Source organism: Sceloporus occidentalis, unplaced genomic scaffold (assembly GCF_023333645.1).
Source record: "Sceloporus occidentalis isolate IW3139 unplaced genomic scaffold, rSceOcc1.0.p SCAF_55, whole genome shotgun sequence".
NCBI lineage: Eukaryota > Metazoa > Chordata > Lepidosauria > Squamata > Phrynosomatidae > Sceloporus > Sceloporus occidentalis.
Genome location: NW_028317035.1, coordinates 3,431,008 through 3,503,096, shown reverse-complemented (window position 1 = coordinate 3,503,096; position 72,089 = coordinate 3,431,008). Strand labels below are relative to the sequence as shown.

The 72,089-nt window shown below is 40.4% G+C and overlaps 1 protein-coding gene across 1 annotated transcript; it reads left to right on the top strand.

Annotated features, from left to right (window-relative positions):
• The first annotated feature begins 39,898 nt into the window (after window positions 1-39,898).
• On the top strand, window positions 39,899-40,810 carry LOC149287939 (olfactory receptor class A-like protein 1). Its single transcript, XM_089492288.1, has one exon. It carries the CDS (start codon window positions 39,899-39,901, stop codon window positions 40,808-40,810), a length of 912 nt encoding a protein of 303 aa, XP_089348414.1.
• The last annotated feature ends 31,279 nt before the right edge of the window (window positions 40,811-72,089 follow it).

The following is a 72,089-nucleotide window of genomic DNA, read 5'->3' as shown; positions in this document are numbered from 1 at the left end:
TCAATGGAGCACAGTACATAAACAGTACAGACCTCCATTAACCCCTTAAGGACCAGGCTCATTTTTCGTTTTGTACCCTGTGGGACCGAGGCTGTTTTGACACTTTTGTGGTGCTTGTGTTCAGCTGTAATTTTCTCCTCACCCATTTAGTGTACCCACATAAGTTATATATTGTTTTTTTTCAGGACAAGATGGGCTTTCTTCAGATACCATTATTTTGATCGTATCATCTTATTTACTATAAAAAAAATAAAAAAACATGGTAAAAAAAACACATTTTAAGACTTTTATTTGAAAAATCTTTTACTCACCTAAAAAAGCAAGTAAAAAACTAGCTAAATAGATTCTACTACTTGTCCTGAGTTTAGAAATACCCAATGTTTTTATGTTTTTTTGCTGTTTTTTGTAAGTTATAGGGCAATAAGTACAAGCAGCGTTTTATGATTTCCAAATCTTTTTTAACAAATCTGGTCAGTCTGCCTCCATCTCCTCTTTGGAACATCTTTGAAGCCGGTTAACTCAATTTAACCCATTCAAACCATATATTTTTGAAAAATAGACACCCCAGGGTATTCCAAATGCTGTTATTTTAACCCTTTCCATGCACCAATTATAGAACTACACTTTGTCAAACTTTGTAATAGTAATTTTTTTTTATTTTTTTTTTCACACAAATTGTACTTTAGTAATAGATATACAGGTCCTGGTATATTTCACTGTCAAACAACCCCCCAGTATGTGTTCAGGAACATCTCCTGAGTACAGCAATACCCCACATGCATGGGTTTGGCTGGTAAAAGGCTACTTTTGGGGCATGCGTAATCCAGGTGGTCATTTGGTCATTCTGCCTCCATCTCCTCTTTGGAATATCTTTGAAGTGGGTTAACTCAATTTAACCCATTCAAACCATATATTTTTGAAAACTAGACACCCCAGGGTATTCCAAATGCTGTTATTTTAACCCTTTCCATGCACCAATTATAGAACTACACTTTGTCAAACTTTGTAATAGTAATTTTTTTTATTTTTTTTTTCACACAAATTGTACTTTAGTTATAGATATACAGGTTCTGGTATATGTCACTGTCAAACAACACCCCAATGTGTGTTCAGGAACATCTCCTGAGTGCAGTGATACCCGACATGCATGGGTTTGTCGGGTTGTTTGAGATTTAAAATGCCACATTTGGGAAGTGCGCTTTTTTTCTCCATTTTGGTCAGTCTGTACCTATGCCCTATCTTTGAGCTCGGCCACTCCAATTTACCCCATCAGCCATTTTTTTTATATATATTAGACACCCCTTGGGTATTTGAAGTGCTTTTATTTTAACTCTTTGTTGAGATTTTTGAGAAATTTTAGCACTTGCTCAAAATAATAAACTTTATTTTATTTTATTTTTTTAATACTTTTTTTATATATTTTTTTTTACACATTTTGCTGGTACTGGATGGTTCATCAAGTGACATCACTGCAATATTATTATTAAATGTTAGCACATTTTTTTGTATTTTTTTTTTCCATTTTTTTCCTGATCGAGGCATTCCAGCGACACCATTTAAGTTTAGGAGGCGATCAAACGGTTTTAAAACGGGCGTCCGCCGCCATACAATGTATGGCGGCTGTTGACGCCCCGGGGAGGGGCCAGACATGGCCCCCGATGCCGATCTCGGCGTTACTGAATGCCTCGACATCGAGGCATTACAGTAACGCCGTTTAAGCGAAGAAAGTGATCGTTGATTACTTTCTAAGCTTATTTAATTTTTTGACGGTTCAGGACCGTCAAAGGTCATTTAGTGACCTTCTTGTCATGACGGTCCTGAACCGGCAAAGGTCGCGAAGGGGTTAAAGGTCCCACATGACCTCCTGTCACATGTCTGACCTCATCCATCTCTGTTCCTCCCTCCCTCACTACCTCTAGCCAAGCCCTCAACACAGGTTTCCTGATCTAGAAATGTTGGAGGATTTGTAACTCCAACAAACTGCACTATTATTTGGAAACATTACACAGGTAGACAATAAGACAATAAGTAATAAGTAAATATGGAAAAGGCCAGCAATGAGGGCCTGTACCACTGATAATGTCAACATAATATTAAAAAAGTAATAAATAAAGCTAGATATTTTAGCATGTGATTATGATGGGGACCACATAATATCAACATATTTAAGGATGAATAACAATTATTTTAATAATTATATTAAGTAGGTATAAGCATGCTTACATGGTTTGGACAGGTTATTAAATACAGGAAGGGCATGGAGGTATAAGTGGGCGTTAACCTTCAGGTTTATTTATTATCCACTACCCCACCGCACATGGATGGGGGAAGAAGAGGGAAATCTTCTCATGGTTAATAGTGAGTCCAGAAGACTCCTGTATCTTTTTATTTATTTACTTTAGTTATGTTTCAAGGAGGGGGGCATTCTCATTTCCCCAGCAAACTAGTAAGCAACTCAATACATTTTGATGATGCAGGGCATCACCCAGAGAGTTCCCAAGTATGCTAATGTACAAATATTTATACTGTATTTATAGGTTTGTCCTCAGGGTTTGTGGGTCTGAAGCAGCGAGGTGAGATATTATGATTATTAGACTTGTGCATTTGGATTTGGGTAGTGCTCTTTATGATTATCTGCACACAGAATCCAGAGCTTGTTACTGTTTAGTAAGCACTCATCAAGAAAATGCATTTTAGTTGTCAACATCACCATACAAAACTGACTTATATTCACTGTTAAAATAAATATAATTAATATCACATCTGCTTTTAAGTGATCGGTTTTTCAGAACAAATGAGGCATATTATTAAATCTACAGCTAAAATGATTCCAGGATGATTCCAATGCTGTATGAATAGCAGACATCCAAGGTAAATACCCTTACAGTCTCGAGTATACATCTGTTTATATTATGTATCATCACTGGTGTTACAGCTGCCTAACTGGGCCACTTGGGAAGTAGGGATCATGGGCAGGTTCGGAAGATCCTTTGATCTTAATCAACTTGGCCCACTAAGCTATGAAATTAATTGAGGTCTTCTGCAGCATAGACCTCAGTCATAGCTCCCATGTGGTCTCCTCACAATGCTGTGAAGATGTGCAATCATACAAAATTCCAAGCCTCATACAGGAACTGATCACTAAAAACAAACTGGGTGGCTGACACTAAACTAAGCATCCCAACATCCAGCTAGATGGATTAATTTTAAAATGTTTGCAACAAAACTTGTGAAGACTGCAACATATAGGAAACGTTGCCCATTTTCAGCAAATTCACAATCGGGTACCCATGTGTACATATGAAACAAATGGAACAGCCTTCTAGCAGGAGTGGTAGACGCTAATACATTGAGTAAATTTACACATGGGATAGGTGTAAAGCTATATTAAATCTAACAGAAGATTGAACACTAATTAAGGTCCTTAAATCAGGTAAAATTAGCAGACTAGATGGGCTGAATATTTCTTATCTGCCATCAAATTCCGTTTCTAATTTTAAGGCAAGATAGGAGGCTTCCTATTTTGCATATCTTCCTTTACTCTCACCAACAGCAGCAAAGAGAGTTAATAACACAAGTGAAAACAACCAATAGAAACAGTACACAGGTGGTATATAAACCCCTTAACTATCTTCCTCTTTCTTTGCTGCTCACCAAAGCTGCAGGTCAGTCCTCTTCCTACCTACATTTATTGCGGATTTATTGAATATTATCCATTTATTATTCATTACATATTGCTTTTTTCACCTAATTCTAGATAATTAGGTGGGTATGCACATTTATATACAGTATAGATTTCTGGTATATATATGTATGTATGTATATTTTTTACTTGTCTTTCATTATTTATATACATTGTTTCTTTGCATCTGTGCATTTTGGGGGGGGGGTTTCCCCGTCTTTTTTCCCTATCCGGGACTCCTTTTTATGAGTTCCGGTCGCTATTTTCTTCAGTTATTTTCTAGATCATTACAGTAACGTTGTGTGTTCTGTGTGTGGAAGCGATTTTGAACCATACATCGCCGGCATTACTCTAAAGAGCTCCTTCTCATCTGTGCCTCACTGGAGTGGTTACAGGGTTAGCCCTGCATTATTTTCAATATTCGTTGGGGATTTTCTGGAATTGCATCTCCCAGGCTGAGTCCATGTGGTTTTGCACATTATATACGGGCTGAGTCCCTGTGGCCTTGCACATTATATACGGGCTGAGTCCCTGTGGCCTTGCAAATTATATACGGGCTGAGTCCCTGTGGCCTTGCACAATATATACGGGCTGAGTCCCTGTGGCCTTGCACAATATATACGGGCTGAGTCCCTGTGGCCTTGCACAATATATACGGGCTGAGCCCCTGTGGCCATCACCTACCTTATACAGACATAATGTCTCAGGATACTGTGCCATCCCAGGATGCCTTTATGGCCTGGTTAGGGGCAAAGTTTTCTAACTCAGTGGAATCCTTTTTCTCTAAAATGTCTGCCAATTTGCCCCAAGGGCAGCCTCTTGCTCCCTCCAGACCAGAGGCAATACCATCTGAGTCAGAATCCGAGAAAACTGAAGGAGAGGCGTCCGGCTCCAAACGGCCTTGGAAGGGCAGTAGTGTTTCAGTAGGCAAAGGTAAGGTACCCTTTGCATGACCCATTATCTATAGTGGACGTATGGCACGCAGATTCATCTAGTGAATCATAGGCTTCAGCAAATCTGGTATCGCCCAGAGATTTCGACTCATGCTTCGTCCGTGAGTATTTGGTGGATGAGCCCCACCTAGTTGATCCCCAGCAGAACTTGGGAGCAGTCACCCAAATCCTATCCCTGGCAGACAGAGCAGTTCTACAGGAGACACCCCTTGATCCCAAGACTATCCGAGATTGGGCACTTTGTGTGGTATGGCTGTTGGGAAATGCAACTGTTTCAATCGCTACTGAACGTCGCAAAGCGGCTTTACTCCGCATGGATCCCAGGTTGGCAGAATTGGGCCCTAAAGACCTAGGTGCGGCCGCTTACTGTTTGGAGACACATTCGTCAAGGAATTAAACCGCCATGTATCCTTGATGACATCATGGAATAAGGCCAAACTGTCAATGAGGAAGGTCTTTCAGACTCGCCCTCGTTTTTCTGGGAGGGCTGGTCGACCGCAGGGCCGGGCCGCCAGCCGTTCATCCCAAGGCTCCTGGTACTTCCCTCAGAACCAGATGTCCTACAGGACTCCGTTCCAACAGATGGCCTTCAACCCACACGGAGACAGTAGAGGCGCTTCCGGATTTCCCAGGGGACGCTCCGTTTTCGGTAAGTCCAAATGCTTCTTTTCCTTCTTTCCCTTCCTCGGGTTGCGGGCCATATATCTCATCTTTTTCCACAACTGGGTGTGGATTTCGTCGGACCCTTGGATCCTCCAAACGGTACAGGTTTTCCAGATAGTTTTTCATCTCTTCCCCCTTTCAAGTACGCTGACCGCCCACATCTCAGGGGCATTACCGATCAGGCCTTAATAGAAGCAGAACTCTGCGACAAGGGGGCTATCCAGCGGGCAAGGATCCATCGGTTTCCTCAGCTCCATTTTCCTAGTACGCTTATGCACCGGATTTCCGCCCGGTGCTCAATCTACGGGCTCTCAATGCTTTCGTTGTTTATCGCCACTTCAAAATGGAAGGGATCCGTCTCTTCTGAGACCTTATGTCGGAAGGCGATTGGTTTACACGGTTAGACCTCTCGGATGCTTTCTCTCCGTCCCGACTCAGATTCCGGGCGATTTCTTCAATTTCGCTGGGGCAGGCAGGTATGGCAGTTCAAGGCCTAAGTTCAGCCCCTTGGTGCTTTACAAAGCTCCTGAAGCCAGTCATGGCTCTCTTCAGGTCCAGGGGTATCAGGTGTATAGTCTATCTAGATGACATTCTGCTCTTCTCTAGCTGCCGGGGAACCCTGCTCGCCCAGACCGATTTCGTGGTGCAGACCCTTAACCAACTCGGGTTTCTAGTCAATTCTCTCAAATCCGAACTAGTCCCAAGCCGCTTTCTCTTCTTAGGCTTCTTAGACAACATGACAGCGGTTCGGTATATCAACCGCTTAGGGGGTTCTCGGTCCAAATACCTCACAAAGGTAACAAAGGACATTTTCGAGTTTTGCCTTGCACGCAACATACTCTGCAGGCAGAATACCTCCCGGGCGCCGAGAATCTCTTGGCGGACGGGTTCTCCAGACACTGGCGGGATGCGAGCGACTGGAGACTTCTCAGTCGGGTCGTGCACCTGGACCTATTTGCATCCAGGACGAATCGCCAGGCGGTCATTTCGAGGGTCATCCATTACCTGTGTTGAGACGGGGGGGTCTTTGGTTCTGGTGACCCCCCCCCCGTGGCATGCTCAGCCGTGGTTTCCAGCCCTGCTGCAGTTATCTGTCCAGGATCCTCTGGAGATCCCATCTCTGTACTATCTCCTGACAGGCCCGGAGGTCCAGGTTCATCCGCTCATCCTGGAAAGACATCTCCCCCTGGTGGAATGGACAATTTCAGGGGACCCCAAACGGTCTCGGGCCTATTGGAGGCGGCTCAGTCCTTGCTCCGCAAATTTTGGGCTCCAGGTACCAGTATGTCATACCGGACAGCTTGGCGAGGCTGGGCTAATTGGAGTTTGGGACGGCACATGGATCCCCGTTCGGCTACTCTAGACTATGTTCTTAATTTCTTGGCGGATTTATTTTCCTCGGGCAAGTCCTACCGGACGGTTACTGCTTTCCGGTCAGACATTTCGTGTTGTCACGCCGGTTTCTTGGGCGAGCCTGTGGGTAGGGCTCCCTTACTCTGCCACCTTTTGCGCGGTATTCGTTTATCCCGTCCTCCGGCGCCACGTTACGGTTCTCTGTGGGAAGTAGCTGTCGTGTTAGATTTCCTTCAGGATGGCCAGACAACGATTCGCTCTCCCTCAGACGGTGTCGCCGGGTGTGTCAGGACTTATCTGTCACGCACGACGTTGATACGTCCGGTCTTGACATCTCAACTACTCATCTCCTATGTGAAACTTTCAAGGCTGTTTCTTCTCCTACAAGAGCATCTGTGCTCTTTCCGTCGGGGGGTGCTGCGGCCTCCTGTGCCCTTCGGGCTGATGGAGCTTTAGTGGATATTCTGCAAGCGGCGGATTGGTCTCGTGCCTCTACCTTTCGGGCATTTTATTTCTGCCCGGTTTCAATGGCGTTGGTTTCAGGCGTTAAAAAATGCAAAATAGGAAGCCTCCTGTCTTGCCTTAAAATTTGAAATTATTCTAGCCTTGGTGCCCGAATAATTATAATTTTAATAAAGACAGAAGGCAAGTATTTTCCCTCCCTGCCCTCCCGATGGTTAGGTGTACACTCTGGGTAAGTAGGCCGGGTTTGAATTCGTTTTTTTGGGTTTTGTCTGCTCCGTTGCGTTTGATAATTTGTGATGACTGTGTCAGTGATGCTCTCTCTACTGTGATTTACCATGTTTGTGAAGAATTTGGTTCTGTTATGTCTCTTTGTTTCAGCTTGATACCATCTCCGTGTCATAGCGGTTCTGTTTCCCAGTTGGAGTGCATTGTTGCCTTGCTCTTGACTCTGGTTCCAGTTCGAGCCCCTGTTCTGAGTGTTGGGTTCGGTTTTACGTTGCTAGACGGTTTGCTGCGTTCTTCAGTTCCGGTTCACAGCGGACGAAAGAGGAAGATAGTTAAGGGGTTTATATACCACCTGTGTACTGTTTCTATTGGTTGTTTTCACTTGTGTTATTAACTCTTTCTTTGCTGCTGTTGGTGAGAGTAAAGGAAGATATGCAAAATACTCGCCTCCTGTCTTTATTAAAATTATAATTATTCGGGCACCAAGGCTAGAATAATTTCAAATTATGTATTATGTCTTTACTGCATATGAATATGCAACACATTTAATTATTGTACTAAGTGACCTAATTTACTATGTAGATTTATACTTGGTAGGCTCACACTAACCTTGTACATTGTCTGTACTTCGTAGAAATGGAGTGGTATATACGGCTCTGGATATTTTAGTATATTCCCCTCTATAGTTACTCTGTGATGTATTGTCTGCACAGAAAGGAATATGAAGACATTTAATTGACACATACCCACAAGCTTCTCTGCATTCAACAAGTTACTAAAAATCTATTTTTCTTAGGTAATGATAATCTGATTTGCCAACAATTTATTTCTGAAACTTTTTCTGCCCAGACTGCTTCCTTTTTTAAGTTGTTCTGCATGCCTTTTTCCTGTTTTTTCTTGTTCTCTTAGCCCTGTCCCTTGTTTGATTTACTTGCATTAATGTGGAAGGAACTGCAGTTTAAAAAATTGCTTCGGAACACCAGTTTGCTCCCTATCATTCTCTGCTTGCTCCAGTCCTGACTTGTGTCTGTTTTTGCACCTCTCTTCTATCCAAGCTATTTCACAATCCTTGAAGTCCAAAATGGTAGGTGAGTGTCTGCAGTTGGCAGGAAACACTAACACAGATACTAAACCTATTCCTGACTCCACTGATCTTTATGTTCTGACAGATCTGAGTGTTCTGGCCCTGTCATAATATACAGTATTAACTAATTACGGAATTAGGGTTAAAATGCTTACCTCGAACACATAGCTCCACTGGCACAGTATGTTCTTTGTGTCCATCGGTAATAACACACCAGTACCATCCACTATCCCCCAGTTTCAAATTAGTTATAATGATGTGGTGGAATCCTTTGGATTGATTGTAAGCATCCAAGATAATTTTACCTTTAAACCCATTTTGGATAAATCCATTAGAATCTACTAGGCGCAGGCAGCCAGTCTCTCTCCACTTACACCAATACACCAGAGCATCAGTGCTAAATTCTTTTGGAATGTTGCACGCAGCTGAAATGGACCCACCAATCAAGCCATATAGTGCTTTAGAAGTTGTAGATCTCATGCCACCTGAAAACAAAAAATCTGTCACACTGCTTAATATGAACTAAAAAAAATTTAAACATAAAACTATTATTATTGTACCGTTTCTACAAACTGTAGCATCTAAAAGTAACCTCTTAAGGGTCAGGATTATTTTATACTACAGAACCTGCACAATTGTGGTGTTATTGCTATGTCTTTCTTCAACTGTAGTTTCCCTCTCAATTAGTGTAGCATATTTATATATGTAAAACATTTATGTATAAAATGTATGAATAGAATTATTTTTTTAAACAAAACACAGATTTATTCAAAGTTTTACAGGTATATAAATTGATTCACTGAAAAAGCAATTGCTAATGCGGAAATGCCGGATCACCTGTAGACCATCTGTTTATGTCATGGATCGGTCAGCAACAGTGGCGCCCGCATTATCACTGTAGTGACTTGGGGGTGATATTAACTGACTAGGCACATCACAGGTCCTCTAGGGCCATTTTATGTAACGTCTATAACTGTTCTTTTGTGTGTAGGCATTCCTTTTATTTTTTTATGCACTAAATTATGTCACTGCATGTGAAAAACTGTTACTTTTCTGTAAATTTGTTTAGGTTTTTTTAACAAATGTCTTTCATGTAAGGGTAAGTTTACAAATAAAAGGTGCCATATTAATATACTTACAGTATATTTTTTCTACTTACCACTGTTAACATAAATATGAACATCCTTCCAGTCTAATCCCTCTTCAAATGACCCAGTGCCACAACGATAGAAACCAGAGTCTGTGTTCTTAAGATTTTTGAGCATGACACTAAATCCAATTTTGTTTTCATGCTCTTCAATCAAGACTCGCCCCCAGAGAGCTGGGTATACAAGTCCATCGTTATTCACGATGGTGAAACAGCCAGTTCTTCCCATTTTACAAAAGTACTTGATACGTGAAGTAGCCTCCAGAATTGTAGGGCAATAAATATTGAGAGACCCTCTTGGTGATCCGAAGTAAAACTCTGAAGAAAGAATTCTTCCTGTGGGTATAAAAGTTTATTTGTTAACAAAGGTGGTACCACCATGTAAATTAACTAAGCAGCTGGTTATGATGAAAATAGGTGGTACCATAAATCCCCTTCCATTTAGTCTACTTCTACCCTAAAACGTTTAATTCTAGTCACTGTAGTAACTGAACTTTTTTAAAATGATATAACATATAATGCATTACATATAGCTTGTCAAATAGATATCTAATCATATTGTATGGTTTGTTTTTTTAAATTCCCTCGCAGAGCCACTTTACCCATCATTTGGACAGGGATAATGTTTTGCCATAATGAGATATGGCATGTTGAGTAACAAAATGTGTACCTTCTAAAACATTCAGGGTTACTTTGTAATAATACGCATTGTTGTTGGAACCAATACCGCATCGGTAGTGTCCAGCATCCTCATGCTGTAATTTTGTCATCTGCACCTGGAAGCTTCCTCTAGTAACCTCAAGATAAGTTCTGTTTACATGGCCCTCAGCTGTATAACCACTGGTGGATATGATGGTGTAACATGCATTCCTGTACATCTTGCACCAATACTTTCTTCCATGGATGTTGGCAGAAATATTGCTGTAGTAACACGATACTGTCACAGAATTTCCAAAGCCTCCTGTTATTTCTCGGGGTCCCACAAGAAATCCAGAAACCACTGTATGATAACAATGAGTTAGACCTTTCAATTCTAATATCTTGTTTACAATAAACAGATGTTTATCAACAGACATCCTTCCCAATATAAAATTTGATCTTCTTATTCCTCATGCCAAAGAAAATATGGATTGATTGAAGTAGAGCTCTCCATTGTATTAAGGCACATGCCAAACCCACCAGAAAGAGGATTCCTAATTTTACCATGTTGATACAATACATTTCAAGCAAAACACACGTGTTGTTTTATCATACATGTGGTAAACAAAGATCTAAATCCAAAATCACCAAGAACTGCTTGCCTTAAGACATATACACTGGAAATTTTCTAATTTATACGGTTATAGTTTTCTAAATAATGTAGTTTTGAGGAGAAAAAAGACAACTTACCATGTAGAAGCAACGGTAATAAAGCAAAGGTTACCATTTTTTCCAAGAAATAACTTTAGGAGACAGAAACGCCCTGATGTATGGAAGTTCAGTCTGGCCTCTGGCAACTATGATATACCTAGCATGTAATGGAGATTTAATTGAAGTAAGCAGTCATGCAATGCCAGTATATAAAAGTTCATCTTTCTGGAAAAATGTGTATATAAGATAAGGATACATACAGCATCAGAAGACCACACCGGGTGCCATTCCTGTCCGCTAAGAACAGGAACCTGAGGCTACAATTTGCAGAGGCGTACCAAAATTGGACAATGGAGGCCTGGTCTGATGAGTCTCAGTTCCAGCTCTAACATCTCTAACAGATGGCGGGTTGAGACTTTGGCGTAAACAACATTAAAGTATGGATCCATCCTGCCTTGTATCAACGGTTCAGGCTGGTGGTGGTGTAATATTGTGGGGACACACTTTGGTCCCCTTAGTACCAATTGAGCATCATTTAAACATGATAGCCTACCTGAGTATTGTTGCTGACCATGTCCATCCCTTTTTGACCACAGTGTATCCATCTTCTGATGGCTACCTCCAGCAGGATAATGAACCATGTCACAAAGATCACATCATCTCATACTGGTTTCTTGAACATGACAATGAGTTCACTGTACTCTAATCATCTCCACAGTCACCATTTGGATATGGTGGAACGGGAGATTCACATTATGGATGTTCAGGTGACAAATATGCAGCAACTGTGTGATGCCATCATGTCCATATGGACCAAAATCTCTAAGGAATGTTTCCAGCACCTTTTAGAAAGTATGCCATGAAGAAAGAAGACAAAACCGGGGGTCCAACCCGGTACTAGCAAGGTGTACCTAATAAAGTGGCCAGTCAGTGAATTTCTCACATACACATTGATTCACATATACTATTATATACCGTATTTGCTCGATTATAAGACGAGGTTTTTTTCAGAGCAAATGCTCTGAAAAATACCCCTCGTCTTCTAATCGGGGTCGTCTTCTAATCAGACCTCAAATAGAGGTCTGATTAGGAGACTAAGATCCAGATCCCCCGCACCGCTGCAGGGGACCTGGATCCTCCTGTCTCACCCGACTCCCCCCCCCCCATCATACACACACTTACCGGTGCTTCCTGCTGTGTTGCCGGGGCAGCGGGTTGACGTCTACGCGATCCGCGTAGACAACGTCCGCTGCAGCCGGAAGGAGGTGTGGCTAGCAGCGGGGGTTGTCTGCGTCCGTCGCATAGACCTTCCCCGACTGTCAGAGATCAGAGTTCCCCGCACCGGTGCGGGGAACTCTGATCTCTGACAGCCGGGGAAAGTATACGCGACGGACGCATACAAACCCCCGCTGCTAGCCACACCTCCTTCTGGCTGCAGCAGAAGGCGACGTCAACCCGCTGCCCCGGCTGGAAGCACCGGTAAGAGAGGGGGGAGAGCGGGGGAAGGGGGGGGGAGAGCGGGGGAAGGGGGGGGAGAGTGTGTGTGTGTGTGTGTGTGTTAGTTAGTTAGTTAAATGGGGGTATAGGGTGTGTGTGTTAAATGGGGGCATAGGGCATTTCTGGAGTGGCGTTAAGGGGGCATTTAATAGAGCACTCTGCCTCCTGAAATGCCTTATACCTCCCTATATGCCACTCTGCCCCATAATATGCCTTTTAACCCCCTAAATGGCAGAGTGGCATATAGTGGTATAAGGCATTTCTGGAGGCAGAGTGCTCTATACAATGCCTTTTAACTCCCTTAATGCCACTCTGCCTCCTGAAATGCCTTATACCTCCCTATATGCCACTCTGCCCCATAATATGCATTTTAACCCCCTAAATGCCAGAATGGGATATAGGGGTATAAGGCATTTCTGGAGGCAGAGTGGCACATAGGGGGTCAAAAGGCATACCATGGGGCACAGTGGCATATAGAGGGTTAAAAGGCATATCATGGGCCACAGTGCCATATTGGAGTGGCAAGCCTGGGGGCAGATGTGCGTAACTGGGGGACAGGTTGGAAAATACAAGAAATAAAAACAAAAAAAATCTTTTTCTCAATCATAGCTTTTATTAAAAAAAATAGTTTACATGAATTAACATTTACTGGTAAAACTTTTTTCCTTTGGGGTCGTCTTATATTCAGGCTTTTTCTTTTTTTCCTAAGTTAATATTCAGATTTTGGGGGGTCGTCTTATAATCAGGGTCGTCTTATAATCGAGCAAATACGGTATTAATTAGTATTGGAAACCATGTTGATTTCAGTTTTAGTAATATACATACAATCATTATAGACATGAGTATTTCAGAGTGTTAACCCCTCTATTACCAGGCATGAGCAGATTCAGAGAATTAATTCCTCTATTACCAGACATTACACACACAGTCACACAAACAGACAAACACAGTGAAAAACAGACAAATGCAGTGAAAAACAGACACACAGTCACATAAACACAGTCAAACACACATACCTGGTGCTGGCTGCAGCTGACACTGAGCTTGGTGTGAAGGAGGGACTCAGGCTATCAAAGGAGGCTTCTAAACTCTCAGGCAATCAGGAGAGTTGAGAAGTCTCTCCTGATTGGCTGAGACCTCCTTCACTCAGACTTCTAATTCTGAGACAATGCATTGAGGCTGCCCGGGCCTTAAAATCCCATTGCAGGACTGTCCGGGACATGTGGTTACCCTAATGTCAATACCTGACCATCACAACTATATCATCTGCTGTTACTGCTAGACACTTCACTTCACAATATAAGCAATTTCTAGCAGGACAGACATTTCATGAACTGACTTGTGACAAAGGTGGCGTCCCATGCCATGTTGAAAGTCTCTGAGCTCTTCAATACGACCCATTCTACTGCCAATATTTGTCCATGGAGATGGCTGCCTATGTGCTGCCTATGTGCTTAATTTTATACATCTGTTAGCAATGGGCGTGGCTGAAACACCTAAACTCTAATAATTAGGAGGGTTGTCTGCATACTTTTGGTCATTTTGTGTATGTGAATACTGGACGTCTATAACAGTATCCCCCATGTTTTGCCTTTTACACCCTATGCCCAGTGGAGGCTTAAAAGGTTTTAACAGAAGGAGCATTTGCATACCTAGGGTTTGACCCTGAGTTATATTCCTGCTTCAATACAGGTGACTCAATAAAGAGTATCTTTTTGGTATTACAAACTTTTGGTTAACATTAGATGACTCACTTAGTAGAACATTCATGATGGGCTACTAAAGGGTTAATATTTTAAGAGTCTCAGGGCCAGCTCATTTAAAAAGCTGCAATCTTACAGCCCCGATAATCACATAAGTCATCAACTAACAACCCCAAACCAAGCAACCAATATCGAGGTACCTACCTATTAATATTCCTCTTCTATATACTTATGAAATGGGTGCAGTTATTTAATCAAGACTACACTTTTGTATACAGTCTATGATATAAATCATTGGGAAAAAACTGGTAGTATTTTCAATTTGCACGTGCATAAATTGCCCTGACAACATTCAGATTGTGTCCTACACTTACAGTCTTTAGTATGCTAATCAAATAAACCTTAGCAGATCTGACATTTTATTGTTTCCCTTGAAAGCGTAATCATATAAAAACAACATAAAATGTTGAAAGAAGCTTTTTTATTTTCTGTGGCAATAAAGTTAGTTCCTGCTTTTGTGTCACGACAAGTCTTCCTGGCGCAAATAAGTAAAATGTTACATGATTATTGAATTATTTCTGGGTTTGGGCATTCCATAGAATAGGATTGGTGTTTATAATTCTGTGTTTAGTGTTAAATTTAGCAGAGTAGGTGGAAAAGCACCTTTAATCAGGTCTAAGTTGGAAATTAAAGAAGAGTTGCTTTGCTTAATTAGTTATTATTAGCCTTTATTATTAGTTTTTAATAGTCAACGTGAAGACAGATTACCTAATGAAATAGTTCAGCAACCTGCGGTGAATTACGTTATGCTCAACCCTACCATGGGAAGTTTGGATCCATAACATCAATCTGTGCTTCAGCTTGATAATATATGGCATGGTAAAGTAGGTCTTCTCTATAATAAATATGTTTTCCGGTTCAAATGATCTTAAACTCAACCAAGATTTATTTAATTAACAATTACATTTTGTTTGGCAATAAGAAATGTGCTTTGTCTTGTTCAAAAAACCTTGTTTAACTGTGCCCTTGAGAGTCTAATTTCTAAATTCTTGATCTTAACCCCTTAATGACAAAGCTCGAAATGCATTGTTTTCAATGGGTTTAGGTACTGCCCATTGTCCTTAAGGGGTTAATGTTGTCTACAAACATCTATTTATGTTCTAAAATCATGATCCTATTCTCATGCTTCTTTTCTGCATTTTCTATAAAGCCTCTAGAGTACAAAGTAATCAACCGATCATGGTGTTCAATATCCTTAAACCATTACCACTTACCTACCTTAGATCAAGTATAAACTCCTTACAAAGAGTATGACATATGTTTTCAAGCCTTTATATCTTCCCTGTATTCCACTTTCAGAACAGCAGGACAGGTGATATCATATTTTGGGACCCATAGATTACAGTAAATTATTCCATCTCAATCTTGGCTGTGTCCAATTCCCTTGTATGTCACACGTCTGCCAGTTTATAATGGACAGGTTAAATCACTTCTCCTTATAACACGTCTCCTTATGACACGCCTCTATTGAAAGTTACATGTGGGGATTACCACATATAAAGCTTGTAGCTATGTCGAAAAGATACCCAGTAGAAGTGCTAGAGGTTAATACAGTAAATGAACATGCATGTAATAGACGTAAAGCCACTTTAAATTGGATAGACAAGCCAAAGAGTTCGTATCTGCTGTCAAATTGTTTGGTTCTATATGTTTTAATATCAACAAATATAATAATAAATCACGGCATAAAAAGCATAGACAAAGACAATTATATGTGAGGAAACACATTTGTGGATACAGGCATGTTAAATATTTAACATGATCCCTTTTCAAAGGTATATTTACCTTTGGCACTGCCCTAGGCTTGACCTAGGTGGTGCCCCCATCAGCCATCTTCACACATGATGTCATATCCCTTGCGGAACTCGGCCAGGACTGCCCACAGATGTCAGCAGGTGGTCCCGATGTCAAGAGTGTTCTCGATGACATAGAGTGAAACACCCCCATTTAAAGGAGTTGGGACCCGGAGAACCGGTGCTTCACCCGGAGTTCTCTAGGTCAAACTCCGAGACATCCCAGGTGTAGTCTTAAGGCAGTCTGTTGAAGCTGTGCTGGTTCGGTAAAGCTTCCATAGAGTAAATGAGATGGTTGGTAAGACCTCAGAGACCTCCTATGTAATCAGCCCATTGAGCAGCCTAAGAAATACAAAAAGTTGTCATTTATTTTATGAATTTTACAAACCAGCTGAGGTATCCTCCAATGCAAACGTCCGCTTACTGGTCATTCCAGTGCCAACAATAAAGACTGCATATTAAGGATTTAAAAAGTACTTACAAAGTTTTGCTGAAGTTGTAGGTGCTACAAATAGCCAATCACTGGCAGCAAATCCATGGGAGCACCTTCTGCAAATGGGTGGGGGTCAGTGGCATATCTATAGGGGACAACGAGCGGTGAGGCTGCCCCGGGCGTAGAAAGCAAGGGGGCACGGCCGTGCGGGTTCAATGAGGGTCAGCAAGACTGTACCGTTGCCAAGCTGATACTTCCGTTCTGCTGCTGCTGCTGTGTCTGCAATGTCAGTCCCTAACAGAACAAGGTGGTACTTCCGCTGTTTGCTGTCTGATGTTAATAGAGACACAACAATAGCGGAAGTATCAGCTCGTTCCGTTTCAGTCGCTAAGCTAAATAAATAGGTTTGTTGTCAGATACCTCACCAGCAAGTAAACTGAGGGACTGACATTGGAGACACGGCAGCAGCAGAGGAACAGAAGTATCAGCTCGTTCCGTTTCAGGCAGCATCCTCACGCTAGGCTCCCCCCATTCAAGTGATGACGCAATCGATGCTCGAATGGGCAGAGTTTAGCGTGATGACGAAGGAATGTAAAATCAATGACGTACGATTGCTGAGCCAGTATTGAATCTTTTGGTCGCAGTGCAGTTGCTCTGCTGTGTGTGTCCATGTTTGTTGTGCCTTACATTGCCTATTAGGCAAAAAATAATAGCCTAAATTGAGATCCAGAACAGTGACACCTATTGAGCCAAAATAGCCTAAAATGAGATCCAGACCAGTGACACCCATTGGGCCAAAATAGCCTAAATTGAGATCCAGACCAGTGACACCCATTGGGCCAAAATAGCCTAAATTGAGATCCAGACCAGTGACACCTATTTGGCAAAAAAGAATAGCCTAAATTGGGGTCCAGACCAGTGCCACCTATTGGGCCAAAATAGCCTAAATTGAGATCCAGACCAGTGATACCTTAGGAAATGTTTATTAATAATAAATTTAGTATATGTTACATATACTACCCTGCATATAGATACACACATATGGCAGACTCACAATGGGCTTAGGTCAGAAATTGGTAAGAGGCAGTAAGAAAGAAAGTAATAATCGTATTTTGCAACTGTCCTAGTGCTGTTTATGAAGGTCTATGCTGGTAGTGTGGTCTCTAGAGCTGTGTGCCACAAGGTGACAACTAAAATTGGTTGGGGCAACACCTCTGGCCCACTCACTTCTGGTGCAGACACCGCTGCCTTTTTGCCATATAGCTTGGCACCTCAAATGTTGGGGTTATGCAAGATTACATTGCGTTAATTACACCAGCAACCACTTAGCCAGCCATGAAGGTGGTCAAATATACTAAAGAATGTATACTAAAGAAGAAAAATTTGCTTTGGGCAGAAAAAAACAACGCCTGACAATCTTTGACTCACCCCTGCACTTCTTTGCTTTCATGCAAGAAATTTTACCCACAACTGTTATATCTGCCTGATATTTTTACCTCTACATTTCTATTGCTTTGAATGGTTACCCGTAGTTTTCATGCAGGAGATAAGGGGCTTTTGTTCAAAGAGACAAAGAAGCCTGTTCATAACAAAATGTTTGAAGGAAAATCCTGATTTCTAAAAGTCTCAGAAATGGAAACAAGTTAGTGTTGCTTCCTCTAAAGTGCCTCCTATAGTTTCTCAGCATTGGTCAGCTGATCTCCTCATGTCTATTTCTGGGAAACAGGAATTAGCGTATTTGCCAAATTATGGCCACAACAAACCAGAGAACCAGCCCAAACATGGTTGGGGTTAGAGATGTGGCTAGAGTAAGGCTTTCACAAGACCTAATGACAGCTGTTTATAAAGCATAAGAATAACGTATTTATGGTGGAAATTAGCATTTTCAATGCGTTTGCTATTTCCTTATAGCCACTATCAATGGGAGTATACTACAAATTTTTCTCATATGAATTCATAGGGCTACCAATAATTGTGCCACACACATATATTTAACATTGTTTTACTTGATAAACCTTTTGTTTGCAATTGTTTGATTTCCATGAGAGTGTGTATTTTTTTAAAAAAAAATCAATAAAAGGGTTAAACATTAAAGACAATTTTTTACAGCCTTCTTTGCTTATATTTACCAAGGGTGTCAATGTTATTGGAGGGGACTGTACACTAGAGCATTTGTTGATTATACTATTCTTGATTGTCATTATATATGTGTGTGTTTTTATTTTTTTGTCTTTTAAGTGCTTTATACCAAATTTTATACCAAATCAGCACTGTTCGAAAGATACACAGAGACTTTTGTTATCATTTCTATGAGCCCAGGGCCGGCCCAAGGCAAAATGCCGCCTGGGGCGAATTTTAAAATGCCCCCCCCCCCTTATCTACCCTTCCTCTCCCTCCGTCCCTGCCGCCCCCCCCCATTATCTACCCTTCCTCTCCCTCCGTCCCTGCCGCCCCCCCCCATTATCTACCCTTCCTCTCCCTCCGTTCCCCCCCCCCTCGTACTTACCTTTCAGCAGTCCTGCTGCGGAGGAGAGAGAGAGGGGCGCCGAGCGGGTACTGACAGCTTGGTAAGCGAAAACCACTCGGTGCCCCTTTCTCTCTTTCGCTTTTTTTAAAAAAAAAGGGCTTGGGGCGGCAAAGTGCCGCCCCACTTGGCTCCATTGTCGGGCCGGCCTTGTATGAGCCATAATCGGTCTAAAATTTCTATAATATTTGCTGTTTTGTCGTGTTCTGTCTCATAAAATTTTGTAATATAACGCCTGGTGTTAATTATTAAGGATGTCATCAAAAACTATAGTTCCTCTTTTCATGTCTGTCAGGGGTTTCCCATCATTGAATCTTGTAATTTACTTCAAATAAAAGCTTCATTCACAATTATTTCCCTAAACTGTAATTATTAGTGTTATTCATATGTTGTTCCTTAAAATGACATAAAGAAGTAACATATTAGATTCAGTTCTGATCTCATCTGGCCATTTCAAAGGAAATTGTACAAACAATGGTGGTTTGTGCTATTCAAGCACACAACCCAACACAGGTGTCTGCACAGATACCCTGGAGAATCTAAGCCAGTATTACTACATATCGCTGCCCCAAAGATTAGAAGAGCACACTGGGGCAAAATCTTAGTAAAGCAAGAATTAAAGAAGTTGTGGGAGCTGATTCCAGTATCAACACATGGCAAAGGTACAAGCACAAGCCGGCAGCCAAGAAACCTACTCTCTTCAAAGGACAGATCCTGAGACGTGAGGGTTGTTATCATTCTTTGCCATACGGTGTTTTGGTGTCATCCTAACCTGTTATACCAAGATAGTACTATCTACTACATTAAAGTGGGCCACCGTTTCCCTGGGGAATCTAGGGCTGGGTTACTGCAAATTAGACACAGGCTACACTTTTGGGAGGGGGTATTGTGAAAGTGGGCATTATTGTCTAAATTGTGCTATTGCACTTTGTATACAATCTTAGGTTATGATCTGTGTTCTTACATAGTTTATTGTTACTGATGTTATAACATCACATAAAATATACGCTGCTACAATATACCGGTATAATCAACAGCACCAGAATGAACAGTAAAGGGGAGGGGCTAGCTGAATACAACCTGACTATGGGAGCCCAGCAGGGACAAATAACATGATAAATCAAAACAAATGACAATCCTGTTCAAAGAAGCATACAATCTATTACCCTAATGATCTTAACCTGCATCCTGAAGAAACCATCGATCCTCCTAATTTTCAAATCTTTATGCCGCTGCAGCGCTGCTCATTTTATTCCCCCCTTCTGTTAGCTGACAATAAGCACATAAGAGCATGTGTCTTCTCCTTCGATCCCAGTATATTTTAAAATATGGTAATCTTATTGTTAAGTTAATTGGTTGGGAGTAGCAGGACTGGTGCTAGAAGTGGATGAGACTGGCTTCAGAAGTGGGAAAGATTGGTCATCTCCATCCATCTGTCTTACAGGAAAAGCCATCTCAGGGTTCTCAAAGCCTCAAAGCATGGCAAGGTTGCCACATGGCACCAGTAGCAACAGCACAGACCTGATTTTTTAGATCCCTGGGCCATGTGACAGACACCCATACTCTGTTGGAGTAGCTCCACCGTAGAAATCCTCCTTTCCTTTGAAAGCTCAATTGCTCAAGGGATTAACCCTTTGTGATCACCCAAGCACTAGTCTAGACTTAATGTAGGGTACAAAAAGAACTGGGTTTAAACAAGCATAATCAGATAAAGAGTATAATTCCATAAAGAGTCACTATTTTGTGGTGATCCTGAGGGAGTGGCATCAATCACGGGGTACCGATGGAGAGCTAATAGTGCAAAGATTTTATGTTCAAGTAAGCGACTTGATCCAATGTCAAGACCCTGAGCGACAGCGCTGGAAGCTTCCCCTGGAATAGTCCGCAAGATAGCCGGGCCAGAGTTCCAGAGCCGCGGCTGGGTAAACCCCGGTTCTAAAGATGGGTAATAAAACCAGGGTTTCCAAATGAGCTCCCTCTCCAATTGTGGCTCACCACGAGCACAATCTAACCCCAAAAGAGCAACGAGGTGGACAACGGATGTCCGTAGTGTGGCACATATACGCAGTGTATAAATGGGTTTTACGTTTGCCACCTTACAATCTACAGTTTAAAGAGTATGTTCTTCTATTAATTTATTAATACAATACTGAATGAAAGTATCAAAAAAATCAAACAAAACATTTGTTGAGACTTTAGTTTGAAACATATGTTTTTCTTCTTTTATTTTGTACAATTGGTTTGTTATAGCAACAGTGCAACAGTATACAGATACACCTGGATAGATTACATGACAATCATGGGCCTCTAGCATTTATTTTCATTGAGCATTCTGGATTTTGTAACACATTTAACAATTATTATAATGGATGTTTAACTCTCTCAAGATAGTTACATAATTACATAGTACATAAGGTTGAAAAAAGACCTAAGTCCATCAAGTTCAACCCTTCTACCTAACCTTCCTACTCTTGATCCAAAAGAAAGCAAAAAACCCCTGATTAAGCTACTTCGAATTCCGCCATCACGGGAAAAAAATCCTTCTTGACGCTAAAATATTAATTTCATGCTGAGCGCCATAATATGACGTCATATTTCAGCGCTCAGCAGTGAAGCAGCGGGCACCAGCGAGTGGCTTTTAAACGCTGTCTTTTTTTTGATGCGGAGGGGAGAGAGGGGCGCCTAGCAACCGCTCGGCGCCCCTCGTTCTCCCCCGCATGAAAAAAAAAGACAGTGTTTAAAAGCCGTTCGCTGGTGCCCGCTGCTTCACTGCTGAGCGCCGAAATACAACGTCATATTACGGCGCTCAGATGCAGTGAAGCAGCGGGCAGTGCAGGAAGACAGAAGCCTCGTGCTCCCGTCGCTGGACCTCAAGGTGAGAGAACTAAGAAGTGGGAGAGGGGTTAGACAGTTATAAGGGATGGAGAGGGGTTAGACAGTGATAAGGGAGGGAGAGGGGTTAGAAAGGGATAAGGGAGGGAGAGGGGTTAGAAAGTGATAAGGGAGGGAGAGGGGTTAGAAAGTGATAAGGGAAGGAGAGGGGTTAGAAAGTGATAAGAGAAGGAGAGGGGGGTAGATATAAGTAAATAGTGTGAAATAATGTGTGGATGCATTGAGTGAATGAGGGATACAGGGCCGGCCCTACAATGGAGCCGACTGGGGCAATTGCCCCAGGCGGCACTTCAGAAGGGGCGGCACTTTGCCGCCCCAAGCGTTTTTTTATTATTTTTTTTTGAAGCGGAGGAGAGAGAGGGGCACCAAGTGGTTTTCGCTTACCCGCTCAGCGCCCCTCTCTCTCTCCTCTGCGGCGAGTTTCCCTGTTCGGTCTCTGTGCCGGCTTGTAATGCAGAGCGCCGGAAGTGACGTGAATTTCCGGCGCTCAGCATTACAAGCCGGCACCGTGGCAGCACAGGGAGACTCGCCGCAGGACTGTTTAAGGGTAAGTACCGGTGGGGGGGGTAGATAATGCCGCCCCCCCCCGGTGTCGGCGGGGGGCGGCATTTTAAACTTCGCCCCAGGCGGCGTTAAGTCTTCGGCCGGCCCTGGAGGGAGAGCATGAGTTAATATGCGAATGTATTGTCTGAATGAGGGAGAGCATTAGTTGTCTGAATGAGGGAGAGCATGAGTTAATGTATAGATGAGTTGTCTGAATGAGGGAGAGCATGAGTTAATGTGTGGATGAGTTGTCTGAATTAAAGTGACTGTAAAAGTGTTTGTGTGTATCATAGATGTATAATTGTGGAAGGGCAAAGATGGCACTAGCAGGATGTTTGAGCCTTGGGGACCAAGATGGCACAGGCAGGGTGTATATGGGACAAAGATGGCACAGGCCAGGCTGTTTGGGGACAAAGTTGACTTGTGCTGGGCTATAAGATGGCAAATCTTATGTGTGGTATCTGGGTGCTGGTCAGGTTCTTTGTGGGAAATGTTGATGCCAGGGCTGGCTTTGGGTGTGCAACCTATGATCTATGCCTGTAATTTAGGGGGTTTTAAATATACCTTTAATGCCGTGTTTTTATGTGAATTCCAATTGATCTTTACCTGCAAAGCTGGGTTTTTGTGTTATTCTGTAGATCCATATGTGCTATGCTATGTTTCCATACGTTATTTATGTGTACCTGCAAATACAGGGTTAATATGTCTTATTCAGTTGATTAATACCTGCAATGCTGTTTCCATGTATGTATTTGATCTATACCTGCGATGCTACGTTTCATATATTATTGTATACCTGCAAATACAGGATTTGTATGTCTGATTCTGTTTATTTGATATATACCTTCAGTGCTGAGATCACAAGTGAATTTCAATTGATCTGGGTTTGTGTGTTGATCTATACCTGCTATCGGCAGCAGGGACTAATATTTATATATATATGGGCAGCAGGGGTTAGTAAATGGGTATGGAGATATTTGAACAGGGGTGCAATTTCAGTGCTTGCCATAGGCGCTATTTTCAGTAGATACGCCTACGATTGAAGGTGATGTCTTACCATTGACCTGTAAAGAGGCAAGATGATATCCTCCTCACGTTATGCATGCCAAAACCTTATTGGCTCTTGCAGCTGCTTGCTTGCATTGCGCACTTGTTGTCAAGTCTATTGTCTACCATTTTCCCCAAGTCCTTCTCATTGGTAGTTTTCTCCAGTGAACCTTAGAGAATGTGTTTGTCAATAGAATAGTGAAAAGTTTAAAAGTAGGTCATGGATCTTGACATGGATCTATGTTTTCATGCATATGTTCTATAGTAATTAACCCCTTCAGAACCGGGGGGGTTTTACCATGTTTGCACTAAATGACCAGAGCAGTTTTTGTGCTTTTGCTATGACTTTATTCAACTGTGATTGTCCACAAACTTATTTAGTGCACCCCCACACATTACCGTATTTGCTCGATTATAAGATGACCCTGATTATAAGACGACCCCCAAAATCTGAATATTAATTTATGAACAAAAGAAAAAGCCTGAATAAAAGATGACCCTATAGGAAAAAGTTTTACCAGTAAATGTTAATTCATGTAAACTATGTGAACTATTTTTTTTTAATAAAAGCTATGATTGAGAAAAATATTTTGTTTTTATTTCCTTTTTTTTTCCCAACCTGCCCCCCCAGTTATGCACATCTTCCCCCAGGCTTGCCACTCTGCCCCAGAAATGCCTCATACCCCCTATATGCCACTGTGCTCCATGATATGCCTTTTAACCCTCTAAATGCCACTGTGCCCCATGATATGCCTTTTAACCCTCTATATGCCACTGTGCCCCATGATATGCCTTTTGACCCCCTATGTGCCACGTTGCCTCCAGAAATGCCTTATACCCCTATATTCTGATTCAACGGTGTGTTGTCCGGGCAGCGTGTAGACGTCTACGCGATTCACGTAGACAACTTCCGCTGCAGCCGGAAGGAGGTGCGGTTAGCAGCGAGGGTTGTCTGTATCCATCTTGCAGACCTTCCCCGGCTGTCAGTGAGAATTCCGCACACTGGAACTCTCCTCACTGACAGCCGGGGAAGGTCTGCAGACAACCCCCGCTGCTAACCGCACCTCCTCCCGGCTGCAGCGGAAGTTGTCTACGCGAATCGCGTAGACGTCTACACCCTGCCCTGGCTTCACACCGGGGAATCAGAAGCACTAACATGTGGTCTCTATCTGAATTCATGATGCATCATTTAATGACTGAGGAGGCTTTGGAAAAATCTTACTGATTTAACTATACATTATACATGGGCAGCCAAACTCTTCCTGCAGCACAAGCTTATAATGTATAGGTGCTAAAAACACAGCTCCCATGTTAACTCCCCTAAGTGCAAACACAGAAGCATTCCATAAAACTGTAATACTGAGACCTTAACAATATGTTGACTACAGGAAGGAACATTACTTTAACAAGATTGGCCCACTGAGGGTTTTAATATCCTAGATCTCTTGAGCAGGTTTGAGTGAGGCATCAGAGGCCACATCGTATTAAACAACTTATTAAATTACTTAGACTTTGTTGTAATTCAGTTAAATGAATTCCCTTTTGAATTGCATGCAACTAATAAATCTCAAAGGTCCAATCATTATTAATCAATGTACTTGGAGAAACACCTGTTATTCATTCATTATATGTCTAATTATTCCAATGAGTGCAACTCATTAGCTGAAGTAAATAATAATTGGCAAACAGTTGCATTTTAAAAGACTACAAAGAGTACAAGCCACTAATTGAGCAAATAAAAGGAAATGCAATGTCATTATTTTTGTATTTTGTTTAGATATCAGAGCAGAAAGCATGTAACAGGAACGACCATCTTAAACATATTGAAAGGCTTTTCATAGAGTGTAAAAAAACACTCCATGGATGTCTCCTTGGAATAAGGGGTACCATCCAGTTCAAAAAAATTGAGAATTAGCCAGGTTCAAAGATCTCCCAAATAGGGCATGGGTGTAGACTGACCAGGTGTCAAAATGGGGAAAAAAAATGTGCACCTCCCAAATGTGGCCTTTTTAGCCTCCAACACACAGCTGAACACATATTGAGGTGTAGATCTCCCCCTATCCTGCCCAAACAGTGGTGTAACTGCAGGGGTCCTGTTCTACCCCTGCAACCACTGGTTCCTGTTTCCCCGTGTCCCTTCGAAATTGTTCAAAAAGGGCCCTTCCAACCTGGACCGGAAGCACCCTTTCTAAACAATTTTGAACCAGCATGGGGTGACAGGAACGTATCGAGGTCAGGTTACATCACATGACCCAGTGTTGAACCCGATACGGACCTAAAGCTACACGAGAGAAAGTATGTATGTTTGAATGCATGTGAGCATTAATGTGTGTGAACATGAATGTCTCTGTATAAGTGCATCAGCATGAATGTCTCTGTATAAGAGCGTGTCAGCATGAATGTCCCTGTATAAGTGCGTGTAAGCGTGAATGTCTATGTGTAAGTGTGTGTGAGCATGAATGTGGGAGGAGGAGGCAAAATAAACTAAATAAAATAAGACAGAAGGAGAAAAGGTGTCTGGCTCAGTATATAGTGATGGTATTTATGCTGTACCACCGTCAATGTCTTACACAGTATATAGTGATGGCAGTTATGCTGTACAAACTGTCGACGTCTGGTACAGTATATAGTGATCGCAGTTATGCGGTACCACAGTCAGTGTCTGTCTCAGTATTTAGTGATGGCAGTTATGTTTTGTTGATGTATTGATTTATTTTCTGTATTTATATATTTATGATTAGAATTACTTTTATTTTTCAATTGCTGTCGATATTATTTAATATTAATTATATTTGTTATTAAAATTGATTTACAAGTTAAGTTATCTTTTTTTTTATTTCTACAAATACTGAAAAATATATGTGAGGGGTGTAATCACAAGGGAGGGACTATACCAAGAAGAGGTGTGGTCAAAATATGGTGTGGCTAAGGGAGGGGCATCACCACAGGGGGCCCATGACTTTATGTTGCCTGGAGCCCTGAATGGTCTCAGTCCGCCTTTGAATGTCATGTGATATACTGCCTTTCTTTCCTTTCCATGTTTTAAAAAACCACATTTATTCAGTTTTACAGGTTTATAAATGATACACAGTTAGTAAAAATTGGAAAAATACCAACAATGTATTTGTTACCTTGATTTGGAAATCACCCTATGTCTGTATGATATTCCTTTACTTTCTAAGGTTTAATTTTTTATTTTTTAATCATTTAACCCATACCGAACAACACATTACCTACTACACTAACTACACAATATAAACTAACAATTAAAGAATTTGGAGCTTGAGAGAGGGGGAAACATTGTTTATACTCTGTCTCTCCCCAGCTTGCAATCACAGGCTTTGCCTCTGTCATCTGACTGTATCCATGTATGTGATTGGTTGTAGAAGAAATCATATGGACGGAAATGCAGGGGATCTTATGTATACTGAGTGGTCAGCAACAGCGATGCACAATTGGTCACAAAGGGGTTAAACAAACAATAGAACAGAAAAAAATGTAAGCAATCTAAAAAATCTGCAACAATATATGATACTGGGGTCTTACATTAAATTATAGTAATTGTTATTGATATTATTTGTGTCTAACAAAATATTAATGTTTGTGTGTTGGTACATTGTGTGTACATGCTAAACAAATATGTTTGAAAACAAAACATATCACCAAACTAGTGTTTGCAAAGAAATTGCCGCCGCTACAGCAACCGCCGTAAAAAGCCAATAGGATGTTAGATTGTAAATAAAGACCTAATTTAAGGTGCTATGTTTAGTTTTGGAATCCAAGGCTTCATTTTTTGCTTTCTGTACTCTTTGTAACCAAGGCCGTTTTAACACTTTTGCGGTGCTCATGTTAAGCTGTATATTGGGGGGTTTTTTCAGAACAAGATTACCATAGACAGCATTTTTTGATCATACCATCTAAATTCCTATATAAAAAAAATATGATGAAAAATTTAAAAAAGCACTTTTTCTCACTTTTATTTGAATAATCTTTTTACTTCCCTACAAAATTTAATGAAAAACCTGTTATTTGTCTTGAGTTTTAGAATATGTTTTTTAGGGCAATAAATGCAAGTAGCATTTTGCTATTCCAAAACCATTTTTTCCAAATCTGGTCATTCTGCCTCCATGTCCTATTTGGGACATCTTTGAAGCTGGACAATGCAATTTACAAATGCTGGTATTTTATCCCTTTTCATGCACAAATTCTACCACTAGCTTTTGCCAATTTGTGGTAGTGGGTTTTTGTTTGTATTTTTCACACAAATTATATTTCAGGTAAGAATGCATAGTGCCTCGCATAAGAAACTGCCACATTTGGGACATGCGCAATTCAGTTTTTCCACTTGGAATTTTAACATCTGGTCATCCTGGCCCCCTGTCCTATTTGGGACATCTTTAAAGCCAGCCAATTTTATTTACCCTATAAAAATTCTACAACCTTTGTCAATGTTTGTGTGTGTTTTTCTTTCACTCACATTGTACTTCATTTATGAATTCTTCTTAGCTCCTGGTATATGTCACTTCAAAACAACAACCCAATATGTGTTTTTTTTATAACATAACATCCCAATATGTGTTTAACAACATCTGTTCCTGAGTATACTGATACCACCCATGCATTGCTTTATTGGGTTGTTTGGGGGCTAAAAGACCACATTTGGGGGGGGGGATATTTTTTTTACCTTTTTTGACATATTTTCTTTTTTTAAATGCTTCTAAGAGCAATCAAATTGGATCCTTTTTTGGTCAGAGGCCTTGCAGTAACACCAGCTGAACTAAAAATGCAATATTTGATTGCTTTCTATGCTCATTTTACCCCATGAGGTGCCTTGCTTGATGGATATAATGGATTAGTTGTAAACAATAGGTACTCTCACTTGAGTTGTATCATGTTACTGTAATTTATAGATTATATTGTATACAATTCTGAAGATTACCATTTATTAATCAAATTTATTATCAAATCTGCCACAGAGGTTTCATTTCAAAGGAATTTCATTTTTTTTAATAAATTAAATTCATTATTTGCACCATGTAGTGTAATGTGATTATAATTGTAATACACATACACACGTACACTCACAGGAAAGGGGTACAGATGGAGCCTTCATTAATGTCCCTAGGTGATTGTAGTGTGTAAATACAATATGACTCCTTCTTAAGTGCCATTTATCTCCACGCTGTCCCTTATTAATGTGTCCTATGCCAGTACATTTTGTGAGGTTAATAAATGTTCACACTTTACAATGACTGCATACAACAGTGAAAAACATTTTAACACAATCCCACATCCCCTCCCACTGACAGACATACCATTTCAGATAGTTTTAATTGATTTTGCAGACAGGTCCCAATCTGCGATTGCATACTTCCAACAGATCCCCAGCATCTGGACTGATCGAAAGAATGAACGGTACCATAAAATTAATACACCCACTAGCCACTTTATTAGGTACACCTTGCTACTACCGGGTTGGACCCACTTTTGCCTTCAAAACCGCCTTCATTCTTTGTGGCATACTTTCTATAAGGTGCTGGAAACATTCCTTAGAGATTTTGGTCCATATGGACATCACGCAGTTGGTGCAGATCCATGATGCGAATCTCCCGTTCCACCACATGCCAAAGGTGCTTTATTGGAATGAGATCTGGTGACTGTGGAGGCCATTGAACTCATTGTCATGTTCAAAAATCCTGCTGGAAATAGCCATCAGAAGATGGATACACTAGAGGGATGGACATGGTCAGCAATAATACCCAGGTAGGCTGACGCGTTTAAACGATACTTAATTGGTACTAAGGGGTCCAAAGTGTGCCAAGAAAATGTCCCCCACAGCATTACCCACCACCACCAAAAGATTGAACCGTTGATACAAGACAGGATGGATCCATGCTTTCATGTTGTAATATGTGCCAAAGTCTGACCCTGCCATCTGAATTTTGCAGCTGGAATCAAGACTCATCATACTAGGCGACGTTTTTCCAGTCTTCCATTGTCCAATTTTGGTGTGTCTGTGTGAATTGTAGCCTCAGTTTCCTGTTCTTAGCTGACAGGAGTGGCACCCAGTGTGGTCTTCTGCTGCTGTAGCCCATCTGCTTCAAGGTTCAACGTGTTGTGTGTTCAGAGATGGCATTCTGCATACGTTGGTTGTAATGAGTTGTTACTTGAACCAGCCTGCCCATTCTCCTCTGACCTCTGACATCAACAAGGCATTTGCGTCCACACAACTCCCGCTCACTAGATATTTTCTCTTTTTCGGATCAGTCTCTGTAAACCCTAGAGGTGGTTGTGCGTGAAAATCCCAGTAGATCAGTAGTTTCTTAAATACTCAGACCAGCCCGTCTGGCACCAACAGTCATGCCACGTTCAAAATCACTTAAATCCCCTTTCTCCCCCATTCTGATGCTCGGTTTGAACTTCAGGAAGTGTACACGCCTAAATTCATTGAGTTGCTATCATGTGATTGGCTGATTAGCTATTTGTGTTAACGAGCAATTGAACAGGTGTACCTAATAAAGTGGCCAGTGAGTGTATATATTATAAGGCAGTGGAAAGGGGGACATGTAAGAAGTAGGGAATCCTACTAGACCTCATTCGTATTACTTAGGAAGGAGAAGCCTGCCCTCTGAACAAAAGAAAATGACAGGCCAGAATGGTTGACCAAGTTGAGCATATTGTTGCAGCAATTAAATATTTGGATGACCAGATACATGTCCATTACCTTCAGCTGGTTGCTAATATGAGACACAATTACAAAACATATTGTATGTACCATACTAGATGTGAAATTGTCATTGTGACAAGCACTGGAGCAACAAGAAATCCTCCGGAAAAATGGCTAATCGCTAATACCTTAGAACTGTGTATTCCCAGGTGTACCGAGTGATTTAGGAGAGTCGGTACAGGGTCCGTGGTGAAAGAGCAACTCAGCCAGCCCATCTCAATAAAGGTTAAGCCTGGCTGGCTGGTAGCTCTCCCTGTAGTATACAGCGACAGGTAGGCGCTTCGCCTATGTGTTGCTCACAGGTAGGCACCAATTCTATTGGTCGATCCAGGCAAGCCCACCAAACACCATGGACAGAGAAGTGGCTCCACTGCGGATTGGTCGCTACTTCTGCCTTCTGGATGTCCTTACATGGAGCGGCTCATCTGCGCTTTCTTGATTGGCTCTCGTGTCAAAGAGATTAGCACCCGCCCTGCTTATGAGCTAGTCTGGCGGGATTGGTCGCTCCCTTCTAAAGACAGACTCCAATTGGCTGGTGTATCCTGGGTCTTACCTTCTCATGTACTCTATTCTTCCCTGGTTTCATCACCGTTCTTATCTTGATCCCAAGTTGTATAAAAATATGTGTGTTGACCCTAATAAAATGTTTTTAACTTGCCGTCCCTAATCGATAGTAGTTGTGTCTGCTGACTGGAGACAGAGGGCGGTATTCCAAGGTAGCTACAGCGGCTCTTGCTCTCTGACAAACTGGAGACATAAGGAGGATAACCTGGGTGATCTTCGAGAGTATCTACCACTCTTTTGCTAAACCCGTTACAGTCATCCCAATAAACACAGATAAATAAACTAAAAATGTTCCAGCAATGAGCAAAAATTAAAGCACCAGACCAACCAATAATTCCTGATTATATTATCCAAGCAGGTTCCTGGATTGACGAAGTGAAGAAAACACTCTGCTTTGAAGAAGCCCAACTAAGAGGGGAAACAAGTTAGCAAGCAACAAGTTACTCCACAGTGAGGATTTAAAAACAACCCCCAGACTTACCAAAAGACTATCATACAGACTTGCTTTTTTATTACTTGGCATGAGATAAACCAGATTTGTTTTACTGCATATTACAATGTAAGCGGATACATCGAAATAAATGTAAATTTTATGATTATTTGTTCCTAAAGCAGCACTTTACCTTTGGGGAGCAATTATATTGAAGAACCTGAAAATACAGTGTGCTTGTGAGTGCAATATAAATCACATTATGTATTATCTATCTGTACTAGGGAGATGTTGTTGAACACATATTCGGCTGTTGCTTGGCAGTGATGCAAACTTATGGTGGGAGAAATGTCTTGTGTTCACGCCACACATGGGAGCTTTAACTAAATACATATCCCTTTGGGGTTGTGTTAAATCTAAAAATCATTCACCAGTTTCAGGTACTCTTCAAAACAGTATTGGTGTTTATTGGATAATATCTATAACAAAGTGCTTTTCTAGGGACCATTCACAACAATGACAGTTATGCAAACAGGTTGTCTTTGGAATGGACACGTAACAAAAAAATTCCCCATAGATATATATTTCATTTTTTTCTGTCACATAAGAAATAATTGTGGGTGAGAATGAACTAGCGTTCTCAAGAATCTTCATTATGTGACTTTTTATCTTGGATAGTAAATGTGATGTTCCTTCATATTTCTAAATGCATCCAAGCTAGCCAAAAAGGATTATAGTGAGTGATGTAATTAAATTAATTTCTTTAATGCATTATTTGTATTCCTTATATATGATGGTAGTGAATGTACTATTGATAATAATACTTAATTTGCGTATTTTGGGAGACAGTAAAAAGTGGCAATTGTAGGTGTAGGTTGGTATATAAATTGAAACTCTTTTTCATAGATGATGCCTTCCTTAATGCTTCAGCAAGAAATTGTCCAATTCAAAGTTGCCTTAAACCTCCAATATTTTATGTTCCTGATGCAAGAGACTTCACTGTGTGTCAAGGGTAAAAATCAATCAATGTGTGGATACACATGTACATGATCCCACAGGTACTGTGGGGACCAAATTTTGTGAGTGGAGGATAAAAGATATCTTCTAGATCTGTTATCTTTTCCCTGTAATCCGTTTGATTCAAATACACTTTGTTAATCAAAATAAACACAATGTACTTACCTTTGGAGTATAAGACACTAACTCTGTTTGATGCACTCTCCTCAGTTTACCTGATATATGTATTGTCTCTGTTTGGTCCTAAAAATTTACCTTTTTTTTATCCTTGTCTCCTTTTTTTATTATTGAATCATTTTTCAGATCTACCGTATTTCTTGAGTCCCCACTTTCAGCTGGATTTCTGTAGTAATTTTGCATTTAAACCCTACATACACTTTCAACTAGGAGACTGAATGAAGGCTTCAACTGAATTCTTTCCTGTGAGTGCAAGACTTGATCTTGACAAATATAACCACACAACACTTAGTAAGTTTTCTTTTTTTTTTGTCTTTCCCCCATTGATGAACACCATGTAATTTCAATAATCATGAACTGAGAAAGTTTCCAAATTATTAATTTAATTTATTAATTGATTATATTGAATTATATTAATTATAATATTGATATTGGTTATATTTAATAAATAATAATCTGCCAAATCATTTGAAATCACATGCAATGACTTTATAACTTAAAATATATAAATTACAGTATTGGCTATAAAATACATGATAAAACGCATGGGAGAATACCAGGACTTAACTAATCCATTATGACATATACTGAAAATGGCTGCAATAATTTCTTCCCCACTTCTAATGAATTAAAATAGAATGAGTTGTAACAAAAAGCACAACTAATGTTTAATGAAGTTAACAAACTGGCTAAATTATCAATATATTTCATATATCTATATACAGACACCATTTTGTATAAAGCCGAGCCTCTGTGATTAGCGCTGAATAGTCATTCATATACCCATCAATGTTTTGCGCTTAATACAAATTAAGATTTATTTATTATAACCATAACATTAAACCATATGATAATGCCATATCCCAGGGCTTAATGGGAACAGACTTCGCACTCTAACCTATCTCCACTTTCTGTCTCCTACCCTGTTCACTACTATACAAACTGCTACCCAGGACTGGCTAGTGGGCAGTCAAAGTACAGCGTATCTGTACAGGATTCCAAAACTCCAGTACATCTGGACTTGGTAGGCCTTAACAGAGAGAGAGAGAAAAGGAGAAGGTCAGTGAAAGGGAAAAAGGAGAGAGATAAATGAAATTGAAAGAAAGGGAAGAGGATGAGAAATTGACAGGAGAGAGTTTGTGGTTTTTAAAAGTCCCCATGCAAAGGAAAGTCTTCATGCTAGGGAAAGTGTGTCTATGTAAGTACAAGTAAGTGTGTATATGCAAGGGCAAGTGTATGCTAGAATGTTTGTGTTTAAGGGCAAGTGTGAATATGTGTGTGTGTGTGTGTGCACAGCTGTGTGTAAGGGTAGGTACGTATATATGTGTTATATGTTGTAAAGAGAATAGAATGATTAATTCTAACATATCTTTAACACAGGGGAGCTATTTACTATTATTTAAAATTAAATAAAAAATGTGTGTATTTCACGAGAGCCCAGTAACTTCATAATGTCTGCCATGAGCCATCTTCAAGCCACCTATTATGAATAATATGTAAAAAAAAAAAAAGCAAAAAAAAAAGCCAATCATTTGTAAGCTTGTATCTTTGATTGGTTAAAAAAATCTAATTTAATTAATTTCATGAAAACTAGCCCATGTGGATAATTATTTCCCGGACACATGGGGAAATTATGTATATAATTGAATTCTAACCATCGTTGCAGAAAAACATGTGACGTTCACTAACTGTGACCAATTAACATACAAATTCTGTTGTCTTATGAGTGAATGTGTGATCATCGAGATAATGTTCATCATACTATGGTCAGTTGGCATCCTGCTGCATTAACAAGGATCCCGTGAGGCTGGCATTAAACAGGGACCAGTTATAAATGGTAAAGCATCCCAGTTGACTGAATAACTATCTCGGTGGATTTAGGGGGATTTCTATGAGCTACTCCAACTTGTGTATAAATAGATGTCTGAAGTGGCATATGTAAAAGAGTGCTGCAAATCAAGACGGTGGTGTTAAATGAAGAAATACTATAGGTAAGGAATTACCAAAAGCCTCATGTATAGTTTCTGCTTAAGTGCAAGATTTATATCCAATTAAACCTTAGAAACAATTTTTTTGCATGAAAAAGGGGAAAAAAAGAATTCAGATCAGTGATAAGCATTCACTAATTCTGTTTATAAAGCTGTAATGCACTGTATCTATTCTATATTTTTACATTGTAAAATCTTACATGTATGTTGCATTACAATTATATACTTTTTTCATGCATTATTGCTTAATTGTAAATTAAGATGTTCAGTCACGCTGTATAAAGGTGCACATATTATTGGTATTTCTTACATGTTGTAAGGCTTATGATACATCAGAATTTAATTAATAGCAAATTAAACCTTTAACGTACCTTTCACTAGACTGATTAATACTCAATTTCTTGCCCCTACCCAAATCTCTACCATCTACTATTTAAACTAAAATTGACCATTCACTTTAGACCTATATTTGTTTTATTTTTAAACTAAGCGTAATACATTATTCTTCATTGTTTATATATTAAATAAATATTTGGCACTCAGTTTGACTAATACCTTTAAATATCCCAAATTCTGTACATGTAATCTGTATTGGGACACCTGACTATTACAACAACAGGGACTTTTATGACATTTCATTCTAAATACATATACATTAATATGTAGTTGGTCCCCCACTTTTGCAGCTTTAACAGCTTTCACTCTTCTGGTAAGGATTTCTACAAGATTTCGGAGTATTTATATGGGAATTTTTGCCCATTTATCCAGTAGAGCATTTGTGAGGTCAGCCACTGAGAAGGCCTGGCTAGTAATCTCAGTTCCCATTCAAACCAAAGGTGTTCAATGGGGTTGAGGTCAGGGCTATGCATGATGAGTCAATCTCTTCCACACCAAAGTCATGCAACAATGTCTTTATGGACCTTGTTTTGTGCACTGAGACACAGTCATGCTGGAATCCAAAATGTCTTGGCATGTCCCCTTCAGCTTAGCTGAACAGACATTTTGTACAATGCAATGCTTCCAACTCTGTGGGAGCAGTTTGGGGAAGGGCCTTTTGTATTCCAGCATAACTGTTGGATGGTTGGATGAGTCTGAAGTGGAAGAAATTGACTGTAATGATCCCTGACCCCAACCCCATCAAACACTTTTGGGATGAACTGGAACAGAGATTGTGAGCCAGGCCTTCTCATTCAACATCAGTGCCTGACCTCACAAAGGCTCTACAAGATGACACTCCAAAATCTCATGGAAAGTCTTCCCAATAGATTGAAAGCTGTTATAGCTGGTTAAATTACAGTTGGTCATTACATAGAAAACTTAAAACTTTAATTTTAAGAATGTTAATAATTTGCTGTTATGTCCTACAGTGATCCATTTAAGATGTATTTATAGATTTCATAAAAGGTCCATGCCATGCTCAGTAGAGTCAGTGAAATGTATCTCCTCCCTGTGCTTAGACCTGGCTGAAAGAAAATCACCCAGTAGCACTTTCTGCACCAATGAAATAAACACCAAGAATACAATTTATTCCCTGCCTGAGTTTCCATCAACCCCATGCATCAAGAAATGTTTGATGTAACATGATGCCAGTTGGCTGACTTTGTTTCACCCCACTTTTTGCGCTCAACTATTCTTTTGCAGGTGTTACCATGAATGCTTCCAGCTCTGTACTGTTATTTATTGTGTACCAATGATTCAAGTCTGGTATAGTTATTATTTCTTTCTGATACCAAGCAATAGTATGATATAATAGTTTGACTACAGTTTTGTGATTTATTTAAACTTACAATTGTTGTAAGTTACTTTAGGACAATAACCCATCCTTACATTTAATGAGAGCTTTTGAGCGTTACTACAAAGATGTATTGGGGAGAATTTGCTGTTTTGGCACTTTAAGGACATATTTTAAACATTTTATTAATTTATGATTTTGTGTTTTGACTTTGTAATCCCCTCCAGATGAACATTGTCAATTTATTGGGTTCTAATCTACCTATTGGAAATCCTTGCTCTAGAACACAACCAAGTGTGAAATTAAAGACACAAGGAAATTGCTAAAAATAAAGATAAATGTATTTTCTTTAATATTATTTTTACCTTATTTCCACCATTAATTTTCTTATTTTGTTTACACCCAAAACTCTCTTAAATATCTCCATAAATTTGCGAACCTTCCAGTAACTGGAAATACCAATTAAATGACATAAATGACAATGTATATATATAAAAATGGAAGAGTTCAGTACTGCTTTTTAAAGATAAATTAATGGCAAAACATAGTAACATAGTTCATAAGGTTGAAAAAAGACCAAAGTCCATCAAGTTCAACCTATATACATATTGTGTCCCTACTGTGTTGATCCAGAGGAAGGCAAAAAAAACCTTATGAAGCAGATGCCAATTGCCCCATACCAGGGGGAAAATTCCTTCCCGACTCCAAATATGGCAGAATAAATCCCTGGATCAACGTTCTGTCCCTATTAATCTAATATCCATAACTTGTAATATTATTGCTTTCAAGAAACACGTCCAGGCTCCTTTTGAACTCTTTTATTGAGTTTGCCATAACCACTTCCTCTGGCAGAGAGTTCCATAATCTCACCGCTCTTACTGTAAAGAACCCCCGTCTGTGCTGGTGTAGAAACCTTCTTTCCTCCAACCGTAGAGGATGTCCCCTTGTTATAGATACAGTCCTGGGTATAAATAGGTCCTGGGAGTGATCTCTGTACTGTCCCCTTATATATTTATACATAGTTATTAAATCCCCCCTAAGCCGTCTTTTTTCCAAACTAAATAACCCTAATTCTGATAATCTTTCTGGGTACTGTAGTCCTCCCATTCCCCTTATTACTCTGGTTGCCCGTCTTTGAACCCTCTCCAGCTCCACTATATCTTTCTTGTACACTGGTGCCCAGTACTGTACACAGTATTCCATGTGTGGTCTGACTAGTGACTTGTACAGTGGTAGAATTATTTCCTTGTCATGGGCATCTATGCCCCTTTTGATGCACCCCATGATTTTATTTGCCTTAGCAGCAGCTGCCTGACACTGGTCGCTACAGGTAAATTTACTGTTAACTAAAACTCCTAAGTCCTTTTCCATGTCAGTCGTCCCCAGTGTTTTCCCATTTAATACATATTCCCAGCCTGGATTTTTCTTCCCCATGTGCATAACCTTACATTTATCTGTGTTGAACCTCATCTGCCACATCCCAGCCCAAGCCTCCAACCTATGCAGATCCATTTGTAATCGTGCACTGTCCTCTATTGTGTTAACCACGTTACAGAGCTTAGTATCGTCTGCAAAGATTGATACTTTACTATACAATCCCTCTACAAGGTCATTAATAAATATATTAAAAAGAATAGGACCCAAAACTGACCCCTGTGGTACCCCACTAGCAACAGTAACCCACTCAGAGTATGTACCATTAATAACCACCCTCTGTTTCCTATCACTGAGCCAGTTACTTACCCACATACACACATTCTCCCCCAGCCCAAGCATTCTCATTTTATGTACCAGCCTTTTATGTGGCACCGTATCAAATAATTTGGAAAAATCAAGATATACACTCACTTATTTTCAAAGTAAAATACACTGTTGTCAGGATTCCACCCTACTAGCCCAGGCCATGGATGATTTATTTTGCTGTAGTCCTGCTGCTACCACTAGTGGCCACCTTCCCCCTCCCTCTGGAGTGCTCAGGATCAGATTACCAGGTCAGCTGAGTCTGATCACCTGAGTAGAACCTGCCTTTATTAACGTGCCCTGCCCTTTAGTCAGGGCCTTTGCATTGGAGTGTTTAGACCGCTCTGTTTTGGCCTTGAACCAGTGCCTGTACCTGGACTACCTGCCTGTACCTGGATTCCTGCCGTCAGCCCTGTCAGTGGGCCTCCGTACCCGTCTGCCCTGCCAGTGGGCTTCCTGCCGTCTGCCATGCCAGTGGGCCTCCGTACCCGTCTGCCCTGCCAGTGGGCTTCCTGCCGTCAGCCCATCCCGTGGGCCTCCGTATCCGTCAGCCCTGCCAGTGGGCATCCTGCCTAGAGACTTACTGCCTTTACTTGCTGGTCCTATCACCTTCATCAATACAGTACCTTTCCAAGTATTCTGTTTGTGCTGTGTTTCATTGCGCCTGTCCGTACCATACCATACCCCTTGTGTCCCCTGCTACTGGGCTCCTACCCGACCTGCTTACCTGGGTCCTGACAACTGTTGAATATAATTGATTGATAAATCACTCTCTAGAGGCAGTTTCACTGCCATTTTGCCCTTATGTGCTTGAGCCAATTTTACTGGCATTACACTGTACTGTTGTTAACAGTAGCACCCTTTGAGTAAGGTGGGAATATATTTGTCTCGACCCATATTTAGTCATAGACACTTGTATGTCATTTTTTCTAGGGCCACATCTGAAAAAGCAGTCAAGGTGAAAATTCTTCATACTCTTCTTACTCTGGGTCTCCTGGTAACCTCAAGTAAAACATGTAAGAATTATTATCCTGTCCACTATATTACCTAGTCTATTATTCATGTTAGATTCACATTGTAGGGAGGGTAGATATATTAGCAAAAAAAGGAGGACATGAGAGATAAAGCAAATTGTTCAAAAAGGGGGTGATTGTTAGTAGGCGATGACTTGAGCTCCACATAGCCTCATATGTGTACTTTGACGTTTCCCTGGCTTTTTGAGCTTTTTCATCGGCAATCAGTGAAAATTGGGTCTGTTAATGTCATGTAAACTGAACAATTACACCATATCAGCAGCCACTTCCTAAATGTACCCCTAAACTTAAGTTGATGATACAAGTGTACACAATATTATGTTATTTCCAAGTAAAAGATAAAAATAATAATAAGCAGCAAACTGTTTCTTTCATACGAAAACAAAACCGAAAAGGGATGGCGCAGGGACTCCAAGACAACTTGAAAAATAATAACTAAGACACAGTAGTGCAATATGTAAAATGAATGGATGATAAATGAAATGGGAAGGAGTTGCACTCACAAACAGATGGGTAGGAACATACCCGGATTAAGTATTATTGAAGAATACATTTTATCAACACTTGCCTACATTTTATCAACACTTTTTTCAGTGTGACTCCTGTAAGTGTATACTTTAGCTAGGGTATGCCTGTAGTTCTTTGTTGTAGATAATACACCATTGGTGGAAGTAAAAAGAACTCTATCCATGGCAGAGTTTCATCTTTTTCTCATACTGGGTGCATTCCTACCCTTCTGTGTGAGTACAACTACTCCCTATTTAATTTATCATCTATTCATTTCACTTATTGCACTATTGTGTATTATTTATTGTTTTTCACGTTGTCTTGGTGTCCAACTTTCGGTTTTGTTTTCACTGGTTTTGGCATTTGGGAAAAGTGCATCAGTGGGAGGCTGCGGTCTACCAAGGAATTTTTTTTAATTGTGATATTTGTGTTCACACTATCTTTGCACATGTTCACTTTTTGTTTCTTTCATATGTTTAATTTGTCATTATGGATGGATTTCGTCAAGAGATATGCCTTTTTTCATTCATTGTAACCATTTCAACAATTTTGATTTCAGACTGGATCAATGGATCTATACAGGTTGGTGAAGGTGTCAACTTACAGTGGGATAACCTTAGTGGGAGTAACAGGAAACATTCTTATCCTCGCTGCATTTGCTGTGATCTGTTATCAAGAGCGTAAACTTATAGGCTCAGAGCTTATACTTTGTCATCTCTCCCTGGCCAATCTCCTTGGATATCTTACCAGGATCTTTCCCACAATCCTTTTTGAGATGGGAGTGAAAGAACACATCAATGACACAGGCTGCAAAGTGACCTCATCTGTTTTCAGAATATTCCGTGGCATGGCCATCAGCCTTACATGCCTGCTCAGTTGCTTTCAAGGGGCCATTCTCAGCTCTGCTGGTACCAGTTCCACAATTAAAATGAGAATCCAAGAGGGCATGCAGCCAGCTATTTGTATACTCTATGTGATGAGTATAACCGTTAACACACCCTTTGCTATGTATGCTACAGAAGCTTACAACATCACAGGGGTCAAGTATGCTTATGGCCCAGGATATTGCATTGTAGTGTACCCTAATAAAGTGGCCTTTGCTGCCTCTGGCTTTGTTAGCTTTGCCCTTGACTTGGTTTTGGTAGTAATTATGGCACTGGCCAGTGGTTACATTCTATGGATTCTTCACAGGCACAGCAAACAAGTGAAGAGTCTAAGAAGCTCCAGTTCCAATAAGGGACAGGTTACTGCTGAGACTCAGGCAGCCCGTGCGGTGGTGACCCTGGTAACAGTTTACGTCACTCTGTATGGAATTGACAACACCATCTGGCTCTATCAAACAGTGTCCACCCACCTATTAGCTTTGGTAACAGATGTGAGAGTTTTCTTCACCACATGTTATGGTTCTGTTTGTCCCGTTGTGCTTATTATATTTAACAGGAAAATACGAAGCAAACTGAATCCATTGGCTAAAGAATAAAATTATTTAAAGGGGAGCTTGTGCCATCACAGCTTTTACAATTTTACAAAATGGATTTATATTTAATTTAATAAGATTCATTTATTAACTCTACGGCTTGTGTTTTTTGTGTGTCAGTCTGTGTCTTTATTTTGGGGAATGTTTAGTGCAGCTAACTGAATGTGGGGCAGCTAGCATTATCTACCTATATTCAGTGTGGCCCAACCAGCATTTTGTAATCAATTTCCCATCCTTAAATTCTCTCCACTTTCCTCTTAATCCTTTCCAGGCTTTATGTATCCCTCTATTAGAATAGAATATAGTAATTAAATGCTATCAAGTTAGTGTACCCGGAAGACTGGCTTAGGAATCACTGCAATAGATGTGCATAAGTACAATCATCAAGCAGCAATACATTGTAAATAAGTGAAACTAAATAGATTGTGGTAGTCAGGAAGTGAGTTAAGTATTGTTGCCAAGTGACTTAATTGCAATAAATAATGAGTGTAATGAATTGCGAGTGTGACACAAATTCATGTATATATATATATCTATATCTATATATATATAGATATATATATATATATATATATATATATATATATATATATATATCTATATATATAGATATAGATATAGATAGAGTAGAGGTTGTAGCCATATATATATATATATATATATATAGCCGTAGATATATATATATTCTGCCCCAAAAGAACAGGACAGAATAGTGAATGTTTAAATGTCCCTGGTTTTTGGTTAAAAATATGGACATCTCACTAAAGGTCAAATTTTGGTTATTGCAGTTTAGGCCTATGTGGTATATCTGCAAAAGGCTACCTGTTAGAAACCCATTCTGTTTTACTATATAACAACGACCTCCAGGATAAACATACACATAGTTTAAATTATTCTACTTATTATAATATAGGTAATAAAGGTATTGAGTTACTTTTTGTTATAAAATTATTTATTTATATCCCGAGGTACCATGCACCAGATTCTTTTGGTCATTTATCTTTCCAGTTGATAATGGTACAGTACAACTTAGAGTTTCTTCGTATAAATTTTACCTTTGTATTGGTTGTAAAAATAATAAAAATATTTATCCACAGTATTATGATGAAGGAAGTGTTTTGTAAAATGAAATTGAAAAGAAACAAGGGTTTGTAAGAGAATAGTGTCCCTACAGAGCGCAGAGGCATTTGGAGCTCCACATATCTTACACTACTACAAAGTGGCCACTCTGGCCCAAACAGATCTTCGGTATAGTTAGAACTTGAATATCTGTCGTGTAAATATAGAGGAACATATATCTGAGACCTATCCCTAGACAATCAGCCTTTTGGGTCAATAAGTGGTCCTTCACTCCTGTAGGAGAAACAGGAATTTCTGGATGCTGTGGAGGGGGATCTGCTTGAATTGTCTACAGGGGATTTTGCAAAGCAAATTTTTAATAGAAGGGTTACGCTACTTAAATGAATGAGTGCCGAATACATATGCAAGCAGGGGGTCTCATCAAACCCCGTTAAAATCTTGCACAAGCCAATACACATTTCAGAGCAAGATATTTGTCTGCAAAGCAAATAGCACCCTCTTTGAGTGCATATGATGTCTGAAGTGTACCTATAAGGCTAGGTTTCCACTTGGTTTTTTTATGCTAAAAACGCCCATAAAAACTCCAATAGCGCCACCTGGCGTTTTTTTAGTGGAAAAACGCAGCAGCCAGATGTTAGCTGTTTTTCAATAGGAAATCGCAAAATGCCATTTCCACTTGGCGTTTTTCTGTCTGGCGTTTTTTCAGTCCTCTTTGGCGTTTTTCTGCTTTTTTGGGCTCTGTGGCAGTTTTTCAAAATCGCAGCATGTTCACACTCTGGCGTTTTTTCAAGGAAATCTTGGCGTTTTTCTCCAATAGAAGTCTATGGGAGAGAAAAAACGCCATGAAAAAGCCATGTGGGTTTATTGCCTTGGCGTTTTTTATGGCGTTTTTTCCACAGTTACAATGCAGAGGATGGACCCAGTATCTGTGTGTCCTACGAGAAATAGGCTGAAAACAAACAGTTTCACACAAAACAAAGTCCTGGACTGGTGCATATTGAATTTTACACCATTTGGAACAAACATGCCATTACAAACAAACATACCCGACGCATCAACTGGATTCTGCGTGCCAAAAGCAACAGCAAACAATTTGCACCATCATTTGGGGCCAATCTTCCCAGAGGAGCAGACATTCGGAATAAAGCATGCCTTACAAACCACAGAAAAGTGACAAAAGGGTCTACCAAGTAAATGACATCAGGAGAGGGCAGATACTTGCCATTTATCCTAATCCCTTTTAGCTGGGTGAAACATCTAACTTGTAAAGGCTGGAAAAACTGCCTAAGATCAAAAAAAGCAATTTCCACAGAAAGGCTAAAACGCCAGAAAAAACTCCAGAAAAAAACGCCAAAACGCAGGAAAATGCAGTGGCAGTTTTCTTGGCGTTTTTCATCAAGAAAAAAAACGCAGGACAAAAACCCAAGTGGAAACCTAGCCTAAAACATATAATATAACACTATATAGTAATCCAACTTTATAAAAAAAATTGACACTGGTGGGACACCCTACATTAGCTAGGATATTTAAATAAAAAAGTCAATGTATGCATTTTGGGTAATATGCATATGCACAAAGTATGTGATATGGTTAAAACTCAACATTTAACGTGGCATGTGATTTAGTTGTATAATGTCATCATTGGGCTTTACAAGCAAAACACATGGTTTGGGAATGTTATTATGTTGTTAGCGTCTCCATAAACTCAGCACCGGACATTACAGGAATGACTCTAGTTACAACTAGTCTTGGCTGCTATTATTCACCTTAAAAAAAAAACAGATTCTTGAAAAAAATCCACTTTATCAGGTATAATGCAACAGAGAGCTAGATATCTAAGTTAAACAGAAGGTTAGAGGGTACAGATTTGGGTCTAATTTCTGATATAAATATACACAATGTGTAAAGGTTTACCCTGATCCAGAGCTTTCCTAATTCCCCATTGCTACGTCCTGTAACAGGTGCAAAAATATCCATGCTCCCAAATGGATTATCACAAAATCAGCTTCAGAATGCTCATGGCCTGTGGTAAATGCAAGGAAACAAAATAAACCAATGCAACAGGTTTGATTTCTTTGTGGATGGGGCCATCCGTCACATATGAGAGCACAGCTAACTTACAAATATGTGAGCTGGACAACACCCAATGACTGAAACCGCCCAGCTTAGGGGACCACATCGGCCATGTATAATTTTTACATATTGCTGACCAGTCAATGTAAAGTGCTGTGCTGCAGTATGTGGGATGTATGTATGGGAGGAAACCAAGTAATCAAATATGCTACCATACTGCAGTATACGTGTCCTGGAAAACATAGCTGATGTGGTCACCCTAGCCTAGCTATGACTCTCTAGCCTGGTGTTTAAGCCATTACCTCATGTGGGGTCCCACAACAGAAATATCTGTTGTTTACTAGGACAAAAACCACAGAAGAAGCTTGTAAGATTGTTTTTATGGCAACAACCTATTGGCCAAGTTTTGTGTCACATGACCCAATTAGCGTTCCTGGCAAAATTAATTATAAGGGAGAGTTTTACTTGATAAAGTTATTATTTCTGGGAGGGTTTTGGAGCATTCAATATTGCTAGGAATGATGTTTATAATTCAGCACAGTGTTAAACACTACCCTAGGGCATAGTTGCCAACAATTCTGAATTTGCAGGGAGAGGACCCAAAAAACAGGACTGTCCTGGCATAAAAAAAATGCCTGTGCACAGTGCATTGGGTTTAAACCATGTATGTCTGAGGAACTAAATGTTAGTTAATAACCTCCAGACACACAGTATCTGTACCGGGTAGCCTGGAGCTCAAGTAGGGTGACCACATTAGCCATTTTATCCTGGACACATATAATTTTTACATATTGCTGGCCAGCCCAGAAAAAATGCTGCCCTGCAGTATGGGGAATGTATAACTGACTAATTGGTTCCCTTCCATATGTCTATACATCCCAGGACCAACATCAGTTTCCGCAACCCCACCCTGCTTACTACATATTTTGTGTCTTTGCTATGGAATTGCATTTTTTATTCTCCCTTGTTCACTTCTAATTTGTTTGTTCTCCTGTAGCTTGATTGAAAGGCAGCTCATTCTGGATGTATAATTGTGTTTGAAGATCATAAAACCACAAAGGGTCATCATGTTTTAACTTTAACCCCTTCAGTCCCCTATAGACATACCGGTACGTCCATAAACCGCATCTAAAAGAAACACATGGACGCACCAGTACGTCCTGCCTTTCTTGCAGCGGCAGGGACACATTCCTGCCACTACATGGGAGATCAGGCTGTCGTTTCACAGCCTGGACTCCCCCCTGTCAGCAGAAGCCAGCATCGCTGGCTTTCTGCTGCACGATCACATGTAACAGTTGTTAAATTTTTACACTGCTGACGTCACCCGGAAGGTCATCGGAAGACAGGATATCCCCTGCAGGGTCTTCCAGACCCTGCTGGGATATCTGATCGCTCCGATGAGGCACAGACACTGTGATCTCTATGCAAGTCTGTGGGGACTTGCATAGAGATCACAGTGTGATCGGTGCAGGGGGATCACTCTTTTCACATGCTGAAAGACAAATCAGCAACAACAAAAAATGTTAGTAATTTTAAAAAAATGAAATAAAAAAATTCACTAAAATAATACAATAAATTATAATTAAAAAAAAACAATAAAGTGAGATAAGTGATGTCATTGTGACATCACTGGCATTAATAACATGTTCAAGAGGTCCTTAAGAGGACCTCTAACCATACTGCACTGATAATAATAATAAAAAAAAAAAATAACAATAAAAAAGAAAAAAAAACTTACATCCCATTGCCCTAACACAACATCTAAAAAGTATACGCCTCCTGCCCCCGTTCACAACCCCCAAACCCGTTAAGCCATAAGTATAAAAAATACTACCCTATAGGTACTATATGTAAGGGATGGATATGGCCCTCTAAAAAAAACTAATGTGGGGTATCTCTGTAATCCGGAGATGCAGCCTAACAATTTTGGTCGGGTTTCTCTGCCGTTACACATACCCTGTACAAAAAAATCTAAGCGACACTTAAGTGTTGGAGAAAAAAAAGTGCAGGAAAAAATTTCTGCGGCCACCTTTGACAGTGATTGGTGGCCAAATAGCTGCATGAAGAGTGCCCAAATACCCCTTTTATGATAGTCTGGGTTGTTTTACAGAAATATATACTTTTGTGGGTATTTTTGGTTTATTTGTTTAAAATTAGAGTTGCAATCCCATCATACCTAATGTAAAAATTCTACCAATAATGTACACCTTATAGTATGTTCCCTATAAGTGCTGGGAAAGTATGGAAATTCTATATAAGTTAGGTATTTCTGAAATCAGGACACCTGAATTGATAAATTTGGAGGGGATTTTCCATCACTTTACCTAATTTTGTGAGGATTCAGAGGGAAAATATATAAAAAATGGGGTTTTTTTCTAATTTTCGCTAGTTTTTACTAAATTTCTCATCCTTAATTTTCAACTATGGTATCAAAAGAAAGCTCTATCTCTCCTTGAAAAAACAATATATAGTTTACATGGGTACACTATTTGCAGGAAAGCAGAATAATCGCTGAACCGACATACCGCAAAAATGGCAAAATTGCTCCGCGCTTTCAAAAACCCCTGGGACTGAAGGGGTTAACTCAGGTGTGGTCATTGTGTACTCAAAATATAAAAAATCTAGGTCTTGCTTTTGTGCTTTTTTGAAAAAGGAAAAAAATCTGCATACTGAAGCAGAAACTCATAAAGGTTCAAATTTAGTTTATACGAGGAGACAGAAAAGTTTATGTAATAACAAAAACAAAACACTATCATACTCAAGAATAACATCAGAGACTATGCCTTTCCTTCAATGTTTCATGACCAACATATTTGTAAGACAAACACTATAGTCCTGGGGCTAAGGAAAGAATTCAGAAATCAGACAGATTGGATGTACCAAATGGTTTTTATCTGCCGATACATTCTTTGTTTCTATGTTATATAAGTCAATCATATATTTTTCAGGTACAGTCTGCATTTTAAACAGGTCATTATTTTTTTACATTTTAAATATGTAAAAATTTAGCTATATCTATTTGGAACTGTTCATAATTCACTCCACCCTGACTAAGGCCCCGGTTCCAGCCCCAGAAAAAAAAAAGAAAAACTGTGGGTATGGTGTCCTTTGGGTGATGTGCAGTGTTGTTTTTGCGCCAAACATACCTTTTGGCATTAGAGCCAAAAAGTTCAACCTGGTTTCATCAGACCATAACACATTTCCCTACGTGCTTTTAGGGGACTTGATGTTTGTTTTTGCAAACTTCAGCTGGGCTTGGATGTTTTTCTTTGTCTTGCCACCCTACCCCATAGCCCATACATATGAAGAACACGGTAGATTGTTGTCACATGTAGCACACAGCCAGCACTTGCCAGAAATTCCTGCAGTTTCTTTAATGTTGCAGTCGGCCTCCCTGACCAGTTTTCTTCTCGTCTTTTCATCAATTTTGGAGGAACATCAAGTTCTTGGTAATGTCTATGTTGTGCCATATTGTCTTCACTTGATGATGACTGTCTTCACTGTGTTCCATGGTATATCTAATGCTATTTGATGCCCAATATACGTCGGAATCTACGATGAACCAGACAACAACTTGGAATTGGGGAAAAACATAAATGAAATGCTGGGCCAACAGCAGCCCAAAATAAATGACCCCCAAAATACAAAAAGAAACCCTAAGAAACTGTGGCTCACAAGGTGAGGTTGCACATATCCCCCCGAACACAACTCCCATCTCCCTATTTTTTTTAATAGCCTCCTCACCCAAACGGCACTGATCACTACAGCTCCAATACAGAACGAATGAGTGCCATAATCCTGAACTAGTAAACCCAGCCTCTGCATCGCTTTTCATAAAACAGCTATAATCTGAAACATTGACAAAGATGTCCCATTACTACCCACTACCAATGATTTAGACCCTGCTGGTTGAATGGCCAAGTAATCCAGAACACTGTATTTCAGGCAAACCTTGCTGTTAGGCAGCACAAGCCAAGTTTGGATTCCCTTACCCTCCAAGGCAGTCCAACGCTCTATTTAATACTGGAACATCATCACACGTACTAACACCCACCCTTTCTGTTTGGGATGACTAATTCATTAATCCAAAAGGATCCAAAAAAGGCTGCCTTAAACAAACAAAATTTAAACAGAAACACAAATACCCCACAACTGCTCAACAAGCCAAGACAACAAGAGAAAGACCCAGGAAGCAAACATCTGATGATTAACCCCTGCTACCAACATGCTGTTAGCATACACATAACCCACAAAACTAGAGCAATATCCTGTCCTGGTCCCATGGCTGACCCACTACCTCAAGAAATTCACCCCACTCCTTCCAAATGGTTTCATAAAAAAAAACTCATGTAGCCAGCACAAGTGATCGTTTCAGTAGGCACTCCACTGCACAATGCCAAGCCTCTAACATGCTTCTGGACACGACACACCTACCTGGTCCAGATGGAGCATCCCCATCTAGGACATGGTGTGCTCAAAAGTACACATTCATTTTCAAAAGGCACAAAACCAGATACCTTAATAAACCAGATTGAGCAGAGCCAGATTGAGCAGAGCCAACACAAAAGAAGTCATCAAGGTGGTGAATAACCAATTTAAGCCCTGATACTGGCTTTACCACCTACTCTAGGAAGGAGCTGAAGGTCACAATGCAACAGAAGGAAATAAAGCAGCCCATTGGAAGGTAAATCAAAATATATATCAAAATATACCTTTCCCTGCCACTTGCAATCCAGCAAATGAAAACAATATGGGTGCATTGGCAGTAGCCTGTAGATGGCGTTTATGCCTGACAAAACAATTTAACCCAGTCAACTGCTCTGTAATAAGCATAGGAGAAATACCATTATTAACAGAAGTTCTTTAGGCAATAGTAGATATAGGTGTATGAGCCTAAATGTGCCTGGCTCTTTCTTGGGGTCATCTCTAAAGGTTAAAATATTAGCTGAGAAGGATGAAGTGAATGGGCCAGCCAGTCTCCCCAATGCTACCTCCTTACCCTATTTCTCTGAAACCACCTAAAGGTGAAACAGGGCGGACTTTAAGTTCTTCACTACCTGTGAAGAACTTAACTCATTCACTAATGGAATCCTAAACCCTTCTGAAAACCCCAAAACAATAGCAATGCAACCTCAGGGTCAAAATACCTATTCAACCACAGCTGCATCATCTCCAACCACACCAGAGTCATTCCCTTTCTGACCAGAGGAGATCTGCTTCTCCAGCTACTGTCTCTTGAAACATGTGGACAGGGGGTGCTTACCCCCACATCCCATGGAACCCCATCCGCAAAGTCCCTTATTTTACTTCCAGTAGAAACCCTTTTGCAGGTTCGCTGGCCCTCCCCCCCTCTGAACTAACTGCCCCCTGAAAGCCGCAGTGCGACATCCTTGTGGACCCAATGCAGTTCCTGTCTTACCACCAAACGCTGCCAGAACTGCTCATCATACCTGTGCCAAGCTTGACCACCATACACTCTATATGCTTCCTTAATACTGTCCATGTAACTACACAGCCCTGTGCAGTGTTTTATTTTTTATTAGCCAGGATAGCAAAAGCCTGTAGTCAAGTGTGGAGAATCAACTGATACTGTCACTTCCCCTCAACCTCCTTCTTTTTCTCCTCTGACTTAGATACCCTATCCAAATTGAACTTTTCTTGGGGTATCAGAGATCCAGATCTTTCCCCACATCTCTTACTTCAGGTGTGCCCCTAATAGGGTCTCAAAGCAAAATAACACCTCACCCCTATCAGCATTTGCCAGCATCACCATGTACACTTCAGAATCTCCTGTCTCAGCCCCACTAGCTAGCACAACTACTTGCTGGGAACTGTTCATACCAATCTCTCCAGGCTGAGTAGAAGTGGGCCCTGATGCTTCTACTACTCGAGACCCCTGGCTCACTGAAACCACCACTGCAGGGCTACCCCTAACCGGCATTGGGTTAATCCCTCCACTACCAGAATTGCTTCCTAAGACAAACAAACCCCTTAGCACATCCATAACTTGTGACAGAACAGGGAACAGTCCTTCTACAGGCAAATCCTCACTGACTACCTAACTCCCACTCACATTACCCTCATCCCCAGACCCACTAAATATATACCTGGGAAAGACTATTAAAGAGTGTTGCCCCCAAAAGGGGATTGCTCAGCCACTGGGCCCTCTACAAAGCACCAATGTCCCCCTGTCTGCGATGCACATCCTGTGGTGCCGCCTCCTCTGCTGGTCCTGCTTGTGCACTGTGCTCAGCTGCTGGGCATCTGTGGGGGCTCCTTTAGCTTCTGGCATCCTCCCAGGTCCACACTAGTGATCCAGGGAGTGTCCTCCCCACTGACCCAACCAAAATTAACTTTTATGTCATACACATGTCATATCAACCTTCATGGGATTTCACCCCTTCCAGGGGTAATTCTGATATGCTAGATTATTTCTCCTCCCATGTTTCATTATAGTCTACGATGGACTTGGAATTTCTAACCAGTGCATGTTGTGACAGCCCCATCTGTTTTTCCCACATGGTATTCTGGCCCCGTTCCTGTTTGTATGTATTATACCCCATTCTTATGTCTTACCCCCTCAGTCAAAGGAATATATTCACTGACTTTCCCAAAGATTATGGGCTCATGATCATGGGCTTGTTGGATTCACTTTCTTCCCTGCCTGGTGCCTGACCAGGACCTAGCCCCAAATCCATGGAATTGGAAAACAGTTGTAAATAAGTGTGATGCCTGCTGACATTTGAACTGAGTCATTATGGAGGTCTGTTATCCCACCACATCTGTCTTTTGGGGTTATATTGTGCTCATGGTGGGTCACCATCAAGGTGGTTACTAAGAATGAGCTCATTTGGGAAACCTGGTTTTACTACCCATCCTTAGAATCAGGGTTTACCTAGCCATGGCTCTAGAAACCGAGTACCATATGGACTATTCCCACGAACGACCCCTGCACTCAGGGTCCAGACTACAGATCAAGTAGTTTTTTGGAATATAACATCCTTGGTCCCTGAGCTCATCATCGGTCCACAGGGATTGCCGTCACTTCCTTGGATCACCCAGAAATAGTGATTCTTTGTCGGGGGGGGCATTGCTGGCCCTAGAACTGTATGGAGCCACCGGTATGTCTGGTAGTTGATGGGATGATACTCCTGATCGAATTATGTTTGTGTATAAATAACTGTGCTGTTCCCAATAAACTTGTTCTGTTTGCACCCTGCACTAAGTCTCCACTAGTGCTTGGGTGATCACAAAGGGTTAATCCCTTGAGCAATTAAGTTCAATTAAAGTGCTCTACTGCAGAGCTACTCATTTGGAGTACGGGTCTATCTCACACTCGTCTAGCTCACTTGTTGTCCTCATGTATGGTTGGGAGGACATACACGTCCTTTTTTGGGTTTCCTGATAACCCAAAGCACTCGCTTCTGCTTGGGATGCACCAGTTTCTGGGGGAAGCTCTTTCTTTTTTTCCTTATTGTGCCACAGGCATGGATGTCAAAGATAAAAATCTAAATATTTTTTTTGTATAAAAATTGCTGGCCATAGGTGGTAGCCTTTATGTAAAAAAGGGAAACAGTCGATTCCATGCAATTTTGCTGTTTGTGTTAAAATAGTTTGGGCAGCCAGGAGGATTCAGCTTGTGTCCTTCGACTCATTAGTCACAAAGGACAGAGTATATCCTGTACTGCTCTTACATCATTTGATCAGTTTAACTCACAGGTTCTACTAACTCCTGCCTAGTCTAAACCCACTTCCCACACCTTAAAAGTCTATTTGGTGCTAGCCCAGCCCCCTATTTGCTCCCAAACGGTGCAATTTCTTTTTCACACAACTGTATACACTATATGGACAAAATTATTGGGATACCTGATCATTAAACCAACAGGGAATTTTATGATACTGCAATATGTATTTGTCCACCCTACACCCTTTGAAGCTATAACAGCTTTCCACAAGATTTTGAAGTGTTTCTGTAGGAATATTTTCTCATTCATCCAGTAGAGCATTTGTGAGGTCAGGCACTGATGTTGTATAAGAAGGGCTGGCTAGCAATCTCCATTCTAGTTCATCCCAAAGGTGTTCGATGGAGTTCAGTTATGGACTCACCAGAGCATTGCTGACTTTTACGCACCATGTGCCTCAGCACTCAGTGACCCGGCTCTGTGACCTTACGTGGTCTTCTGCTTTGTGGCGCAGTTGCTGTTGTTCCTAAATGTTTCCACTTTCCATCAATGTTACTTACAGTTGACAGTGAAATATCTAGCAGGGATGAACTTTCATGAACTGAAATATTGTCCATATTTCTTCCCCACTTCTGCCATGTGATTGGCTGATTACCTATTTGTGTTACCAAGCTATTTAACAGGTGTACCTTCTATAGTGGCCAGTGAGTGTATATACACATATACATATATAATACCAGCCTACGTATATACAATAAGATGTATCCTGAACCAAAACATTCAACAAATTTAGTTTTTTAACGTTATCGTAATTTGCATATGTCTAGTCATTTCAAACCAGAGATTTCAAGTTCAGTTTACTAACATGTAAATAAAACAAGTGCCACCCACCACACCTGGGAACTTCCTGGATCCACCTGTAGCTTATTTCCCATAATGTAGACTCAGCACCTGGCAAGAGCTCTACAAGAAATGCTGTGGGTGGCACAGCCACATGCTTCTTTTGAGTCACCCAGGGACATAAGAATGCACATAGTAAAAGCATTTCAGGGAATTCCAGGATTTGTTTTTTATCAGTTAATATCTCCTACTGAATGGCATCAGGGGTAAATCTGCTACTCTATTAACTTTGTTCTGCAATTTTTTTCTAGTTTGTTTAGTGTTTTGTAAATTATGTGCTTTAATAGTTACTATAGGTTGAAAGAATCCATTATGGAACCCGAACCAGTCTGTAAACACAATGTGACTTTCCCAAAGATTAACACTGAGCAGAAAAATACCATCAGCGGAACCCTATGGTCTACTCATAAGCCTCTCGGTTACTCGCGAGTAGTACAACCTGAACACATTCAGAGTCAAACAGTCCACGTGGCCAAAAGCATTGTACCAATTTGGGTTCATATGGGGTAATTTCTCCCTGAGACACAAGACCCAAGCATTGTACAACCAGGACACCCAAGCACCTCAGCTCCTAAGCAGGGATCTTGGTTGAATTGTGCATGATCTGGCTCAGATTTAAAGTTGTGTAGGAGTAGCACAGAACAAAACTATCTTGTGTATGTTGAAAAACAGTTTATAACATACCGTATTTTCCGGCGTATAAGACGACCCCCAACTTTTCCAGTTAAAATATAGAGTTTGACTACCCATCTACCCAGTATACAACAACCAGCCAATCACAGCAAGTGATGTACCTTACTGGTGATTGGCTGGTTGTTGTATAGAAAGCCTGCTAGGATTGGGTGGGTCAGCTCTCCCTAACATATGCCTGTCCACACACATGTATATACATACACTGCCCTCACACAACCCTTCCTTTACACACATATACACGTACACACCAGCTTACAAATACACATATACACATACACTGCCCATACACAGACATATACATACATACACTGCCCTTACACACACACACATATCTACACATACTAACATATGACTGTCCATACATACACATTTATACACTCCCCTCACCACACACTGCCACTATGTGTGTGTGTGTACCCCGAGATATGCTGCCACTCTGTGTCCCCCCCCTCGAGATATGCTGCCACTCTGTGCCCCCCCCGAGATGTGCCCCCCTCACCTAGACTTACCAGTGCAGACTCCCGGCAGGGGACATCTATTCTACGCAGAACGGTATACAACTTCCGGCACTGGAAGTTGTATACCGTTCTGCACTGGTAAGGAGGATTGTTAAAGCTTACCGGCGAGCGTAAACAACCTCCGCTGCCGGTATGTCTGCACAATGTGCTTTAACAATCTCCCTTGCTAGGACTCCCCCCGTGGGAATTCCCGGCAAGGGAGACTGTTAAAGCACACTGAGCAGACGTGCCGGCAGCGGGGGTTTACGCGCATCACCAGTGCCGGTGAACGTCTGCGCGATGCACTTAGACAACCTCCCGTGCCGGCACTCCCCCCCCCCGTGGAAAGTGCCGGCAGGGGAGGCTGTCTGAGTGTATCGGAGAGTAGGATGCAGGTCCCCTGCACCGCTGCGGGGGATCTGTATCCTAACCCTGCCAGACCTCGAGCTCCCTAATGTTGGGCTAGTTAGAGGGAGGTCGTGATCTCCCCAACCAGCCCTGCTCATCGGGGGCCTGCTGATCAGGGCTAGTTGGGGAGATCACGATCTTGCACCTACCTCGGCGCGACCCTGAAGACCGGCCCAGGGGAGGCGGCTTCTCCGCTCGCCCCTCCCCTAGAGATTCGTGATTCTCCAGTCCGGCTCGGTAAGTTTCAGTACCCGGCGTATAAGACGACCCCCGACTTTTGATTAGATTTTCACGGGTAAAAAAGTTGTCTTATACGCCGGAAAATACGGCACCTTTAAGACCAGTGGTACTCTGCCCTGATGCCAGCGCTTCTGCTGGTGCTGTAATATCCTCTGGCTCTAGGGCAGTCCGCCAAACGCAGTCTAGCAGCTCTCGGTATGCCCTTTCTAGCCCTTTCTAGCTGCTGCTCTTTCATGACCAGATAGTCCAGATCATATCTCAGCTGTGGGAATTCTCCGAGACCAAGCATAGCCTCTTTGTATTCCCCAATGTCCTCCAGATCAGAGTCCCCTTCACCTCCAAATTAAATTAAATCGGTGAGGCTCTTGCCCAACAATCCAGGACCATCAAAACCATAGCCCTCTGGGGACCATTCTGTCACAGTCCCCAAATATGCTTGCTCTGCATTGCACTGCAGAGCTTGCTATCAATTGTCCAGCTCTACCGCCTGTTGGACCAGCTTGTCCAATTTAGATACCCATTGCTCCTGGGGTTGCTGTCCCAGGAATGACAACCGTAGTTCCCACTGGTCTCTAATCCTTTATAATCCGTATAACACCTCCTGGAGTGCCACCTTCTGTAGTGACCCTCAAATTTGTTGCATCAGTTCCAGGTATTGTTCCATAGGCAGAGCAGTGGTGCAGCAAGAGAGGATGACCCGAAGCAGCCCTGGAATGTCCATGTCCCCGTCAAGGCAACTAAAGTCTGCCGTCCTGTTGGTCAATCCCGATAAAAAGGAAGCGTCCCAAGTGCCTTTCCATCAGCGAGGATGAGGAAGGTATCCCGTGGTACTTTGAATATCCCTTGACAAGGAGAGACATGCCACACACATATCCCACATATCTAAACAGATATTTAGATACCAAACATGATGGGATTAAACCCCTAATCCTATCAACTACCAGACAGCATCTAGTTCTATGGCCAGCAATGCCCACTCGACAAAGAGTCACTATTTCGGGGTGATCCTGAGGGAGCGGCATCAACCTTGGGGTACCAATGGAGAGTTGAACAGTCGGCGTGGTAGCCGGGCCAGAGTTCCACAGCTGCGGCTGGGTAAACCCGGGTCCTAAAGATTGGTAATAAAACCAGGATTCCCAAATGAGCTCCCTCCCCGTAACCACCACCGAGTGTTGCCCACCACAAGCTTAATGTAGCCTCAAAAGAGTGACGTGGTGGGACAAACGGCGCCAATAGCGACGCTATTCCAATTGTCGGCGGGCACCACTGCGACCTGGTCAGGTGCGTTCATGGGAGTCTGGTTCTAGCAGACCAGATGTGGTTTCCCGGTCACCCTGTGCCCCTCAATGACATAAGAAGGGACTGGGCAGGCAGGTAAGGTGTCTCCCCAGTAATCCATCAGTGCCCTTTTTCCAGACCCCCATGTGTCCTCAGCCTGAGGGGGTTATTGTGATTCCCCCCCTCTTAATAATGGTATGACCATCATCTATATAACGCTTCCACCAGGTTTGCGTCAAGTGGTTTGTTGTTCCAGATGCATCTATCCTTCCAATCAGCCACAAATACATTGGCATAACTTGGTGCAACCCTGGTGCCCATTGCCCTACCACATGGAGCCTTCAAACCAGAAAGAATTATGATTTAAAATGAAACAAATGCAATCCAATATAGTTTTTTTGAGGTGTATACATTCATCCCAAATATACCCATTGAAAAACAATTCACAAACTATTTTTTTGAAACAAAATACTTTTTTTATAATTTGCCATGTATATTTTTGATTGCCAATGTAAAGTTTTTATATTATCTATATTATATTTGAGAATAACTAACATGTTTCTACTACATATATATATATATAGATATATAGATAGATATATCTATATATAGATATATACATATATATATAGATATATATATGTACATATACATACATTTTTCTACATTTAACTGAAAATGTGTTTACACAGTTACGTTTGGTCCAGCTGTTCGTACAGACCCACTTTATTGTATTGCAAAGATCATTATTTAGCAAAGGCAACGCATTTTTTTTCTTGTTTGTTCATTTAAAGTTTGTTATTCCTTTTAAGACCATGAATATTCCTTAGATACTTTATTTTCAGGGGGCACATTTGAGAAAGGTGGGGGTAAATTAATACCATTTTTGAAGAAGATGTGGTACGTCCTCATTTTCACATGACATGTGCAGATCATATAAGCACATCCATTTTACAGGCCTTCTCTTAGAGATACCACCCTTAAGCACCTTGGCACGCCCTGTTTGAGGTGGATTAGCTATGGTTCCAACACTGATCATAAGAACACTCTCTGTCTTTATACCATGTAGAGGAGAACAATTAATCTAAAGTGTAGGTTGACTGATTACTAGGCATCTGTCCACCCGGTGAGGGGGAAGAGCCATTTGTCTCACTATGAAACAAGTCTTCTAGATACAGGTGGGATAATGACATGCCCTCCCAAACAAATAATCAAGGTGCAAACAGGGAAAATACATACACATGCAGAGTTCTTAAAACCTATTTAGGCTACTGTCACATTTCCTATTTATCTCTTTTAGGCGAGGGCAGCTAGTTTTGGGCCATAGCACAATACCCTAAACCCCCCCCCCCCGTGGCCTAATAATATAGTGGCACTTAAAAAGCATTTTGAAGACAAAGCAAGGGCCAACTTGAAGTTCGAAGAACTGTGCAATATATGTACATTGCATTATGGGAGGGTGGATACCAGCAATTACTTGCTCACGCCTCTCCTTCTTGTCTATTATAGTGACACAATTGAAGCACAGGCATGACTTTTCATTACACACCCACATTTCCTTTGCTTAAATAAAATAATTGTATGCATAAGAATTGCAGACTTCTATATGTACTAGGTGGGTTGGTCTGGAATGTAGATTTGTTCATAGATCCGACAGAGAAGGCATGAACTCTGTGCTAGTGATGCTAAAACACGTGGACAACCAGGTGTTTCCCACCTTACCCTGCAGCTCAGGATGATTCAGCTATGCAAGGCAAGGTTTAACAGTGAATATTTAAAGTTATTATAGGTAGCAGCACGCTTGATTGCTGCAACCAGGCAAGTACAGAACAAACTGCATGCTACAGTTATTAAATAGGCAGGTTTCGGCAAAAAGCATTTACAATTATTAGTGGTTACAGAATGTTCCAAAACAGAGTATAGGACTACTTTGTGTTAGAGTATTGTTTTAATAAGAGATCAAGAGTTGTGGTGCATAAAGAATTATTCTTATAAAGTAGTGCATTAGGGCTATAACGGGCTAGCTGTATGTTGGGGTTAACCCCCAAAACTCCTGAAGAATTAGTAGGGACCAAATATGACTCTACTCAGGGGCCCGAAATCTAATCTAAACGTCTGCCGGGTGCTGATGTCGCCAGCCGGCGCTACCGTGCTTCGTGTGCGATAGCCGCCTAGTGATGGAAGCAGCGTGAGGGGTGAAAGCTTCGCCCCCTCACACTCAGACTGCTGGTCTAGACGAAACCCCCCAAAGTGGAAGAAGTAGAAGGTTAGTAAACCAATTTATTTTTGTACAAACTATATAATAGTTTTTTGTATTCGTTAAAAAAAAAAAATAGGTGTGTGTGTATATAAGCGTGTCTGTGGGGGACAAAAAACAATACTTTTTTAAATTATTAAACAAAAAAGAAATCTGTCTGTATGTGTGCACAAGTTCAGCTCCCCAGCATCACCTCTGTCCCCAATCAGCCCCCCCATGTCATTGCTGTCCCCATTCAGCTCCCCATTGTCACCTCTGTCCCCAATCAGCCCCCATGTCATTGCTGTCCCCAACCAGCCCCTCCCAGTGTCATCTCTGTCCCCTTTCAGCCCCCCCATGTCACCTCTGTCCCCAATCATACCCTCCCAGTGTAACCTCTGTCCCCAATCAGCTCCTCCCAGTGTCACATCTGTCCCCATTCAGCTCTTCAGTGTCAGCTCTGTCCCCAATCAGCCCACTTTAAGGTATGATCCTGGTAGGATACTCATATTAGCCTTTAAAATTTCCCTGCTGCTGTGTACTATACCTCCCATAATCCTCAGCCAATATCATGGGGGACATTTAACTGGCTGAGCATCAATGGGACATTAGGTTTTGCTTTTTTTTGTTACCATCCTTTGTTGCTATTAAATTTAATTATGTTAAACCACATTTGAATCATATTTGTATTTTTATAATCAATATGTGTTAGAAAATCAGGAAAAGATGGTCATGTATGGTGGGCTGATTCGGTGGCACAATGGCCACTTGACTTGACTTGACCACCAGGCCTTACGCTGCCAGCCCTTCCCTGATTCTACTCAAAGAATAAATACACGTATTACAGGGACCCTGTTATCCATCTGATTTGCAGATCTCTTGATTAAATCTGGTGAACTACACCATATGGTGCTTCTAGGTTATATATATATATATATATATATATATATATATATATATATATATAATTTTAACATGTATACTGTACCTTCCAACATGCCAAATGAACATATATAATTTTTTGGGTGGGCTTAAACAAGTCTTTTTATAAGACTAATAGCATTAAGAAGCATAATTGAGGAATGTTGTTTTTTTTTTCATGTATGTGTCCCATTTTATCATGTGATGTGACATTGTTTACCTCAAACTAGTGGGCAATTTATTTAAATTGTACATTGAAGGCGGTGGGAAAGATCATAGCTATTGTATGCCTCTGCTTCAATTATAATGTAAAATAAAATACAAAAATAAAAAACCCTTCATTGAAAAAACCTTCGTGTGGGAAAATCGTTCATGAATGTCATGCGCTAATTAATGAAAAGTTTCAAAGACAGTAAGACCACCAGCCAGTTTAAGAATATCAAAAGCCACCCTCAATATAGTAAACCTTATACAGAAACAACTAAGACCTTCTTGCAACAGAAACATGGTGCGGATGAGGCATCAAAAAAATTAGGGGTTTTTTGTTTTTCAAACCATTTATAAAATCAGCCAATTTCTGTTAGCTTCTGTAATGCTTTTAATCATGAGGCCAGAGTCATATGGCCAACAAGCCCACACTGGCCATCAGGCACACCAGGCAAAGACAGATTCGGTCCCTACATTTAGGTTTTGTTTGATTTTTTTGTCCACACAATTATTTGTGCAGTCTATCCACTTTACATTGGCCTTTCCCTCACATGATTGCTTTTAGCTCTCCCAAAAGTTTAATACCATGGTACTTCTGTAAACATTTTGCAGTTTTTAAAATAGTTAAGAAAAATGGATATAGCGGCATTAGACCATACATTTAATTGAACCAAAAATGGATTTATATAGTTCCATGTGGGTTCCTTAACACAATACTAGATCAATGCAGCTGAAACATTTCATGAGAAAAAGCTAAATATAAAAGATTGAATAAAATAACAAGGAATCACAGCGGTGGGGTCATGGAATTTAGCCAGATGCTACAGTATGTGTACACCGTCATATTTCAAAATAACCTCAGCCACAACACACCCTTCTAAGACCTGCCAGGGCAGTTGAGCAAGGGTTTAATGCCTCAGAGGCATGTCAGTAAAATTCCATGTCTTATGAATACATAACGAATGTGTTTTCTGTCTTTTAAACATGTATTCTGTGTAAAGGGCAGAAGTCTGTATAGATAGTGAATAAGCCACCTTCTGCTGAAAATATCACAACTAGTGATGGTTAATGATAGGGGCTACCAATAGGTGGGACACCGACTATATATATTTCAGGCTGCCCAAGACCACTCGTTTCTGGTTTCAAAGCCGTCTTGGCACTATACTTACAGCTCCACTGCGTAGGCATATGCAATAGACACAAAATGCAGGTAACATGTAGGTGCATAAAGTGCATACACTGCTCATACACCTTGCACATATTTAAACTTTTGCAGAGGGCAGTAGGAAGCAATGTGTTAGGTCAATGGCTTGTGAACATGACAGACAGACCCCAAACACAAGTTAATTAAAAGTTTTATTAATGGGGGGAATTCACATTAACATTTTGGTACAAATGAACAATGCTAACAAGGTAGCAAAAACTAAAAGACATTATACAAACGTATTATGAAAGCAACATTTACTAAGGTTTTTAATGCTTAAATTCTGTTATAGATCAAAGGTTTTCAATTTTGTAAAGACATCTGCACTGGCAGTCAGTTACCATATCTTCATACAGAGCAGTGAGGGGGTCGAGTGCATTTACATATTTACAGGAGTACCTTCATAACTAAAAAGCAGATTAAGTAGTAGGAGGAGGATCAGATAGTTTAAAGAACAGCTTGTCTGAACCAAGATCTTTCTTTAAGGAAGGTATATATGAAAACTTAAAAATATACTTCACTTCAATCATACATTGTGGGGTGTTTAATAACTCTTCTAGTCTTCAAAACACACACTTTTTTCAAAGAAAATATGATACTTGGTTAACTCTTTGTGCAATAGGTTTCCTGTCAGACTATGTATTAAAAATTATTAATGAAGGAAAAAAAAAATAAAAAAATCAATCATACATTAAAAAAACAAACAAAAAAAAAAACATTGTTACTTTACGTCTTAAATATTGTAATATTATATATTTCAGGTGACCTCGAATAGTCTTCGGGTCCCGCATTCAAAATGTAGACACCTGGCCGTCATTTTGTATGTAAAAATTAGAAAAGTGTATGCAAAAGGCTTTAAAGGGGCAGAATTTGGGATTATTTCAAAGCAATTTCCCCTAAAATTAAAATATAAATACAATGTTAAAGCTCACGTGAACCAAATTTGCAGAGATTTGCAAAAAAATCAGGTGGTTAAGTTACTAGAATGAGTTGCTATTCACATTCAAAAGCAAAAGTGCTGTTTAAACAAACAAAAAAAACAAACAAAAACACTGGCAACATCAACTTTCCCAAGACAATAAGTAGTGTTTGGGTCCCAACATATCTCACTCCTTAAGTATTCCAAGTTTTTTTAGCGCCTCTCTCCGATGTTCATCAGTAGATCCTTTAGGGGTAATTTTGACACTGGTAACTGGAGCAACAGGGTGAGATTTTCTGAAGATAATAGATTCCCGACTTTCTGTAATTTCAGCTTCTGATGTAGAGGGTTCCATACCAGCAAAGTCTTTCCCAGTACCAAGTGAAGCTGGTCGTGGCCTGGAGTTTCTCAAGAAGTTTCCAGAGAAAATTGACTTCTTGAAGAAAGAACCACTTCCCTTACGATTCTGGTCTTCAAAGCTAGACATTGAACTACTGAGGCCAACGCCGGAGCGTTCCAAGGTATTGGATTTAATATTTATTTGCCTAAGACCAGCCACTGAACTTTGAGGAAGTCGTAAGTATTGTTCACCTGAAGGCTCCATGTGACTGCTGTGCCTTTTGCTTTTGTCATTGGCTGCTTGGCTTTTTCTTCCCCTTAATGCAACTTCTGGACTGGTGCTGGGAATGGACACATCTTTTGGTCTTGGAAAACTAAATGTTTTACCGGGGCTGGTGCTTATCATGTTAATATTATCAGAAGAGCCTATTTTAGTTCTGTTTTCCAAAGGTTTGTCTGCATTAGGAAGGTTAGATGCCGTCTCAGAAATAGGATGACCCTCTTGACTCATAATCCCCTTTTCAAGGGTGTTTGTCTTCAAAATCGTTGAGTTACCACCGAGACCCACTTTTGAATACTTGACAGTGGTGTCTGTCTCTGCTTGAGCATCTTTATGTGCAAGGACAGGTGTATCTATAGGTTCATCTGGCTTCTCTTGGTGACTTGATTTCATGTTTACTTGGTTCTTTAAAGCAGTAGATTTAGGATTAAGTTTGGGAGATTTATTAGTTTGTGGTTCAGCTTCCTTAGGAGTTGGGAATGCCATTTCATTTTCCTTTTCCTGGGGTCTTGATACCACACAAAGCGTGCCTCTGCCAACAGCATTTGCTTTTACACTCCTTGGGGAACCTTCATCCTGGGCAAGAACGCCACCAAGCTCATCTGACCTTTCAAGCGAGTTTGATTTCATGCTCAGTCTTTTTCTGCTAAAACCTTCATTTATTACACTTTCAACTCCCTTATGAAGAGCGAGAACAGAAGGCTGGACTGGGCTTGTTCCCAAGACATTAGGTCTATCTTGTTGTGTTATATTTACACTCTTTCTGTATGCATCTTTCTGTCCATGTTCCATCCCTTCATGGGAGACTGAAATCTGTTCAGTTTTAGGGGTCACAGAAGGTTTATTGGAGTTATGCTCCTCTTTGTTGCCTTTTTCCTGTAGCAAACCCAGTTTCTGGAGAGCTTCTCGACGAGCACTCTCCTGCTCTTTGGAATGCGGAAGCTTTGTGTTGGAGGAGTCACTACTTTTATCCGTGTTCCTTTCATGTGCTGAAAAAGCTCTGGGCCTCTGTTGTGGATCCAGATTTGATATAACACCACCTCCAGTGCTTGGTTTAATAATTATGTGTGGTGGCAGTTTTCGTGGTTTGGGTGCTGTCGGAGGGCCTTGTTTAAAATCACCATGCTTGTCTGCGAGAGTTATGACCACCTCCTGTGAACGCGTAGCCACTGGATTTGGTGATAAGGGCCTTGGAAATTTTACAGCTGGTGGAACCTTGTCAGGATAATGACCTACAGTAGGAGGTGCCTCTTTATATAGAGCGTAGGTTGACAACTTTGGCAACAGTTTTTCCAAACGGGTTTCACGTACATCTGTTGGATCGGTAACAGAGCGTCTTTTATCCACAAACTGAGGGTCACGAAAAGGCTCAGGTGGTGGTAATAGAATTAGATCTGTAGTGGAAGTCAGCTTTACACCTTCCTGATTAATTGCAGTCAAACTTTTTGGTTTTCCACACACAAACTTCGCTTTGTCCATGCTGTCTAACAGTTTTGATTCACTAAGCGGCTTTGGAATTTCATCTTTTGAACACTGAATTATTCTTGGGAAGCTATGGTACCCCTGCTTGGGTGGCATTTTATTTACTTCCTCATAGGCATTATCTTCTCTCCTTTCTTCGGTTGTATGTATAACTGTGCTTTTAATGGGTGCCTTGTCATCACCTGCATCAGAGTAAAGCAAAAAGTAATATTTCAAAATTAAAACACTATAACTAGGACAAATAGACACAAATCAGCACACCTTTATAATTTGCAGGGCCAGTGGGAGGGAGGGGCTGGAGGCAAGGTAAGAGACTGCCCACCTACCTTACCCCCAAAAGCCAACTTGCTGCATTCCATCAGAGCATCAAGCAAAGGCTGCATGGGAGATGCGATGGGTCCATCATCTTTACAGCTACTTGGCCTGGCCAGGGAAGATTAAAGAAACCCCTTTAACTGGCCCATTATCCCCAATGCCCACAAAAGCGGGACACTGGGTTGCTTGGTGGGACAGTTCCGAAATATCGTGATGGTGCTGCAGAAAACAGATTAATAGGGAGGTATGCACCAGCTACATTTAGGAGTTAAAGAAAAACGTGAAGGGGAAGAGAGATTCAAGTTTTAAAAGCCTGGATTAAAAAAAAATTCTTTACAAAATAAGGAAACATGGGGAACATCTCATCTTAAAAATTAAACCAGATGAAGATACTACTTTCTCAGTGCTCAGCATTATTCAGAACCTAGCTGTCTCCAGGAATAGCCACTTGGGAGATACTTTCTCAACATATGAGAAGCTAACAATGATGCTACCAAAGCAAATGAAATAGGCATTTAAAAACAGAAATAAATTCAAACTGATCTGCCATTTATTATTTCTCTAAAGCTTAGTGTATTGGATAGCAACCTATCAGTACTTGCTTTTGTGTGACACAATGAAATGTTTCCTGCAAAACTATGAAAGAGTCAATACTTTAGACAAAGTTATTTTGGGGATGCTGCATTTGGTGAAAAAGGTATCAAACTGAGCAAAGTAGGTGGAACCAGATGCACCACATAATACCTCAATTCCAAATGTATGTAAATGGAAAAGTGCTCAGTTTATAGATTGGTTGAAGAAAATAATCTTAGTGGCTACATATTTTTCCACATTAAACAACAGACTAGTAAGCCGATATCGTGTTAAGTTTGTTAAAGAAATTTGTCCTAATAAAACATCTATTCCGCTAACATACCACTGGAAGGCGGAATTCTTGCAGGTTCTGATGAAGGGCGACTAGGAATGTTCTCTGCAGTCTCTGATTCATCATTAGACAGCCCACTGTCCACCTCATTATCCAAAGAGTCTATAGTTTCTTCCAAAAACATCAAGCACTCTCGTTCCTCTTTCGACAGGTGATCATAGTCTCCGCTCTGCAAGAAAACGCACAGATTATCGAAAAGGCGAGTGAGGCTGCTGGTCCATTCTTACAGAATAGGTCATATAGTACAGATAAATATCCAGAGATGTTGCTTTACAACATAATTCTTATCTTGCTTTGTGATATTAACTGGTTACATGCACCTTGGCGAAAGCAGATTTTTGTCATTGTGGACAAACAGTGGGCAAACTGTGGAGCCTGTCAAAAAGCATTGGAATACGATGGTTTTGTGTTAGCCAGAAACAGAAAATGAGCAGTTGGGTAAAAATCATTCACATGTGGAATATTTTAATTTAATGCAATTCAAAGATTTTACAGGAACTTCGGGTGTTCTTAAGTTGTCCTTGAAAACTTTGCAATCTAACGTAATTCAGGTAGTCATAAAAAAAAAAAAAAAAGCATCATCTTTGACCACAAACGTATTTCACATCAGTAGGTAAACTAGCAGATTAAACTTAAGTTTCCTAAATGCATGCACCTAACATCTTGGACTAAGTTAGTCTGATGTACCCAGTTTCCATTTGTCCTAACTCTTCATAATATTACTGCTGAATGTAGATATAAAAGGTGCCAAAAAATCAATGTTGCTTGTAGAGTGTTTAGAGGATAGCTACTGATCATGGTAAATGCTTTGCAGGATAAGAATCAGGAATCTTAAGACGTATAGCTTGGAGGAAAGAGGAGAGCGGGAACATGTGATAAAATTAAATTGAAGTGTGTCTTAAATCGATGAAACAAAAGTGTAGGAGGGAGGTTTATTTCAGAGTAGAAATGTTAAAACAAGAGACCAAAGTCTAATACAATAATGGAACTAAAACATGGGTTAAATATGGGATAGGCAGAAAGCTAAAGACAAGACAAATGACTGATTAAGGTCTGAGTCTTTACACAAGGAAAAATCTATAATGATTATAATAAAAATTATTAAATGAAGTGACGTAAAAAAATAATTAACCGCTTCAGGATTATACACATCTGTTCACATTAACAAACTAATACAATAGGAATGTTCTTGCTTTAATGATGCTCTGTTAAGAACTGTGAAAAGTGAAACTTTGGCTACTTTGGATTCAGCATTCATTCGTTTGCAAATAACTCACTAAGGTAACGTAAAGCCTTGGGTATTAAACTGATTCAGTTTCTAAATATAACTAATTTGCATGGAAACTATTGGTATTTTGCAGACTAAATATGGATCGGTCTGCAGGCTAAATTCCAAGCAGCAGTGCTGTTTTAAGGACTCTGTTTGCTTCCCTTTCCACTGTACCTAAACAAAGGTAAAGCCTTCGTAGCATTTCTATGACTGACTGATCGTTGAATTCATGTTACGAATGCCAGAGGGGGATTCGAAAGTATCACTAGCCTCACTTAACTATGCACTAAACAAGTTGTAGTTACAAAGCAAGTTAAGCACAGGCTTAGAAAATTATAAGTGCTTTAGATCTTTTGTTGTGGTAGGCCTCTACACATTTTTGTCCTGGAGTGGCAAGTCAATATATATGTTTGTTTTATACCTTTTTATTTATATAGTGCCAACAATTTACCCAGCGCTTCATACAATACATATATTCAATGGGTATGACAAGACTAGAATTGACAGACTAGGACAAACCAATACATTAGATGGAGAGAGCCCTGCTCACAAGCTTACAATCTTGAGGGAACGGGGTGAGGAATACCATCCATATTACTGCTGCTGACATCCCCATTACCCATAAATTAATCTGAACACTACACCCACATAATCATAATGATTTGTAAAAAAAAAAAAAAAAAAAAAAAAAGTGTCCGGTTTCCACACTAATAGCCTTGTGCCATAACCTGTCGTCATCACGGTCTATAAGCTTGTGCACATGTTAGAGTGTATGTTAGTGCAAGACCAAATGAGTCTGTGCAGGCAGATTGTTAGCACATGGTGTTAGAGAGAAAGTGTGTTAACGTTTGCGTTACATATACCCATTCACTAGAGGTTTTAAATGCAACTGGCATGGCAGGGGGGGGGGGGGCTTTCTTTAAAGTTATTTTACACAGAAAATAATTCTGAGTAGTCAACTGTCCTAACTACTGGGTTACAGGAAAACTAATTGCTTTTTTGTATTATAGAGGATAACATGTTGTAATCCATTGTAGTTTAGGGGATTTGAATTGGCACAATTGAAAAGTGATCACCTTTATCCACATGTCTACTTAGTACTGTAATAAAGAAAAAAAAAAACCATAAAATTTTACTTTTGATCATACACAAACCCTGTAAAGTCGTCACTTACGAAAGCAGAGTGGTTGGACGAAATGCTCTCCATACTGTCACAGCTGCCAGTGCTTCCCAAAGTTTCCATCCCTACATTCCGTGCCCAAAGGAGTTTCTCTGGCATCACCCAAAACAGGTCTCAAAGCGTAGTTTCTGGTATCAGGCCTTTTGGAGCTACTTTCAGGGGCTGTGGAACAGAACGAAAACACGCATGTCATTGTTGCACAGATTGTGTAAATTTAAGCTTTAACTGAGCAGCCATCATATCTAGTTTGAGGTGCATATATAATGATTGTTATTAATACCCAATAATTAGCTGTCGGCAACAAATACACAATGGAAAAAAAAAAAAAAAAAAAAAAAACACTTAAAACCAATGCCTCTCTCAAAATAGCTGGCAACAAAAAATAAATCAGTTTTCAGCAAGTGGGGCCAGTGTTCGTGTGAGAAAACCTCCCTTCCCAATAACCTTCCATGATAATAAAAAAAAAAAAAAATTGCTATCATATTACCATCCCTAAGAAGTATTTGGGTTTCACCCAGGGTCTCCAGTTGAAGCCTTGATTCCTAGGGTCTTCGGATAACTCTGGTCTTTGGCTGGAGCTTGGGAGCGTTTTTTTTCTAGCCACGGACACCTTTGGCCTTTTTCCTCTCCCACTCCCATACAATCGAAAGTAATCTGGGGTTAACCCTGCCACCACCGCTCCTGAAGAGGAACGGTTCCAGGTATCCTGATCTGGAAAGTTCCCCGGCACGCACATTACCCTAGGTAGAATAGTTTTTTTTCCCTCCACAATTAATATATCAACTGCGCATAGGGCAAATATATTTATCAGAGATATAATCATTACCATATAAGCCTGATGAATATACGTTTGAATCTGATGCCAAAAAAAAAAAAAAAAAGTCTTATTTTTATTTAGTGTTAATTTGTAACTATTGAAATTTAACATCCACTAAAGGCATAGCAGGTGAATTTCTTGCAAATTGCCCTTAATTTCCATGATACTATGGAAAGTACCGCATTGCAGTCCTATCGCTCACCCAAACACATGGTTGTAAGATGTAACGCAATATTGTGATACATATAATAGGTGTAATAAGTCAGTCCCATGGATGAAATGCGTTATGCATGGCCCTGTCTTACTTAACATCAATAGTGCGCAGAGATAGCAAGCACAAATTAACAGGAGAGAAACATTCAGCCCATCCAGCCTACCCATTTTTTTTTTTCTTGCTATGAAATATAGGTCCAACCACTTTGGAAGCGTAATATGATTAAAGCTGCTACAACCATCATATTTCGACAGCACAGAACCTGCCAGGCAGATTTTGCAGGCTTAATTTAATAAATGTTGCATAAACATTGTTGTCACTTACGCCAATTATTAATATTTTTTTATTTTTTTTAGGAAACTAGTTGCAAATTCACAAAGCAACAATTATGTTTGTGAAGCCATTCACATCACGCAACCAACGTGCCAAGGAATTTGCAGTGTCTGACCCGAAAATTATATAGCTGATATAAAGATGGTAACATCTTTAAAGTTGGAACAAGTAAGCATTGGAGGCTTCCAATCTGAAAAAAAAAAAAAAAAAAAAAAAAAAAAAAAAAAAACTTTACGGGGAAAGTCTTGTGGAAAAAAAAAAATAAAAATGTAAAAAATTCTTCAAGCATAAAATCCAGCATTGTATACAGTAATGTAGGTTTGCACGTATATCCCTTTATCTGCAGACCTGTACACTAATTATCATGTGATGTTTTCCCTGCTAAAAACACCACACTGAACTTGTGCAATGACATCCTTTCATTAGTCAGTGTCCAGCTGGGCAATTAAGACTGAGCCATTCTATCGTTTACCACAAAACGGTAAAGGAGGATGTTTGTCTCCCCAACATTTCAGCGTTACAAATCAGGACACCTCCATTGATAGAAGTAGCTCGAAGCAAGAAGGGGCTGTGCCAGAGGCTACACGTTGAGAAGAGCCACCTTGTAGAGCTTAGCCGCCAAGCATTGCACGGTGGCCATGTGGAAGTTGCAATAGCCCTTTTTTTTTTTTTTTTTTTTTTACTCCTTGGGCCAGTAAGGGGAGATCAGAGAATCTCCACAAAGAGCCCTTCTCCTGAAAAAAGAGGGACATTGTGACAGCTATGTGGGATTGCAGGACTGAAAATTCACAGACAATACTTGCCAATTTTTGCTCCAATTGTCCGAGAACAAAAAGGGTCAGATCCTAAACCAAGCCAGGTTACGTGGCACTTTGTGACCTTGCAGCATTCATCCACAGGCTACCTGGTACAGATACCAGGTGTCTGGTGCTAATTTACCAGTGTTTAGGTTGTGTATGTCTCATACGGGGGAGTATGTCTCTTTGACAGGAGGGGACACAAACACAGGAGCCCAGAAAATTCGATACTGTTGGCAACTATGCTAGGAGGTTTGTGACCAATATTTCTGAAAACATGTAAAAACTGGATGTGTTTTTTTTTTTTGTTTAAGAAAGAATAAAAGCAAAACAAAGTACTTTTGACTTATTTTTACAATACATGAGAAATTAAAAGATAGCGGAAGTTCTCTTTACAAAACAATAGCTGAGTAATCATTAAAAAGCTAATTTCCGCAAATCAATATTAGTGCCCTGTAAGATAAATGTCTGCTCACGTTATGGTTTTCAGAGACTGCAAAAAGATTAAATGTTTTGGATTGCAAATAAGCATATTTGCATGCTTTATAATACACTTTCCAGATCGATGGAAAATCAAATAAATGTATTGTTTGTTTTGTTGTGGATGCAACACAATAATTAAAACAAGAAAGTCATCCTTCTGATCAAATTATCCAGCTAGAAAGCAATAAAGGGGCTGCTTCAGTGGATTCAAATAACTGTCCAAGTTTTTAGCACAAAAAGAAATAGTTTACATTGTATATTTATTAGTGGCCAACATTCACATTTAGAATGTATGGCTTTATTAAAATGATATGAATTTATCTCCTATAGAACATAGGGATATATCCATGCTACAATTTGGGAACACTGTATTGTTCCCAAATTGTATCCATAAAATACAATGAAGCTATTGTAATGTAAGCTTCTTAAGAAAATAGGTTCTTGTACTGTGGTACAAGTGTCCCCACAACCATGCTTCTCTAATTTAGACCTAGATGAGTTCCACTCAAATGTATATTGTGTTTCCCTATTATATGTAAAAAGTATCTCATATGCCACCGGACCACAAAGAAAACATGAGGGCTGGGCAAATTAATTAAACTCACCACCCAGAACCCGCTCTCATCAATTTAAAGCGAGATATTGGTAGGTTTGGATCTGTCAAACTCATGGGTTAGTAGTTACAACCCTATGTTTATTTATGTATATCATATGCCTACACATAGAATATTCAAAAATATACTTGTTTTAAAAAAAACTTAACCTACTGTGCAAATTCTTCAATATTAAGTGACCGAGAAGACTATTCAAACTCTAGGGTTTGGACCAGAAGGCCAGGAAGTTAACAAGTCCACCTAAAAGTTTGGTTTAAATGCAAATGTATTATATGAAAACACCAATGCAGAATTTAAAAAGGTCTTGTGATATTGTTAAGCTTATGGTAAGAAGGGGTTAAGAGATATGACAAAACAAGATGCCAGCCACTCACATTGTTGTTTTATGGAGGTCACAGTCACGTGGTAGAAAAGTACAGCTGTAAACACGTTTCAGGAGTGGCAAAACCACGGGAGTGGCTACAGGTGAAGTCAAGTCAGAAAGTATGGAACAGGAAGTAGACACAAATGAGACATCACACCACAGATAATGCCACACGAAAACTGCCATTGGGTCTAAAGGCCACAACAATTTCTTTGTACTCGATGAGATTACACACACAGGTGTATATTATATATATATATACACACACACACACACACACACAGTCACTCTAATATTGGAAACCCTACTTGGAGGACAGCATTCGCACAAATCTTGCCTGCAGGGTTTACTTTTCTTCCACCATTAATTTATTTAACTCACAGACACAGGTTTTTAAAGATCTAACACACACCCACCAGAATTAAAACAATGTGTGCCCAAGTTAGAGAAGCTGTTGAATACACTACAACACCTTTATAAAAAGTAAGAAGAACCGCTCTATCACCTCCCAGTAAAAAGTCACTATATATTTACATAAGTTAATGAGGGCTCCAACTCTTACATGGTTTCTTGAACAAACATGGAACAGGTGGCTTAAAGGCAAATTATACCAAGTGAATGGATTGCATAAATATACAATTATGGTACCAGAATATACATGTTTAACCTAATTGGATATTTGCCAGCTTTTTTCAATTTTATTTTCTTAAAATCTAAATACTTCCCTCTATGCGACTTAAGGGAAATGTAAAAAGCTCAGCAGCTATAAATCTCTGCAGGCCATACTAGTTAAAATCAGGCTGTCTATTAAAGGGAAACTCCAGCCATCATATGCAACATCCACCTCTCAAATTTACACATTGCACCTAAGGTGACCACATGTCTAGGTTGCCCATATCTGGGAACTCAATAACTCTGGCTACCCGGAGCCCTACCTTGCAGGATGCAGGCAGGAAGCCAGTTGCCAGTCTTGCTGACCTGTCCCACTGGCGTCACAGGGCTCACAGTTGTTTAACTTAAAAAGGCAGGGAGTGGGGCACTGCTCCCACGACCCAGAGTTTTCTAGCAATGACCCAGAGAAGTGACCATACTCCCAGAGTCTCTGGTGCAAACCCCAGAGACTTTATGAATTTACCCAGACATATTCTAGATTGTAAGCACTCTGAACAGGCCCTTACTTACTTTTTGTTTCTGTAAGCCAAGTTATATACTACTTGTTTTGTCCCGTGTACCTACTGTACAGTGCATATGGTGTTACATAAAATCAAACAATACATATAAATATGCAGCTGTCTATAGCTATTGTGCGAAAACTGGAATCGCTTCATAACAGGAAACACTACCAGAGTGTCCTTCTGGACTCTGACATTTGGTTCACTTACCTAATATGTTTGCATATTGTGCAATACTATCTCTCCTTAGATCTGGGTGCATTGCCCTACTTGGTAAACAAATAAACAGGGCTTGGCAAAATTTTTTACTTTATCACGACTAGCACCTGCTAAATTGCAATATGTGACCCTTCATAAGA

Excerpts from the sequence above, each read along its gene's own strand:
- LOC149287939 (XM_089492288.1), top strand. The coding sequence starts at position 39,899 with ATGGATCTATACAGGTTGGTGAAGGTGTCAACTTACAGTGGGATAACC.